The 72089-nt window shown below is 45.8% G+C and overlaps 1 protein-coding gene, 1 long non-coding RNA gene and 1 pseudogene across 9 annotated transcripts; all 3 read left to right on the plus strand.

The window, feature by feature from the left end:
- The first annotated feature begins 11357 nt into the window (after nucleotides 1-11357).
- LOC139047122 (uncharacterized) lies at nucleotides 11358-11832 on the plus strand. Its single transcript, XR_011507049.1, has 3 exons — nucleotides 11358-11502; nucleotides 11605-11685; nucleotides 11760-11832. It is a non-coding gene; the product is annotated as an uncharacterized lncRNA (long non-coding RNA).
- Nucleotides 11833-12740: 908 nt separating this feature from the next.
- LOC139047101 (uncharacterized) lies at nucleotides 12741-13356 on the plus strand (annotated as a pseudogene).
- A 12520-nt stretch (nucleotides 13357-25876) lies between these two features.
- On the plus strand, nucleotides 25877-58311 carry LOC135902231 (zinc finger protein SNAI3-like). 8 transcript variants are annotated; one of them, XM_065432198.1, is made up of 5 exons: nucleotides 25877-27776; nucleotides 42559-42668; nucleotides 43257-43350; nucleotides 56106-56254; nucleotides 57883-58311. In XM_065432198.1, exons 1-2 carry the CDS (start codon nucleotides 25944-25946, stop codon nucleotides 42583-42585), a joined length of 1860 nt encoding a protein of 619 aa, XP_065288270.1. In that variant the 5' UTR covers nucleotides 25877-25943; the 3' UTR covers nucleotides 42586-42668; nucleotides 43257-43350; nucleotides 56106-56254; nucleotides 57883-58311. The 8 variants fall into 8 exon arrangements, 6 of the variants coding, with proteins under 6 accessions (XP_065288270.1, XP_065288272.1, XP_065288269.1 ...); XM_065432200.1 differs by having other exon boundaries at nucleotides 56106-56179; XM_065432201.1 differs by lacking the exon at nucleotides 25877-27776 and adding an exon at nucleotides 35495-35982 and having other exon boundaries at nucleotides 56106-56179.
- Nucleotides 58312-72089: the final 13778 nt, after the last annotated feature.

The raw sequence follows: 72089 nt of genomic DNA on the forward strand, positions 1-72089 counted from the left end.
TTAGGCGTAATATCTCTTTCTGGGCTAAATTCTTGCTCCTTGAACTCATTCGAGATCATGAACTGTAGCACCAAAATAGTGGAACACTACCGAACAAAGGCATGTAGCGTGCACATCTCAATTCTTCTTATGCCAGTCTTCTTTTTTACACCAATAGCTGCTATGGACCAACTCCCCTGGTTCTGATGTCTACTGGTGTTGTCACTCTAATTCCCAAATTTATTGCTAGAATATTGCAGATAAAGTTCTCATTGTGATGCGTGGATTCAAACATATGATCAAAAGATTGGCAGTCCACAATTCTACATGTCAGCCACTCTGCTGAAGGTACAGTCGTGGCGAATACTGATCCTGGAGAGTGCGATCTAGCCAACAGGTGCCATGATTGGCTAACACCTGTTCAATGTCTGCGTACTGTGCATAGAGCTGGCGTCCACGCCTTCAAGTTCTTACCCATCACTTTCCTCACTTGTGAAGGCAGTCCTATGTTAATTTTTCTTCTTACATGTAATGACAGTGATTGGCTGCATCTGCTTTATTAATCTTCTACTGCTTGGCTTCTCAGATTTACTGGATGGGGCTGGTTGATGGGGCAAAGTGCAAGACCTAGCAATGGGTAGCTCAAATATAGATTTGAGAAAACCAAATTAATTCAGCAGTAAGAAGCTAAAGGGTTGTTTTTCTGGAGACCAGTGACCAAGTCTGGATGTGAAAGAGGAGGAAGAAAACTAGTCTTTCCACTTCAACACTGGGAGGCGCAACTCCCACAAATAAGTACGACTCGTACTTATTTTACTTCTTTAAAGGAGATTACTGACTTGCACCTGCAAGTGTTCACTTCAACAAACACCGAATGAAGCAAGCTTCCTGCGCATATTTCACCATCTATTGCATCACTTTCACAGTATGAGTGAAACTCCAATTTTCGTTATGCCACAACTTGCCCAATCTTGTGTTTTGCAGTAGGATGTTAGCAGTGCTATTAGGGCACTTAAATATTCGTGAATAGTAGAGAAAAAAAGTAAGAAAACAGTGCCTTTTTCTGCATCGACTATGCGTGCACCTGGTGCTCTCATGTCCATTTTTTCCCCTATCTGCTAAACCATTCTAAACAAGAAAAGCTCATACACAATTATTGTGCAGAGTCAGACAACTAAACCAGTATCCTTGGTAAGCAAGGTTTATTTATTTGGTGACATTTTCTGTGGCCCTGCTATTGGGCTTTCTTTTCATCCTTTTCAGCTGTGCAGATTCAGTAAGAAGTGACAAGACAGTTTGACAATTTTTATCATTGAAAGACTTAGCGAAACCTTTTTTGGATTGTTTTTCCTTGCTTTCAGACTCTGCACATTGCCTTTTCAGGCATGTTTTAAGTGTTTTTCTTTTTTGGAGAGGGCATGTCAACATCTTTTACACCATGTCAATTATGTGGTGCCATAGTGTGTTCTTGGATGGAGTCTTTCTCTTTCATTCAGTACAATATAATGTCGTTTTTGTGTCGTAGGCAGTTTTACATTTGAGTATGAGTGTAGCATTTTGCTAAGTTATGCCCCTGTCACCTAAGCTTGCAAGTTTGCTACCCACTGCTGTTGACATGCGACACACATGTGACTTTTGTTCAATAAAAGGAAGTCTGTCACTTATCCTGTGCACTGGTTGTCTTTTTGAATTAGAATTTGTTGCCTATATTAGTTCTTTTGTTGTATCTCAGATTAGGAATGGCTATCACAGTTGACATCATTTAACCATATTGCACACAATGTGGATGATACGTACTTGCAATATATGGCCACCATAAATAGAAGTTACTAATTCAAGAATAGTGCCTTTGCATGGTGGGGCAGCCATGAATTGTAGCTATAAGTTACCAGCACTGCAAGTAACAATGTTTGTGCAGAATATAGTTCAACTCTACTACTTTCAAACATCATTGTTTTTATCTGCATTTGCATAGCTCCAGTTCCTGTGAACAACACACATCTGGTGGAAGAGTGGCTTGCACCTGCAGTTGGGCCCAATGAATAGCCAAATTTCTGCCCGTTTTCATGTTATTAGCATATTAGTTGAGGCAGTCGTTCTTATAGTAGCCTGTTTGCCCAGTGTAGAAGCCACTGCGGGTGTCGGGACCTTGTACACATCTTCAGCTTTGCAGGGGACACAGCATCTGGCATAGTTTGTCACAGGCCATGTCTTTGGGGCAAGTTGGGTTTACTCACTTGCAAAGAGAGAACCAAGCTTGTTGGATATGAATTAAACCGCCTGTACACTCGGTGGCCTTCTTCATTTTGTGTGACATATATGGTTATAGCTACCCTTGCTTTATGCACTTCTTGTCCGGCGGCAGTCTTGCTTTTTGAAACACTCAGGATAGCTTTCAGCAAGCTGGACAGGAATAGCACTGAAAAACCAGCAGATGTTAATTGTCGCACTTGTCATGCGAAGCTTCATACAGTATGATGAGGGCGGAAATTAATGAGGGTGTTCCTCAAGGCCTTCTAGTACGTCATGAGTTTGGAGCAACGTGATGTATAGCACTTTTCTGATCGCATACTATAGGTTCAGCAGGTGTGGCCATGGTTGAAGTGCAATGCAAGGTCAAGAAAACATATCTATGAGCAGCACACTGGTAAAGGACACGCTGCGAAAACTAGTGGGAAGCCTGTTGAACATCTAATTGACCAAGTTGCTGGCTTCATCAGGCAAACTGTAATAAAGAGAAGGAAGTCATCAACACATCAGAATGTTTTTGCATATAGACACTGTGCTAAGGTTCTCAGGCACGTCTCTTGTAACACGCCAACAAATCTTGGTGCGCAGGCTATGCATGACCAACTACATATGCCATCTGTTTGGACAAAGAACTGCTCATTGTAACTGATGAAGATGAGTGGGCAAAAACAGCAGCTCCATTAATCTGGTTTTACTCGTATCAGCAGTGCTTTGTAAGTATGCATCGCCATACATACCCACTGCCTTTTTGGTTGACATCAGCAAGGCCCGGCTTGAGGCAAGAGGTAATAGACATCTTTACGAGCTAAAAATGCATGCATGCATGGAGTGTACATTGTGTCCAAAAAAGTAGGCTCTTCACAGGGGCACTGGAGAAGAAACAGATTATTGACAGTGGGCAAAGCCAAGCTTATCTGCTACTAAACACCCTACACTGTTGCCATGTGACACCTCTGAAACAATCCTTCTCAAAGAAGAAATCATCCTTGTGCATCCATAAAGAGGGCGGATAGGCAAAGCCCCTTCAGCAATGCTGCCAGCTTCAAAACTTGGCACATCCTGAATGTTTCCTTCTTAGACTTTGCCGAGTGCAAGCATTCTACTGTCCAAAAGGTGTCATTGAGAGCACTGTTGGTTTGGTGGCAATACAGTTCAGAAGCGATTGCAACAAACCTCCCTTCCGAGTTGGTCTGGAGGCTCATGGTGCTCACGAAGCGACACCATGAGACAAGCAAGGTGACCGGATGCCTCCAAGCCCTTGTTCGCTTATCACACTGTTCTGTTAGTAACAACCACCAGATCTGAAACCAACAAGCTCAAGTTCAGCACTCGTGTGGTTACTGTGGAGGATCCATAATAAAAAGCACAAAACAGAAAACTGAAGGGAAAGGATAAGGCACCATTTAACACCTAGTATTGCTGCAGCCCACCCTTTTTTATTTTGTCTGGTCATGCTACATTTTTTTCTATAGATAGGCATAAACTTATCCTGTGCACAGCTTACTGCAGAGAGCATAGGTGATGTTCCCAATCGGTGTCCGATATTTATATACACTATGTGCTGGCTCAAAGAGGCTCGAAACACTGCAATGGAAGCTTCTAGTAGAAAAGGTGCCTGGAAGAAAAAAAAGCTGTGCTGCAACCATCTTGGCAACATCTTGTCCCCTTAATAAAAATTGTGCTTTCGTACAAACTTCAGCCCTCCAGTTTAGAGTAAAGTACCAGTGCACTTACGAACAACGAATCAATTCTCAAAGAGTACGTGCAGTCCAGCCAGAAGCATAGGCATGAATCCGCATTGTGCTCCTGCATTGAAGGTGAATAAATCGTTACGAAATGGCGAATGTGCCTTAGTAAGCTTCCCCGCAATATGAATTTGTAATGTACAAAGAATTGCCAATGAAGCTTACCAAGAGCACAGATGCACTTGCAAATTATATCACAATTGAAAATAATGAGCAAACCTATGTGCCCTTTCCACTCTTAGTATGCTTTACTGCACGATGGTTATTTCCACCCCTGTATTGCGGTGTATCAAGCTACGAAAGAAACGTTGCATAATTGAGCTTTTTAAGATTACCTTTTTTGCAATACACCTATGTTCTGCGGTGAAGCATACTAAAAGTGGAAAGGGGCCACTGTCACTGGACATAAAAAGAGTTCTTTAATTATACCCTATGATTATACACTCGCGCAACCGCCGCCTCTCAGATCGCCTGAGTGGACATACTATGCTGGGTGATAGCGGCCCCCTCCCACTTTTAGTATCCTTTACCGCGTATCTAAAATGTACTGCGGCGAAGAAGCAGTACATTTGTATTGAGTGAATAAACAAATGGTTTTTACAACAGTACAGAAATAAACGCGCACCATGCATCAGTCTACCACACGGTAGAGCGTCGCAACAAAAGGTAGCTGATTCACACAGGCTGTGTAACCCACTTAACAGTCATAAAGGCTATTATGGGTAATTCAAAATTTCACACACACAGAAATATGTTTATATGTTTACGTTCGTACTCATTGCGTAATAAGACTTCCAGAACTTCCACAAGAGGAAGTAATTTACAACACACAAACGCAAACAACAGAGACATACTCGGTCGTCATGCAAATGACATATATACCACGGAAAAACGTGAACATGCTGTGTGTTAGCATCGTAAACTTCATACTAGGCAAGGAGCACACCAAAATCCCGCGACAGCCGCTAATGAGACCAAACGGGAGCACATATCTGTGAACGTGCAAATGGAGACCCTAAGCCACTCTGCTCCTCCACCACCCCCCGCTGCACGGCTGAACCACTCGTTTCAAGCACAGCACACCTAACACACATTCAGCACTGAACAGTGGGTGGTCAACGCAGTCGCATTTACATGACTTGTAGCGAGCAGCACATTCCTCGGTTTCCGTTAAGCAAAGTCGGACACGGCGACGCCACATCGCGGTTCGCAGAACTTCGCTGCCGAGGCGCTAGGCCACTTCGACATTTCAATTGTCAAGGAAGCACGGGTCACACGACGCAGGTTCTCTACTGCCAGAGCTCACCGAGGCGAAAGCCGCACTGCTGCACCACCACTACTCGCGGCTTTCCACCAAGTAACGCAGAACCTACAACCAACACACAAGCAACGCACGTACATTCACATGAGCAATGTTGAACAACGCGCGGTCCAGAGAACGATCACGCCGAGGACGAACACGCCACGGCGTCGCTCGGCACCATCATGGCCTCGGAGGCCATGGCACCATCATCGCGCCTTCTCAAAAATCCCTGAACGATGCTGTCCCTAGGCACCTAGGATAAGGTCACGTGAGGGATTTTTGTACGACAAATAGACGCACGCCCAATTCACGCCTGGCAATGCCTGGCACGCGCAGGCCTCGGTGAACCCCAACCCCCGGACCGGTCCGGGTTCTAGGTTTGGTGTCCTGGAGGTGCCGTCAATAATGCGAAATAATGACACGTTGTTACAATTAGTAAAAAAACACGATTGAATAAACATAATTATGTCCAGCCGCCAACTTGTGACGCTAAGTCCAGCACTGCACTCTTAACCCTTTCAGGCGCCACTTGCAATTATGCATAGAAAAAAATCTCTTTATATACAAACATTCTTTTTGGGACCTAAGGAACACAAAACCATCGAATTCTTGAAAGTTATCATGAAACTTTATTATTTGCAACATCGCACACAATTGTGTACACAGCGCCTCGGTGGTCACAAAATTCACTTGTGGAATGCGAGGAAGCAATTTCTTTCTTTCGTCAGGCATAGTGGCGCGGCGCATTTCATGCAGAATATCCGGGCGCCCCGTGTGCATTTCTCGAGCTTGCACCTAATTGGCACTTTCTGGTCGCGGGATTGTGGCCAATGGTCAAAGGAGTCGTAGTGCGCGTCGGTGCAAAGAAGCGATATTCTTGCTTTTTTGCCCTATCTTTGGTTGTGGTGCTTGGATCTCTGCAAGAGAAGGCCTTCCACGCTTTTTTTCGGGTAGTACCGACTTAATTATTGCTTCGGCAGCTTGCAAGCGAAAATTCATCAAATATAGGAGTTTAGCTCTGGGCAGCCTTTGATTGTCGCGGTGGTAGTCCAGCAAAAAATTGCAGGTATCCAGGTTCACAAAAGGAAAAAGCACTCTCTGTGTCCACTTCTTGAGCTTGCGTTTCCCCTGCAGCAGCATCTTCCTCTTCTGTGAGGTTGGTGAACGCAGCTGTAACGAAGGCGTCGGTCGCTTCACACGTGGCTTCTTCTTCGTCAATTTCCCGACGTCTGAAACATTTATTAGCAATGAGCTCCAAAAGCCTTTCAGCTGTCTTTTGGATTTTCTTATGCTTGTTTGCACTGTAGAAAGAAGAACGACGAATGGCCAAAAAACCTGGAAAGAAAATCAAAGCAACTCTCAGCGTTCTTCATTTCTGCAGCGACCACGGCGCTTTGTACACAATCGTGTACACATGCGCGTGCAAGCGTTAGCGTTCGGTCATCTCCTCAGAATGGATGAAATTATCACTACTCGGTACTTCACATGATGCACAAGCGCATCTATTTTTTTTCGCTTGCCACAATAAAAAAAAGCGGCTCTAAAAAAATAAGAACTTGACTCACCGCTCTTTGCTGCTGCAGCGTCCGCCATTTCTTGTTTTGATATGAACATCTTCACCGAAATGCGACAGATGGCGCCCAAAATGCACAATTGCGTCAGTTTAAAGTTTGGGAATGCGCTAAAGCCAACCTAATAGAAAATTGCGCGCCCTAAACATGAAAAAAACACCAGCAGTACAATGTACACAATTGTGTCCAAGGCGCCTTAAAGGGTTAAGCAAAATTACACGTTTTTCCCACACAACGAGAATCGTAATCTGCCTTGTCCGCATTTCCTTTCTTTAATGCGGCGAGCCCGGTACTTCCCAGTAACGAACGGCATGCACGTTATCAGCATTGTAACGAGCGTGAGTAACGACACGCACACCAAGGCGAGTGCTGAACAAAGACTGACTTTATTGCAACGCACGCCGACGGCTCGAGAACGCGCAACAGCCTCTTGGGAGCTCAGGGTTGCCGGCTGGGCAAAGCGCTCCCGCTAGGCTGGGCTACGTTACACCTCCCTCACTCCCACGTGAGGGTCCAGGTTCTTGCTTGAAGTTCTCATCGTAAGTTAGACGCACTCGCGGGTTCCTTGCCCGCGCAGGGCGGCGCATGGGAGTTGCTGCGTCGTGCAGGCCAGATGCTGGTGGACGTTCTGGGGTGCCTGCAGGGCTTGTTTCTTGGCCGCTGCCATTAGCTTTCTGAGGATGGTGGGGGCTGCCCGATGTGTCACTAGGCGAATGGAACGGCTCTGCCGTCCGCAGGATGTGCTGCCGATTTCGACGCAGTAGGCTCCCGTCTTCGGTTTCCATGAAATATGATCGTGGTGTGACCTGCCGCGTTACTTTGGCTCTGCTAGTCCAACCCTGATCTTCTAAAAGGCGGGCCGTGTCTCCTGTCCTGAGTAGCGGTAGTTCCGGCCTTTGCCGGTGCCTTTGTGTCTGCTTCTTCACCTCGGTTGCCTGAGGGGTGGAGAAGTCTGGAAGACGGCCTCGAAGTTGTCTTCCCATCAGCAGCTGCGCAGGGCTCCCTCCATCCTCTAGTGGCGATGACCTGTAGTTTAGAAGTCCAAGCCACAGAGGCTCACTAGCATGCTTTGTTTTCTTCAGGAGTATTTTGAACACTTGTACTCCTTTCTCGGCTAGCCCATTTGCCCTTGGAAACCTCGGACTCGAAACCACGTGTCGAAAGTCGCATAGCTTGGCAAACTCAAGGAACTCCCTCGAGGAGAACTGCGGTCCCCCATCCGTGCACACTTCTAAGGGTACCCCATACCTGGCAAACCACATTTCCAGTTTCTGGATAACTTGGTGGCTAGTTGTTTGAGTCAGCTGTTCTACTTCTGGGTAGTTTGAGTGAGCGTCATAGGCCACTAAGTAGTGCACTCCCGCATGCTCACACAGGTCCAACCCTATTCTTGACCACGGCGGCAAAGGGACAGGCTTCATTAGCACCGGCTCTGATGGCTGCCGATACGCGTAGCGACAGCAGGTCTCATATTTTGACGTTTTTTCCTCAATGTCCTTTTGCATAGCCGGCCAATACATTAGGGCTCTAGCTCTCGCCTTTGCCTTGTTCACCTCGAGGTGCCCCTCGTGCACGCGGTCCAGCATTTCTTTCCGTAGCTTCTTAGGTTTTATTACTTTAGCGCCTCTCATAAGGATACCATTCACAACCGACAACTCTGCTGCCACCGGCGATAACTGCCTTTGAATGGCCTCACGATTCTCGAGAGCGGTCATCACTCGCCTGAGGTCTTCATCTTCAGCCGTCGCTGCCTGCAGCCTCGAGTGTCACTGACGAGGGTTGAAAGTACGTTCACAGCTAGCATGTATGGCTACATCTTCATATTCCTTTGCCTGAGTTGAGTCTGGTGGGATCCGCAGACGCGACAGCGCATCCGTCAGTAGGAGCTGCTTTCCAGGCACGAACTGCAGGGTGAAGTCGAACTGCATCAGACGCAAAAAAAAAACGCTGAACACGAGGGGGCATTTCACTCAGTCCCATTTTTGCAATAGCTAGAAGGGGCTGATGGTCTGTTTCTATGGTGACATGAGACCCCACTATGAATTCTCTGAAGCGTTGGCAGCCGAATGTTATTCCTACTGCCTCCTTCTCAATTTGAGAATGCCGGGTTTCCGCTTGCGTTAAAACACGCGAGGCATACGCCACCGGTCTCCAACCCCCCTCATGTAGCTGGAGGAGAGCAGCACCCAAGGCAAAGTTGGACGCATCGGTTGACACTTTAGTGGGCCTCTGAGTGTCCAAAATGGCCAACAAGGGGGCAGAGGATAGCATGCCGCACAAATTTTTCCATTCCTTGTCATGCGCCTCTGTCCACTCGAATTCACTGTCCTTCCTCACGAGGGAGCGTAGCATGTGTGTTTTTTCAGACAGACAAGGCAAAAACTTTCCGAAATAGTTGACTGCGCCTAGGAGTCTTTGCACCTCCTGTTTGCACGTGGGTGAGGGCATGCTGGCTACGCATCGCACCAGATCCGGATCGGGCCGCATTCCTTCTTTAGAGAGGACATCACCTAGGAACTTGATCTTGTCAGCGGCCACTACACACTTCTCCGGGTTAAGGGTAAAGCCTGCAGTCTCAATTGCTCTGAGCGCCGCCTTCAGTCGGGCGTCGTGCTCCTCCCTGGTTGCTCCCCATACTAAGATGTCATCTATGTAGACTCGCACCCCCGAGAGGTTGTCCAGGGCATCACTCATGGCTTTCTGAAAGACCTCCGGCGCTGAACTCAGCCCAAATGGAAGCCTTAGGAACCGGTACCTGCCAAACGGCGTGCTAAACGTGCAAATGCAGGACGTATAGTCATCTAGAGGTATCTGGTAGAAGCCTCTATTAGCGTCCAGTTTGCTAAAATACCTGGCTCCGGCCAGCTCTGCCTCAATGTCCTCTCTTCGGGGCAGCTCGTAGTGCTCCCTTCGGATACCCTCATTCACACGACGCGGGTCCATGCACACTCTTAATCTCCCATTTTTCTTAGTTACGATGACAAGCGGGCTTACCCAATCAGTTGGGTCCTGCATCCGAGTTATAATGCCCTCCACCTCCATGCGGTCCAACTCCTGGCGCAGGGGCTCCTTGAGTGCGTGTGGCACCCTCCTCGATGGTAGCGCTATTCGCAACTCCAGCAATTCATGCGACACCTAGCGGCAGTAGGGAAAAACGCCATACGGAGGTCCAGTCGCCGTGTGTGCCGTAGAGGCTGCTGTCGCGGACGGAAGAATGAAGCTGCTAGCCAAGAAAAAGCGAACGGCCAAGCAGTTATGCTGTGTTCCTCGGTGCATGCCAGCGAGATGGAAGGACAGCGATATTTCCGTTCACGCATTTCCCTCCGAGTCGAAAGGCTGAAGCCGCAGAACCAGGTGGATCGCTAACATCCGCATCGGCAAGGCTGTGACGCTGACAGTGACTGTTTGCTCACGGCATTTTGCACGGGATAATTTCTCCTTACCAAGTGAGGCACTATTGTGAATTTGTGAACTCGAACCTAATGCATGACCATTGTGCGTGGCCATTATACATGTCGCTGTGTCACCTTATGTAAACACGTTTCACATTGCGAGCACTGGCGATTGGGCTATGCATTATTTGCTGCATATGTTAGCCGCAACGCGAAATTCGAGCACAGGTTCGAGACCTGTCACAGCGGTTTCTCCGAGGAACGTCTCCTCTGCAGTCGTTAACCGCATTGGCTGCAATTAGAGCTCATGTTCGACGCTTCAGAGCGGTTTCTGCGAGGAACGTCACCTCTGCGCTCGTTGGCTACACCCGGCTGTACCTCGGGAGGCTTTTGATGCCCAGCACGTCTCGCGCAACTTATACGGGCGTCGGAGATTCAAATGTTTACGAATGATGTACTAGCAAGTTCGGGAAGTGTTGAGTGTAAACGTGCCACGTATGTGGCATGCTAAAGCGGAATAAATATCATGCGTGGCGCGGATGAACTTGCAGCACAGGCGCACTGCACACGGGCACTTCCCAGCGCGACTGATTACGAATTTGCCACTTGCACTTGAGAATCTCCGACGCGCTCAAGAGTGGCCATATGACACTGTTATTTCGCACCTACGGCGAGCCTATCACGTTCATTGCAGAAGTTTGCCACTTACGCGACAGCCACATGTCAATTTTACACGCGTTTGCTAGTTGCGAGAAAAATTTACGGCGTCCCCCGTCTACTGACGTGTCGCGTATGTATGTTCAGTATTAGTAGCTAAGCTAGCTTTATCTGTGTTATTAAATCACGCCCAAGTCAGTGGCAAAACTACTCCGGTCATGTGGTGGTGTTTGCACCTGTGTACTTTGCGTTATGAGCAGCTTTCAACTACGTTTTGCAGATGCTACATTCGGTGTACAACGTTGCATAGCCTTGCACACTCAAACCGTGCTTCATTTCCTTGCAAATGCTTTTTAATAAATATTGTGGCCTTGTTTCTGAGGTAAAAAGAAAAAAATTCTGGGTGCAGCCCATAATGAGGCACAATAAAGCACAAACAATTCATTTATTTTTTCAGATGTAGCATGTCAAAGACAGCGGCTGAAAAAAATGCAATACCAACTGAAAACCTGCCAAGGACGTCATGTTATGATGAGAACAAGGATGCTCATATGAAAGAGCTTTCACTGGCAAGACTTCGCCGACGTGCGTATCGGTCAGCCAGAGTAAGTTAATTTGACTGCATGGTGCAGCACTTATATGCTTATGGTACATACACCATGTCTACAAGCATACAATAGATGTCAACACCTTTTAATACATTACAGAATGAATCAAGCAAAGAAACTGCTGCCTCCCCATTAGAAGCAAAGGTGTTGCTCCATGCACCTGTCAGCACGACCACCATGGTAAATTGGCTGCCTGCAATTGTGCACACATTGCTTCACCACTAATTCCTTGTGATTAAACTCTGACATTGCAGGACGATCTCCCATCCCCTGACAGCAACAGCATGGACCAAATAAGTGACAAAGGAAATATGGTAATTTCTTTTTGTATATGTATGTGTTGTGGTAGCTGTCTTTACCTAGACGGTGGCATGCTTTCTCGATTTACATCGTAAAAGCATTGTAGCACGTGGTGTGTGATGGGTGCGCATTAACTGCAACTTGCGCACACATTGCTCAACCACTGGTTTCTTGAACTGAACTCTATCTGACATTGCAGGACGATTTCCCATCCCCTAACAGCATTGACCAAAGCCTTGCAAACACCATAAAGGACAAGGACATAGCAAATATGGCAATTTATTTTTTCTATATATTTGTGATATGGTAAAGGACAGCTGTCTTTACCTAGCCGGCAGCATGTTTTCTGGATTAACTTCGTGAATGGATTGTGGTGTGTGATGGGTGCAAATTAACTGATGCAAAAAGCCTGGCTTTCCTACTTCCAACATTGAATTTAACACATTTACGTGCAATATTGGAATGACAAAAAGAAGCTGCATCTCGCGTCAGATATGTCAGACATTATAACTCTTGCTTTTGTTTTGTGACAGGAATGTGCTTGCCAACCTGGCCCCCGGACATTAATGGCAGAGTACTCAAGAGAAGAAAAAGACGTGGCAAATTTCCTACTAGAAATGGCTTCAGAGACAAGGCTTACAGAAAGCAAGGCTGTCCAAGTGACATCGGGTACTTTTCCACAGAAGTTTGTGAGCACGATAAATAGTAGCAACGTAAATACATTCACAGGCCTGCCATCATTCGATGTTCTGAATGCTCGTGTGACGTCCTACACAAAAACTCATTCACTTTCAGGACGGCACCAGTTATGTGCAAAAACAATTGCATTGACATTGGTGAAATTGAAGCATAATATTTCCACTGCATTCTTGAGTCACCTTTTTAACTGTTCTCTAACTACATGTAGCAACATAATTGCAGGGACTGCTCAGTTGATGTCTGAAATTTTAAAAGTAATTGTGGCTGTGCCACCAAAAGATGATGTTGAACATTTGCCTGTCTGTTTTAAACACTTCCGTAAAGTGCGTGTCATTGTAGATTGCACCGTAATTCCTATTAGCCAGCCCAACTGTTTGCGATGTGCATTACAGACCTACCCCTTCTATAAGAAAGGTTTCACGGTTAAATATATGGTGACTGTTACAACAAGTGGTCTTAGTGCCTACATAAGCTAAGGATATGGAGGCCGCACCTCAGACAAGGCCCTGTTTGAGCAAAGCTGCCTCGTCAAGCAACTAGACCCGATATCAGATGCCATAACGGCAGACTGTGGCTTCCTTATTGATGACATTTGTGCGGATAACTTAATTGAGTTAATCAGGCCTCCATTCAGAAAACAAAAGCAGATGTCAAAGGGTGATTCACTTAGGACACAAAAGATAGCATCAGCAAGAGCTTATGTAGAGCGTGCTATACAGCGAATGAAAACATTCCGTGTTGTCAACAAGAATCCCATGGAGCATGGTGGGATTACTTGACGACATTGTCATAATAGCTGCAGGCATCACAAACCTTTCATCACCGATTTTAGCAACACATCGATTTTTGTGAGTCCTGGATCAATACATTTCCCAAACGTATTATGTGCACCGTAAAAGTGGTTCGTGCTTTCCATGCAAGGAATGTTTAAAAACTTTACAGGAGTGGAAGCGCCATGTTCCTTGCCAGCAGAGGTGAAGCCAGAGCTTGCCCTTATTTTACATTTGAAATAGACCTTCGTTGGGTTGTCCTCTTACAGATCAAGTGGTTTGGCTCTGGTAATGTAATTGCGTGGCTAATTAGAAAATAAAAGCATGTTGTTCGTGTCAGAAGTATTATCTTCCTCTGAGTTATTGATTACGTTATTTCTGAAACAATTTACCAAGAATTTCAGGCTTCATCTTAAAACCAGTAACACTAAGATACACGTCAGCCAGTCTCTGTATGGCAACATAAATCGCGTTAATGGGGTTGAGACATCAAATTTTTGGCTTGCGCGTTCTTTGCTTCAAACGTTTCTTATTGCTCCAGGAAGCATGGTGCACACTCGAATATTCTTATATTCTCTGCAAATAAGTTAATATTGCATCATTTATGTGAACAATTTTCAGTTTCGGTTTGTGGGCGCAGAGTTGGACAGTGATGTCAATGTCTAGAAAGCTTGGTCACGTGGGCCCACCAAGCTGTGACGCGCACACTGCTGCATCATCTGGTCTCGCACACACATTCTGTACCAGTGCAGGCAAACAAAACCACGCCGACAGTTGTCTGGGCTAGCTGCAGCAGCTCCAATTATGACTCTACGACTGACGCGGCTCATTGCCCTCTAGACTCAAGCCTCTCTAGGCTTTCCCGGTGCTGTGGGTCACCACTCATTGCACGTCACTCTGATGTGGTATGTCGTCACTAAAATTTTCGTTGTGCTTCCAACACAGTGACATCGGTGCCAATCGCGGTAGCGATGGGTTTCGATCACGAGAACGAGCATTTAGGCACTCTTTGGAAGAGAATGAAAACATACTTTAAACTTTTCTGTGTCTAGCACTTCGTGTTGAATGTCTTTGCATACAGAGGAAGCCTAAAGTAGGCTTCTTATAGCCTCAAAATTTGGTGTCTCATCCCCTTTAAACTAGTGGGAAGTGTGAGGAAAGCACTTCTTTTCCTTCATTGAAAAATAATCTTTTATAGTGCCCCTCCTAAAACGGTGTTGTTGGTTCACTTTTGGCCCATAAATTCCCCTCCAACAATTTTTTTTTATTCCTTGTTTCCATTGTATACTTCCTTACTATAGCCTGTTCTAATGTTTTGTTTGCATTTTTTTACATCTCCACAATCTTGTGTATTGTTGCAGCCCATTTGAACTTAACATGTGTTGCTACGTTACCAGAGTTTATTTTTCTTTGTTAGGAAAACTTAATTGTGCATGGCCTCGTAAGGGCCCCTCACCAGGCCCTATTGCAAATTTTGGTTATACACTGGTATATGTAAGGTGTCGTCTAGAAGGCCTTTTTTTTTCGAAGATTTTCAAATTAATTCAGCCGATGTCTCTTGGACAACCTTGGTTTCTGTAAGCCAAGTACCTGAAGCCATTTCTAACAGGAAATTTGCCACATCTTGGGAAATGGAAGAGCCTGTCCTGTTACCATGCTGCCAGAAGGCAAGCGTTACTACCAGCAGACATTTTGTCTCTGCCTCGACTAGGGTGCGCAAGTGTGCTTTCCCTGCCTTCTCCAATACCAAAGCGAAAAGACCATGTCATATGAATGTGTCGTACCCAGCATTTAAAAAAAAATTCTTCACAATTTCAGTGGCATGTTTGCATATTCGGCATTAGGTGATTCACCTGAAGTCAAGTGCCATGGCTGGCGATATTGCAAGTAGCCTGTATTGCATAGAGGCATTTGTGCATGTGACCTTGGCTCCATCAAAGCGTGGCGGCCTTGAGAGTAAGTGCGGTCTTCTGTTTGGAAATCCAGCATTTTTTATGCTACTCAGCCATTTCATACTTTTCAGACACGGTCGTTGCCATGTGATCTACATGCTGCACTTGCTTGCATTGGCCAAACCTGCAGACTTCAACTTCAACACACTTTTTGCAAATTAGCAATGCACATTCTTTTGCAACTTGTATTCTTCATTGAAGTGCTGATTTACGCTACGCATTCTGATGCAAGTTTTCATCTTGTGGTATTCCGAGATATTTGCAGTTAACTTATGATCTGTGTGCAGAGTTGTGGTTATTCTTCAATGGCTGTTTGTTGTCCCTTGCTTTACTTCTATTTCTTCACAAAATAAACCACATGCACTCAATATTTTGTTCACTGTACTCAGTGTCAAGGTGTTTGCCTCATACGTTTTACTCAAGCCCATTTTCGTTGCAATTTTAGCATATGAGGGTATATCTTGCCAAACAGAACATGAGAAGTAACATGGAACAGTGTCAAACCCGCATACGATGGGTATTTAAAACGTTTGGCCACTAGAGTTGAGTACCCTGAAAGAATGGTTTGATTCAAATGACCCCAGCTGGTATATGTACCATAATTTATGCTTCTTCCCAATTTGTTGAATACAGTGCAAATGGCTGTCCTGGGAAGCATAACTAAACCACTGGTAATACAACATGGGGAGACACTTGTGCAGACTTAACATCAGTGAATGATAATTATTGACCTCCAGAGAGCATATAGAGCTGTCCTTACTATCAACATATCAATAAATGGAAAGTAAGTGACATAAAAGTTTAACATGCACTTAAAGCACTTAACAAACACTTAAAGGGAAGCTGAAGCGGTTTTCAATTTCCATGAATTGCTGGGATTGGGAAGAACAGACCTAATAATTTACGGTTCCGAAATTTTTTTCTTCGTTTTGTTAATATAAGGGGCGGAAATCGCTTTCTAAATCACCCCCGCGGACACGCCCCCATCGCTTCCCGGAGCGCCGGGTGAGGAGGTTACCAGAGGAGAGAACCGGCGAGAGTGACGTCACTGGCGGGGACCGAGCTGCCGGACCGGCGTGCTGGCATGCGCTGGCATGCCTCTTTCCGTCCTGCGCTTTACTGAACGACGCTACGAGAGATTTGCCGCCGCCGCCGCTCACGTTTGTTTTGCGATTTTCGTAAACTGTTCTTTCCTTCTGTGCTGCGTGAGTGCCTACAGCCAAGGGCGCCCAACATGCCCTCGTTCTGTGCAACATTCGGCTGCGCGAACACACGCGGGCGAGACGATGTGGTGTTTCACAGGTTCCCGAAGCACAAGAAGCTTGCAGCGCAGTGCGGTGAGGAGAGATAAGTTCGTGCCGACGAAATCAACTGTGCTGTGCTTGGACCATTTCCGCGATAGCCGGATAGCCTTACGACAAATGCGGAAACGCATTGTTGCTAGCGTTGCTATACTCCGTTTCATACATCAGGTGCAACGCTGTGGAGGCTTGAGATACTTCTTGCAGTGGCTGCGTTCGCACTTAGAAAAAGTTCGGTGTTTCTTGACCCGATTTTTGAGAAAACTTTTCATATATAAGCTCAGTTCTGAATGAAAAAAAAAGAATTTACCCATAGAAACAATCCGTGTACTTATACGGCTGCTAACACGTTCTTTTAAATCAATTTTCTTTTCGGCATTCTTTAATTGCAGCCCGTCGCGGCAGCTTCACGTGCATGCTCGCGCGAGCAAATGCCGCTGGCACGCTGCGAACCATAGACGGAAACGCGCGCAGTAATAAATTTTGGTAACCGGACTTCGTGCGTAGCTTCCACAACGTTGCACCTGAGGTAAAAATTGGAGTATAGGCTTGCCTAGTGACATTCGACGTACGGTTGCAGTTATCATGTTTACCACACGGCGGTGCTAAAACTGCCTAATATCTTTATGTCAACACTAGCATGGAGCGCGCATACCGATTCTTGATCGAGCCACAATCGCAAAGTCGTCGAACCATATTCTGAATATTGCACATATAATCCCCCTGACCATCTCGATCTGGATGTGTATGATAAGCAACTTCCATGACTGTACCTCGCAGCACTGCATGTGCGCGCTTTGAAACGCGGCACTTATGTTCGCGATCGTGTATCAACGCTCAGAAAACCACGGGACTTCAGACAAGCAGCGGCAAGGTGCTTGACATCGCGGAATTGTACCCGTGTTTACAATCTAATGAGAAGTTAGTGCTTCGGTATTCTTCCAGCAGCAAGTTCCCAGTGACACTTTAGCGCATTTTTTCTCCCGTCATTGGAACGTGCAGCTACATGAAAAAAAAAGCATACGTAACAGCTAAGATTTCCAGCGCGCGAGAAGGTGTACACATCGCTCTAGCTTTTGGCACACTCAACATCGTCGTTGCCGCCATCGTTTTCCGTATCGGCTGTCGGTTCGAACATGTACGGCGAAAATACAAGCTGTCCGAGACAGCGAGAACGTTCCATAATGCTTACAACTCAGCTATGCAGCCAGAACAGAACAGCGTGCTACGCTCTCAAACGGCGGCGCCGACCGGCGACTGCCGCCACTGACGTCACCGCGGCTCCGACCAATCACGGGCAACAGCGGCGTTCGCGCGATACCCTGAGGCGCTGGTGCGCGTTTTCATGAAAAAACAGCCGCTTGCGCTTGTTTCCGCCCTTTTTGAACGAGATATTCGTGTTCAGGGGACTCAAAACTGTAGAATGCCGCAGAGAACTCATTTTTTTCGAAAAGTGTTTCAGCTTCCCTTTAAAGGGGCACTGAAACACTTCCTACTGATCATAGTTACCTCACCACAAAAGGACATCGCCTGCTGCAAAAAATTTTCGAATCATTGAACTGTAAGTAGAATTAGTAGTTATTGCACTGATGCATTGCTTTCTCCTATCGCCTCAGCTAGTGTGCTGGAAGCTACACGGTGCATGGCAAGGTCCAAGTCAAGTTTTTTTTTTTGTGGTTCAGGCATGTGTGGCACTCTCTAAACGCGAGATGGACGCCTGGAGCTACATCACTTACAGAGACCAATAAATACACACGGCTGTCTGATCGTCCTGCGAACAGAGCTTGTGGTGGTCGTGGTATCTATATTATGCAGCATGCCAGTTTCAGGGCCCCTTTAAGAAGGGCACAAACAAAGACCACAAAAGTTGGTTTCATGAGTTCTGCCCGAGTCGCCACTGATATCACGCAGTTTCTCGTGCACAAATTGTGAAACAATAACGTATGAGCCATAGGAAACGAACAGTCATGTCGGCAAAAAAAAAAAGCAGGATATGTATTGTGATAGGTAACCTCAAGCGCCGCAGCACAAGGTGAAGCTCAGTTGCAGTTTGGCACATAATAGGATCTCTTCTGCTTACAACGGTGCACGCACATGAACATTTCACTTTATACGATCTTTGCAATATGAACAGCATTGAAACGCAATGTAGAGATGAAACATTAAAGGGACTGACAACTACACCAAATGTTCCAGGATAAGGTGCCAGGAGAAACAGCCGAGATATGCTTGCACTTTTGCGACAATCCAGCAGTGCACGAGCACTTTGCCTCCACGATCGATGGGTCCCGGAATGCGTCGGCGATTCTCACCACAATCTCGTGCGGGTCCGCTGTCACGCCGGAGGTTTGCACACACGCGCGACCACTTCTACTTAATTACTCACTATACCACTGGTACCGACTAAAATGAGGTGCTCGGCGTTCACTACCCGTTCTCCCCCCACAAAACAGCGCGAATTAACATCGCAGTGCAACAAACTTAATATTTTCACCAAGGACAACGTACGCGGGGACCTCCGTAAAGCCGCCATACTGCACAGTGTAGCCAGACCCGGCCAGGCTTAGCGGCGCCCCCTAATGTTTATTTGAGTTGCGAATAGGTTGCGCATCGTCTTTCAGGCTGATCCTGTATTTCCGCCTCGTACATCCTAGGCCACGGAATAGAGCGGGAAACTCTTCAATAATCCGCTGCTTGTCCATTTCTTCCTCTTGTGACACTGACCGGACTCCTGCTATAAAGCCGAATTTCTCACATGCCTCAAGGCCGAGTAATGCCTGTTTGCCCTTCTTCACCACATAGAAAACCAGCTGTTCGCATTTATCGCCCACTTGAAGAGGCAGCACCGTTGTACCAACATGCTGTATAGCATTGCCTCCATAGCCTGAAAGAACAGTCTGGCTGAGGCGCAACGGTGGCTTTCGCTTGAGTCTCCGGTATAAAGATAACGGCAACAAATTCGCCTGGGCTCCCGTGTCGACCTTCATGTGCACTGTATCTGTGTCAACTTTAACCGGGACGTTCCAATCGTTCGAGCTGGCGACGCCGGCTATATGCACGTCTAATATTTCAAAACCATCTTCCGACTTTTCTTCAGGGCACTCAACTTCTTGAACGCTTCTCTTCGCTCTGCAGCACGCCGCGAAGTGGTTCAGTTTTCGACACACCACGCACTTCTTTCCCCATGCCGGACATTTTCGCGGCGGGTGACAGCTGCCGCAGAAGTTGCACCGCCGCAAAGTCTTGCTCCGAGCCGGCCCGTCTAACTTTCCTTCCACTGCGCCGATCACCTGTGCCGTCTCTGCCTGCTCCCATACTCGCGCCTGGCTCGTGGTAGCCTCCGCCGCTTTGCAGAAATCAATGGCCTTCTCGAGTGTCAAGTCCTTCTCGCGCAGCAGCCTGTTGCGCAACTTTTTGTCCCGAGTTCCACAGACTAACTGGTCACGCACCATGGAGTTTTTGAGATCGCCAAAGTTGCACGACTGCGCCTTGAGCTGCACGTCCCGCAAGAACTGTTCAAATGGCTCACTTTCAATCTGGAGTCGCATGCGGAAGACGTATCGCTCAAATGTTTCATTCCGTTGTGGTGCGCAGTACTCTTCGAACTTGCGCACCAGCACATCGTAGTCCTCCGCTTGGGCAGACGTAAGTCGAAAAGTGTTGAAGACATCAATGGCCTCCTAGCCGGCCACATGTAAAAAAATGGCAGCCTTCTCCGCGCTGGTACGTTCCAATCCCGTGGCTACGAAATATATCTCGATGCGTTGCCTGAACTTCTTCCAATTGGCTGCCGCGTTCTCAGCGAGCACCAGCGGAGCAGGAGGCGGCAGGGCTTCCATGCGCAGGCTTGAAATTCGAGCTCGCTAAGCAACGGTTGCTTGCGCGGGAACGGCTATCCCACTTCTGACACCATGTAACGAGCGTGAGTAACGACACGCACACCAAGGCGAGTGCTGAACAAAGACTGACTTTATTGCAACGCACGTCGACGACTCGAGAACGCGCAACAGCTTCTTGGGAGCTCAGGGTTGCCGGCTGGGCAATGCGCTCCCGCTAGGCTGGGCTACGTTACAAGCATGACATACCATTCCCGACAGGAAAGTAGCGGACGCGCCGTTTTCCAGAAAGGAAACGCAAGCAAGGCCAATGATTATTGTTGTGTGGCAGAGATAAGAGTGTACCGCACCCCGCGACTTCTGCAACGCAGTCAGAACTTAATTTTGCGTCTGATGGTACGTTGGACAGTCTTTCTCGCGTCTGCGGCGCTGTTGCTGGGTCAGTCATCGTCACCGGCGGCCTTTCAGCCACTTGCGTTCAACCGCGATTGCTAAGGCACTCTGCCTTCCAGATATGCGGTCCAGGCTCTACTACGGTCGCTACTGCTCCCACAGAAGCATCTGTGATGTTTACAAGGTACATCGCCTAAAGGTGCGAGAAAGCTGTGATCCGCTACGACTGACTTAGAACGAGCGCCGCAAGTGCGAGACAGGTGTCTGTCACAGCGGTCGCCAAATCGGGAGTCAGTGCTCGCTGCTTCACCGGCAGCCAGCGTCCAAGCGTAAACAAACTCGACTTCACTCCGCAAACGCGGCACGCCTAAGGACAAACGCCTCGCCGTAGTGCCTAGGTAGAGTCATATCATGCAACGCCTCGCGGCGAGGACATAGAGTTACTATACTGACTCTAGAGGACAAGCTACCCATAGGGCCCATGCATTAAAATCGGGAACCGCAAGAGCGCCGCCATGTTGCTACGCGCCGAGATTGCCAGCTCCTGAGACGCTTGCTAGACTTGGTGACAGTAGTCAGTTTTAATCCGGCAACAGTAGCAGCGTAGCAGCATGGCGTCTCGCTTGTGGTGTTGTGATGTGTGCGTGCAGCCGTGTGTTTGGGCTTTATAAGTCGGTTCTTTATTCTATGTTGCGGGATGGTGTGTGTGTGGTCCATGTTGGCCCCACAGCTGGCAGTTATGCAACCGAGGGATGATCCTGTTCAAGTTTCCGGCGGTATGCGGTTTTCAGCGGTCACGCCTGTTGCAGGAGTGTCACTCGACCACGTTACGAGCTCGAAGCTGTGGTCAGATTCCTCGTTGGCGTTCCGTAATTCTCTTCGCACGGGCGCGGTATGTTGCAAAAGCCGCTTTCGCGATCTATCGTCGTGACGATAGATCGGGTTTTTTATTATTATAAGTAATGATCCAGCTGTAGGGCACATGTAACCGACAAACGGAAGTCTCAGGAGAGCACCTGAGATGATAGTAGAGCAGGCGGCGCAGGAACTCCAGGGCACCCGAAGGACAGTGGGGGGATCAAAGCTCGAAGCAGAACGGTACGTAGGTTGGGGCCGCCGAGGCAGGTGTGTGCCAGGGACTGTTCGCACGGACAGCTCCCCTGGCACGCGCAGCCGTGCCTCGCAAGGTCGTAAAGGCACCTGCGCCCATGATCTTTCTTTTGCCTCGACGCAGTGAGCCAATTAACGAGAATAATGTGGAGGGCATCCGGTGCAGTCGCGAATGCATCATGACAAATGTAGCTCGCGTCGCCTGGCGACTGTAGTAATATCAGAGTTGGTTGTATGAACTTTATGCATAATACGCTTTGTTACGGTACCTTAACGGAATGGGTCTAGAGGACGGTGTTGGTACAGTTTTTCGTACCGCCCTAATCCTATACCCCCACTACGAACACACACATACCCCTTTTTTTATGTATACATACAATTCCTTGCCATGACGGATCATAGCCTCCTTTATTTTTGAAAAATAGAGGAGGCTATGGACCGATTGACCAGTTCAAGTTGTCAGCTTGTCAGTAACTGTCGTAGGAATCACTGTAATAAACACAATTCCACGATCTTGTATCATGTCATGTATTCCAGGAGTTTATGCCCCCAGATTTTCTCTCTTGCGCCCACTTTTACTCGCGCCTGCGCACAAATAGCAGGCGATCCCTCAAATAAACGTCTGGTGATTACGTGCATGGCTACGTGCATAGAGTTTCTCACTACATTACCTAGAGGGAAATCTGGCGCTGCTGCGCTGTGGTATGCATGGTGGATTCATGCATATTGTGGATTCGGATTGGCATCGTTCTCGTAGAGACAGGACACCTTGAAGACGCGCTTGGCAAGTACCGCTCCGTCTGTCATATATGATGCATTTTCTACAAGAACAGCACATAAAAGGCTGTTTTAGCTTTATTATTACGCGAAAACATGTTTTGTTTAACTATGAGAACTTGTTATTGTGTGTACGACTACATGTTACGTAAAATGTATCAGCGGGCCGCTAAAGTTGGAGGACAGACGACAAGGTTTGCGCTCGCTCTGAAACAGTTTGTCGTCTGTTCTTGCTTTTCTTCGCTTGGTCATACATCGTGGGTGAGTAAAGATGTAATATGCATGAGTGGAAACATTTTATGAACATTTTACTTTGAGAACGCGTTATTTGCGTAGCCATATCCACGTTTTAGACGAAGCCTCTTACAACACCAGCCAACACGAGCCTCGCAGACACATATACTAGGCACTATACACATACCGTCATTCCCACGACGGCACGGTGCCCCCTTAAGAAACTCCCATACACGGTGGCGCCATTACCCTCTAGGTGTTATTTTTTTTTATTTGGGGTTTTACGTGCCAAAACCACTTTCTGATTATGAGGCACGCCGTAGTGGAGGACTCCGGAAATTTTGACCACCTGGGGTTCTTTAACGTGCACCTAGATCTAAGCACACGGGTGTTTTCGCATTTCGCCCCCATCGAAATGCGGCCGCCGTGGCCGGGATTCGATCCCGCGACCTCGTGCTCAGCAGCCCAACACCATAGCCACTGAGCAACCACGGCGGGTGCAGGTGTTATTAGCGGCGAGAATTAGGAGTGGCGCCCTCTTGCGAGTGACATCACGGCCAGGACGCCGCTCGCTCCGGCTCGCTCGGCTGCCGCGCGCGCTCGTTCCCTTCGTGTATGCTTGGGGTATGGGTGGCTCGAGCCGTACGTATTAACCACAGTTTCTTCTTCAAAAGCGTGTGAGTTGAGAAACTTTGCGGCTTGGATATCGCAAGCTAAGTAGCGTTAAAGGGGTCTACTATGTTTTGCAATGCATATATGCGCCGTGTCTATCGGTAAATTTTGACTAAAAAAAGAATATCTGCAAACTCAACGCGCGAAGTTGTGTATGATGCTTCGCTAAACACTTAACATGCCTTTAGTATTTAGCTATGAGAAGCATTGCATTTTACGTGGAAGAAAAATTTGGTAATTGGCGTCAACATGTTATCCGATGTTAGAAAGACACTGCCCAGCGAAGCTGTCATCATGATTCCTATTACTCTGTGTTGTTCTATTCAAATATGGCCATTCATTAATGCGTAAAAAAATAGTTAGGCGCGCATTTCTTATGAAAAAGTTTGCTGCTACTTTCATCCCCCTCTGAAACAGGCCTCCAAAAAACGAATTGCTCATGGCTGCTAACACGACGGCACGTCATGTAGAGTATTTACATAGTTAATTCACAAACACCACAGTAGCAATCACCTGAGAGAAAAGTTTCGTTGTTAAGATCGAGAGTCAATCAATTGAAAGTGATGAAATGTTTCATAGTGGCCCTCAGTACCCTTTATCGACAATATGGCACACCCCTGGTCACGTAACGGTAGCAATCGACTGTCCGTATGGCGAGGCACGCTATGTTCGCGAAACCCATCAGTTCACTACAACTTCGAATTAAAACCATAAAGCATTTTTTTACAGCGCCAACTGGAATGGCTAAAGTACTCTCGAGCTACTACACCGCACCTTAGATTGCCTACAAAAGGAAAATTCAAGCACCTTCTGTCTCACCATGTCTCGATGCAGCGTTATTTAGTTATACAAACGGATAACTATTCGCTTCGTCGGTACATAAAAGAGAACCTTGCAGGCTAAATTAAGTTTGCTCCAATCCAATCGCAAACATTCATAAAGAAAGCACCACAAGCCTTGCATATAATTTCAATTGATTTCTGACCCTCAACCGGGGGAATTTCGATATCTTCAACATGTCCCATACTACTAGTCATTGACGCTTCGACTTCTTTCTGGCTGTAGCTATGCGGTCCAGCAGGCATACTTCACTAAAAAAATTGGGCCGAGCAGCCTGTGTCAGTTCGCCAAACAGATTCGTCATGTATATTCCTCAAGCAACAAGCACCAGTAAATTTCTCAAGCGAGTTTGATTTGACTTGATTTATTAATTTCCATTTACACACACACACATGTACAGAGGAGTGGTAAATGGAGGTGGATGAGGGAAAAAAGCCGCAAAGACGCGGCTTGAGGTAACCTCACCCCCTTAGGTACAATATGGCTGCATGGAGTAACACATCAAGCGCCATATAAATTACATTTATATAGTGGCCATAAAACATTGCAGTTATACAATATATGAAAGGACAGTGAAATATTTCCACAATAACAATGCAAAACACCCTGCGGCATTGAAATAAATAGTGGGCATGGCAGCAGCCTCAGCGGCAACATGCTAAGGAATCCCTTCTGTTTCGTACTGCAGGTTGTGGCAGTTCTGCTGCAAACCGAGCCATCATCATGCGGTTGTTCTCCTGCTGCACCACGCAGCAATGAAATCCTGGGGGCGTATCCCATGTCATCGACACGTGCCGGTGACATTTGCCTCGTGGAAGATTCATCGCCGCCAACTATCATCACTGCATCTATGCGAACTGCGTCTACGTCGTACCACATGACCCGCTTCCCCGCTATAAAAGGCCAGACCACACCGAGCTTCACCAGTGGGCATGGCAGCAGCCTCAGCGGCAACATGCTAAGGAATCCCTTCTGTTTCGTACTGCAGGTTGTGGCAGTTCTGCTGCAAACCGAACCATCATCATGCGGTTGTTCTCCTGCTGCACCACGCAGCAATGAAATCCTGGGGGCGTATCCCATGTCATCGACACGTGCCGGTGACATTTGCCTCGGGGAAGACTCATCGCCGCCAACTATCATCACTGCATCTATGCGAACTGCGTCTACGTCGTACCACATGACCCGCTTCCCCGCTATAAAAGGCCAGACCACACCGAGCTTCACCAGTGGGCATGGCAGCAGCCTCAGCGGCAACATGCTAAGGAATCCCTTCTGTTTCGTACTGCAGGTTGTGGCAGTTCTGCTGCAAACCGAGCCATCATCATGCGGTTGTTCTCCTGCTGCACCACGCAGCAATGAAATCCTGGGGGCGTATCCCATGTCATCGACACGTGCCGGTGGCATTTGCCTCGGGGAAGATTCATCGCCGCCAACTATCATCACTGCATCTATGCGAACTGCGTCTACGTCGTACCTAAGACCCGCTTCCCCGCTATAAAAGGCCAGACCACACCGAGCTTCACCAGTGGGCATGGCAGCAGCCTCAGCGGCAACATGCTAAGGAATCCCTTCTGTTTCGTACTGCAGGTTGTGGCAGTTCTGCTGCAAACCGAGCCATCATCATGCGGTTGTTCTCCTGCTGCACCACGCAGCAATGAAATCCTGGGGGCGTATCCCATGTCATCGACACGTGCCGGTGACATTTGCCTCGTGGAAGATTCATCGCCGCCAACTATCATCACTGCATCTATGCGAACTGCGTCTACGTCGTACCACATGACCCGCTTCCCCGCTATAAAAGGCCAGACCACACCGACCTTCACCAGTGGGCATGGCAGCAGCCTCAGCGGCAACATGCTAAGGAATCCCTTCTGTTTCGTACTGCAGGTTGTGGCAGTTCTGCTGCAAACCGAGCCATCATCATGCGGTTGTTCTCCTGCTGCACCACGCAGCAATGAAATCCTGGGGGCGTATCCCATGTCATCGACACGTGCCGGTGACATTTGCCTCGTGGAAGATTCATCGCCGCCAACTATCATCACTGCATCTATGCGAACTGCGTCTACGTCGTACCACATGACCCGCTTCCCCGCTATAAAAGGCCAGACCACACCGACCTTCACCAGTGGGCATGGCAGCAGCCTCAGTGGCAACATGCTAAGGAATCCCTTCTGTTTCGTACTGCAGGTTGTGGCAGTTCTGCTGCAAACCGAGCCATCATCATGCGGTTGTTCTCCTGCTGCACCACGCAGCAATGAAATCCTGGGGGCGTATCCCATGTCATCGACACGTGCCGGTGACATTTGCCTCGTGGAAGATTCATCGCCGCCAACTATCATCACTGCATCTATGCGAACTGCGTCTACGTCGTACCACATGACCCGCTTCCCCGCTATAAAAGGCCAGACCACACCGACCTTCACCAGTGGGCATGGCAGCAGCCTCAGCGGCAACATGCTAAGGAATCCCTTCTGTTTCGTACTGCAGGTTGTGGCAGTTCTGCTGCAAACCGAGCCATCATCATGCGGTTGTTCTCCTGCTGCACCACGCAGCAATGAAATCCTGGGGGCGTATCCCATGTCATCGACACGTGCCGGTGACATTTGCCTCGTGGAAGATTCATCGCCGCCAACTATCATCACTGCATCTATGCGAACTGCGTCTACGTCGTACCACATGACCCGCTTCCCCGCTATAAAAGGCCAGACCACACCGAGCTTCACCAGTGGGCATGGCAGCAGCCTCAGCGGCAACATGCTAAGGAATCCCTTCTGTTTCGTACTGCAGGTTGTGGCAGTTCTGCTGCAAACCGAGCCATCATCATGCGGTTGTTCTCCTGCTGCACCACGCAGCAATGAAATCCTGGGGGCGTATCCCATGTCATCGACACGTGCCGGTGACATTTGCCTCGTGGAAGATTCATCGCCGCCAACTATCATCACTGCATCTATGCGAACTGCGTCTACGTCGTACCACATGACCCGCTTCCCCGCTATAAAAGGCCAGACCACACCGACCTTCACCAGTGGGCATGGCAGCAGCCTCAGCGGCAACATGCTAAGGAATCCCTTCTGTTTCGTACTGCAGGTTGTGGCAGTTCTGCTGCAAACCGAGCCATCATCATGCGGTTGTTCTCCTGCTGCACCACGCAGCAATGAAATCCTGGGGGCGTATCCCATGTCATCGACACGTGCCGGTGACATTTGCCTCGTGGAAGATTCATCGCCGCCAACTATCATCACTGCATCTATGCGAACTGCGTCTACGTCGTACCACATGACCCGCTTCCCCGCTATAAAAGGCCAGACCACACCGAGCTTCACCAGTGGGCATGGCAGCAGCCTCAGCGGCAACATGCTAAGGAATCCCTTCTGTTTCGTACTGCAGGTTGTGGCAGTTCTGCTGCAAACCGAGCCATCATCATGCGGTTGTTCTCCTGCTGCACCACGCAGCAATGAAATCCTGGGGGCGTATCCCATGTCATCGACACGTGCCGGTGACATTTGCCTCGTGGAAGATTCATCGCCGCCAACTATCATCACTGCATCTATGCGAACTGCGTCTACGTCGTACCACATGACCCGCTTCCCCGCTATAAAAGGCCAGACCACACCGAGCTTCACCAGTGGGCGTGGCAGCAGCCTCGGCGGCAACATGCTAAGGAATCCCTTCTGTTTCGTACTGCAGATTAGTCAGTACTTACCTACTAAATGCTATCGAAGCGATGATCGCTTCTTAGTGCTGCTGCCCTGCCCACTATCTTTTTTTAAATGTTCTCAATTATGTCTTTTCTATGCCAAGTGACTTGCTGGTATGTGGCGATATAGAAGCAAATCCGGGTCCTACAGAAAAAGAAATGCTTTCCCAATTGCTGATCGGCCAGGGATAGTTGACCACATTTTTGGAAGCCTTGCAGAGTTCTCAAAACGATATTGAGAAGAACATTTCAGCACTGACCAAACGCATAGAAGGTTTCGAAAAACAGCTGGCCGGTTTGAACGCACTGAACAAACGTGTCAAAACAATGGAGGACACTGTTACGAAGGTTGATAAACAGCTATCTGCTCTCATTTTTAAAGTCGACGACTTAGAAAATAGGAGTCGCAGAAACAATTTAGTTATATACGGGCTACCTGACGATGACGAAGAGATGACTTAACGACTACTTTACCTCAGTTTTCTCCATCACTAATGGCACTCCCATTGAACCAATACCACCACTCCCAGTAAAATTAATGTCAGACATCAAGATCAACCCTGATGGCATATGTAGCCTCATTAATTCACTCAAACTAACCACCTCAGCCGGGTGTGATGGAATCAACGCCAAAATACTAGTTAACACCAGTAACATTTCTAGCCAGGTACTACATCTAATATTTACACAATCCTTAAAGACTGAAAGCTTGCCCGACGACTGGAAGAAAGCCCATGTCGTACCAATTTTCAAGAGTGGCGACCGCTCGCGTGCTATAAATTATCGCCCAATTTCTCTGACCAGCATTCCTTCTAAACTTCTAGAACATATAATCTCATCCAGCCTAATGTCTCACCTGGAATCTATTAACTTCTTTTACCCTCACCAGCACGGCTTCAGAAAACTATTTTCATGCGAGACCCAACTCGCCGAGTTCACCCATGACATTCTACATTTCATGGATCTTCATTTGCAGATTGATGCCATTTTCTTGGATTTTTCAAAAGCATTCGACCGCGTTTCCCACAATCACCTACTTCAAAAACTCGCATCTATCGGAATCTCAAATAGCTTGCTTACCTGGCTTGAACACTTTTTAAAAGGGCGCACACAGTTTACCTCTGCAAATAACCATAATTCATCCCTTAGCAGCGTAACATCGGGTGTGCCACAGGGTGCTGGTTTATCGCCTCTACTATTCCTCATCTACATCAATGACTTACCTGCTAACGTTAAGAATAAATTGCGTCTTTTCGCGGATGACTGTGTCCTATATTCCCCAATCAAAAGCTCGAATGAAATTGCCGCACTACAACAGGATCTCGATTCTATCGCGGTATGGTGCGAGAAATGGTACATGCCACTTAACCTTACTAAATGCAAAGCTCTGTCATTCACCCGCAACCACAGCTTAACCAGTCACACCTACACAATAAATTCAGCTCCTATCAATCATGCCCCGTCTTACAAATATCTCGGCGTTCACATGACATCGACACTATCATGGGCAACTCATATTGACATCATCTGTTCTAATGCTTCACGCACCCTTGGATATTTAAAGCGCAACCTGAAAGCCGCATCACCAGAAATAAAAAAGCTAGCATATCTAACATTCGTACGTCCTCAGTTAGAATATGCGTCATCTATCTGGCACCCTTCCCAATCATATCTAACCTATGACATAGAAGCAATACAAAATCGCGCTACTCGGTTTATAACTTCCAATTACTCTCGTGATACCAGCATAACCGCACTAAAACGTACACTTAAACTACCATCACTTGCTTCTCGCCGGATCATCTCTCGTCTCTGCTTGCTTCACACCTTTTATTACCATCCACACTCCAGGCATTCCCTGTTAAATCCACCCTTACGTACATCCTCTCGCTTAAGCCACAGTCGTCCCATAGCAAACATTAATAACCGATCGTCTGCCATGAACACTTCATTCTTTCCCGACGCTATAACCCATTGGAACCATCTCCCAGAAGATATCGTGTCATGTACTGACCGTAAAACGTTCCGCGAAATGTTAAATAACCACATTGCTTAATTACTGATCCCACCGACCCTTACTCTAACACGATGTTCCTTTCTTTTTCACAATTGTTCCAGGCTTGTATTTGTTTATTGTTGTTTCCTTACTGTTCTGTACATTTCTTCTAACATTGTTACAAGGATTAAAGCCCTCCCTTATGTAATGCCTCCGGGCCTTTAAGGTGAAAATAAATGAAATGAAATGAAATGAAATGAAATGACAGCAGCTGGGCTTGAAAGTAAGGTAGTGACTGAGGTCTTTCAGGACAAACTAGGATTAACTGTCTCTGGAATTGAGAGGTGTCATAGAATTGGTCGCAAATTTAAAGATAAGCAACGCCCCGTAATACTCAAATTTTTGGACTACCGAGAAAAGGCGTCAGCATTGAAATCCGCGTACAAACTAAAGGGTACCGAAATATCAATCTCTGAAGACTTTTCCATCAGAACGCGAGAAATACAAAAGCACCTGTGGAAGAGTGCCGCGCAAGAAAAGGCTAATGGAGCCAAGGTGAAACTAATGCACAATAAATTGTCCGTTGACAATGTAATGTACGGCTGGGATGAAGTTAAAGGTGCCCGTTATAAGCTGAGTAATAAAAATAACTGACAGCACAAGCCCATTCCTAAATCACTGAAAATACTAAATGTAAATTGTAGAAGCTTATTAAACAAAATCAGTGATTTGGAAGGAATTTTACTTTGCGAAGATCCTGACATCGTGGTCTTAACCGAGACATGGTTAAATAATACCATTTACGATAGTGAATTTGTGCCGGCTTCCTACAGTGTACTTCAGAAAGACCGTGGTGGTAAAGGTGGAGGAGTTGCCATACTCTTTAAAGAATATTTAAATATATTGAGCATGCCTGAAGTGCCTAATATTGAATGCATTTTCTGTATGGCATACCATAACAATGTCCGGTATATTGTGGGAGCACTGTATAGGCCGCCTGGATCGCCTGTCTTGGTCTTGGATAACCTTAAAGATTATATGACAACCTTTATTAAGCTAAATGATCGCATTATTTTAACAGGCGACTTCAATTTGCCGGATATTGACTGGTCAACATTCGCACTCAAAACACATAATGACGAATCAAGTGAGACAATGCTTGATCTAGCTTTATCGTTTGACTTGACGCAAACTGTAGAGCACCCCACCCGAATACAAGGGAATTCAAAATCTATTTTAGACATCTTCTTTGTTTCTGGAACAATCCTCGATACAACTAAGTGTGTAGTGATGCCTGGTATCTCCGATCACCAGGCTGTTCTCCTAACCCTTTACGGCATGACTCTTGATAAAGTTTGCCCTAAGATGCATTTTAGAAACTTCTCCCGTGCTGACGATGTTTCCATTATTGATGTTCTTTCCTTTAATTTTGATGCATTTTGTAATAACACTGTAAGTGTTCAAGACCTCTGGGACCAGTTCAAGGCCATGGTTATGAATGTATTGAATGTCACGTGCCAGTTATTGTTAAAAAGAAAACAAAAAACCCATGGATTTCTCGGGCGACACTGCAGCTAAAAAGAAAACTGAAACGCATGAAACAGAAAAGAAAAAAAACATTTTATCTCGGCGATTGGAACAAAATATAGCTTCCCTTAGTTCTCAGCTCAAAAAGCAAACGGCCATTGACAAACAGCATTACTTCGAAAAATCTTTGCCCAAATTTATATCAGAGTCTCCTGAGAAATTCTGGCGTTCGGTTTCCCCAACCTCAAAGACCCATGATCAGTTTGAAATCCAAGGTGTTCTGGTCAGTGATGCACACGAACTATCTAATGCCTTCAATGAACATTTTAAATCCGTATTTACTAACGACAATAACATCTTTCCAAAATTTGAAGCCTCCCTACCACCTTCGGAGGATCTTGTCATTAGTGAGCATGGTATCTTAAGTATGCTGCTTAACCTTGAGGTAAAGAAATCACCTGGACCTGACAATATACCTAATGCCTTTTTGAAAAGATATGCACAATGGACATCTAAATATTTGTTTGTTTTATTTACAAGGTCCTTGTGTGAAAGTCAAATCCCAAGAGACTGGGGGACTGCCAGAGTGAAACCGCTTCACAAAAGTGGAGACAAGCAATTGATCAAGAACTACCGCCCAATTTCGCTAACATCGACTGCTTGTAAACTACTTGAACACATAATTCACAATCACATATCAAACTTCCTCGAAGCTAACAATTTCTTTACTAAATATCAGCATGGATTCAGGAGGGGATACTCAACTTGTACACAGCTAGTAGAAACTATACATGATTTTTCCTCTTCAATTAACAATGGAACACAGATTGACGCCGTATTTATGGATTTCTCGAAAGCTTTTGACAGGGTCACTCACGAAAAGTTAATTTATAAGTTAGACACAATACTTCATAACAAACAATTAGTAAAGTGGATTTCAGCCTACCTTTTAAACAGGGAACAATTCGTTGTTTTTAACTATAATTGTTCTGACAAACTTGCAGTTCACTCTGGCGTCCCTCAGGGCTCTGTTCTTGGGCCTCTATTGTTTTTGATATATATTAATGATATTGTGTCTAACATTCCTGTGAAAATTAGGCTTTACGCTGATGATTGTGTCATTTATACAGAAGTGAGAAGTGTCTCAGACCAAATACTACTAAATGGCGCGTTGCAAAAAGTTTCTGCATGGTGTGAATCATGGCAAATGTCCATTAATTTTGGAAAAACTGTATTGATGAGGATTACTCACAAAAAGAATGCCTTACCGTTTGATTACAGTATTAATGATGTGACACTTGCAGAAGTAACAGAATACAAATATCTAGGGCTATGGGTCACTAACAATCTCAGCTGGAACAAACATATTGATTTCATAACGTGTAACGCTTTTCGTAAATTGGTTTTCTTAAGACGGGCATTGCGGTTATCCACTCCATCTGTCCGCCTACTTGCTTACAGATGTATTGTCTTGCCTACCTTAGATTATGCTGCTATCATTTGGGACCCATTCACTAAGACTAACATAAACAAAGTAGAGAGGGTTCAAAGGAGGGCTGCTCGGTACATATATAATAATTACCGACGTACATCAATAACACATCTTTTAATCAAAGCTGGTCTGCCGACAATGAATGAGCGATATCGTTCTGCAAGGCTTAAATTCATGTACCAATTAATTAAAGGACACTACAGAACCGAACTCACCCATTTAGTTCATTTTTCGTCTGGGTATGCGACCCGACAACGACATCAACTAACTTTAACTCCTTTTCGCATCCGTAATAACTGTTTTAAATACTCATTTCTTCCACGAACTATTACCGGTTGCAATAACCTCACTAACAATGAAGTGTTGCAACCGTCACTGACATTATTCGCCCAACATATTGCCTAGTCTGTGTTACTGCATTTCATCACTTTACTGTTCTATTGTGTATTTTCTTTGTTACTGTTTGATATCTTGTTGAAATGTATTCATGATGCTGCCTGCAGAGCTTCAACCTGCACCCTTATTTCCCTTATTTCTTTTGTTTATATTTTGCCATTTTTGTGAAAGTGCTTAATTCTTTTTCCCACCCTGCTATAATCCCGATACCGGGATTGCAGTGTCAATAAATAAATAAAAATAAATAAATAAATGATATACACTTGGTAACATAGACAAAAAAAGAGGAACATAACATACATTATTAATCATTAACAAACGCGCTCTAAAGAGGTGAGTTGAACGTGTAGCACGGAAAACGGAAAATATATTGGTACATTCCTATTTGTACTCTGTAAACAGCTGTAAGCCTTCATTAACTTCACTTCAAATTTCCGCCGCTTAAAAAAAAAATAAACACGTGAAGAACCGCCTAATGTTGACAAGCAGTTAAAGAAGCAAGTGAGGCGTGTAGAATCTAAGCTCCAGTATTAGTTAAGTCCCCGTGCTACTGCCGAGCGTTTCTGTGAGGAAATGCAAAAATTCGATATTATACCATGAACTACTCGTCGTGAGCAAACCTGTTTTAGCGGAATAAAATCAACGTCACTGCTGTAGAAGTCATATATAGCCAGCTTTGCGACATACTTGTTGCACCGCGGCAGGTATGGTATCATAACTGGATTCCTCTAGGCTATGCTTTTGCGATTGTCTATCTGCGTATGAAAAACCCGCAATGGGCTGGTCTGTAGCGTTGCCTTCGAGAGCTGCATTGTTGTCTAAGAAATTAGCTCTTTGAATAAATGTTCGCAAATGAAGACGTCGTAAAGATATATTTGGGACGACCACCAAAAGTATACAAGCAGAGAGAACGAGGGCGAACAAACGAAAACACCGCAGAAAGCGCCCGGACAACGCCCGAACTGTAGCAGACGACAGGCGCGTGAGCGCGAGACGTTCATTTGAGGGATCGTCTGCCGTTTGTGCGCAAGCGCGAGTAAGAGCGGGCGCAAGAGAAAATCTGGGGGCTTTTGCTCCTGGAATATGTGCCTCTGCGTAGGCCATGGACAAGGCAATACTATAGCAATACGGAGGTTTTCTTAGCGCGTGTTCTATGCGTTTGTCCCCTAGACATGCCGGTCGAGTTTGTTTGCGCTCCGCCGCTGACTGCCCGCGCGGTGAGGTCTGCACTTTCTGCACTAGTTCAGTGGGTGCAGCACTCTAGCACTCGATTTGCCAGTGCAGCTAGCGCCATCTGCACTTCGGCACTAGACTCTCCGCAAGTTCTTTTCTCGTGCACGTAGTGCAAGGCTTTTGATAGCAGACGACACATGTGGCTCCGTGGCCGTGCGGGTACAGTGTACTAGAACATCTAGTACACTGTAGTGCGGGTGTTGATAGACGTCATCGACGGCGCCTGCTTAACGCAGCACGGACGCCAGTTTTCTTCAGGATGTGTACGCAGCATCTTTTTAAGGGCGCTTTCCGGGTTCAACTGCTGCTAAGTGCACTGAAGACCGGGATTTTCCCTCAGGTCACAGTCGTTCGTATTAATTTTCACGAGCTTACCGCTACCTCGACGTTACGTATACGCGAAACCACATCGGTCAGTCGTTTGAAACGTGCCATATATAATTCAGAAAGGTGTGGAAACCACGCTTGGTCATGCTTTCTGAATCATGACACACCAACAAAAGAAAAGCCACAGCCGCCCAGTCGCAGCAGACGAAGGCTGTGCGTTTCTGCACTTTTGTCCTCGATTTGACCGTTGCACCGAAAACGCTAGTGTCACGCTGCACACACACTTCAAGAACTGGCGCTGCACTGGCACGACACTTTTCTGAACTAGTGCAAAAGGTGCAGCACGGACGCCCATTACCTCACCGCGCGGTGAGGTAAGTCGCGGCTCACTTTTTTCGTTGCGACGATAGATGGAATTTTTACAAGCACTGTTTCAGAAGGGCACATGTAACCGGCAAAGGGAGGCCCTAGGAGCGCACCTGAGGTTGTACTAAAGCAGGCGGCGCAGGATCTCCAGGGCACCCAAGGGTTAGCGGTGGTATCAAGGGTGGAAGCCCGTAGGTTGGGGCCGCGGAGGCCGAAGCGTGTGCGGTTGCGGACGGTTCAAATGGCGCGCCAACGTATGTGGCGCCCCCAGCAAAAGCTCCAAGCATGGTTCCAAGAGCGCTGCTCTGTGACAGCACCGGTCGCTTCATTGATTCGAAGTAGAAGAAAGCATCGTAACCTCGGCTATTAAGAACCTCTATGGCATGTCAGCCTAGTTCGGCGTTGTGAAACTATGGATTTGGCTGCGGTTTTATAGTTGTCGAAACCAACTGTGTATTTTGTGCTCGTTTGTGCTTTTCCCAGCGACGTTGGTGTTGGCTGTGGTGCCATGCAAATAGACGTGAGGTGGATGTGTTCAAGAAATGTGTGGCAGTGCGTGGTAAGTTGCAGGTCTGACACGCGTGTTATGTCCCCCTCAAGTCTTTGCGGCTGTGCAAATCGGAATACATCCACGTGGGCTGTCGTTTGCAGCGCAGGCTCGTCAACATTTGCAACGTCTTTAATTAAGCTCCTTTGTTATGAGCCAGCGCATAGGCGCCGACTGCAGGGGGGCTCTGGGGCCCGAGCCCCCTCCGTGGTGTTCCGGAGGGGGCGGTGGAGCCCCCCACGCACGCACCTAAAATGTCATTGCCAGAGTTCTCAGAGGTTCCTTGTGACTTGCCTCGACCTTTTTCACTTAAAATCTTATTGTGGCCAATAGCTTACTGCATCATTGTTGACGCGGGCGTGCGCTTCTTTTAATTTACACTTTCGCTTTATTTCTGCAAATCCTGACAATATGAGGATAAGCGCATTACAAGCACTAGCGGCGGCTGTCTCATCCGTATTTTCTCGCTTCGACATTGTTTTAAATTCCCAGTGTAAACACCTTGCACATACACAATAAATTTAAATATACACAAAGGGCAAATTTTATCATATTTTTGAAAGAGAAGGAGGTGGCTCGATTCAAGATTATTTCTAAAGGTATGGATAGCCTATGCCTAGAGAATGAATAGTTGCTGTATGTTCACTTCACTTCAAATTGCTTTGCATGCTTTTTTGGCCCTGAAAAACACCTGTAGACTTAAAGTGACCCCTTTGGTGGAGTCTCTTACCAACAGCATGTAAAATGCACATGAATAATATGTGTCTAAGATTGCTTCTTTCCAGTAAGCAATGGGAACGACTCGAAAAAAAAAAAAAAAGCTCTTCTAGTAATTTACTGTAGACAGATCGACATTTGGGCAAGTTGGGACTGGTTGAACATCTTGTAGGGGCAGCGCAATAGGACGAAGACAGAAGGCAGGAACACACAGGACAGCGCTGAACCTGCAACACGAGCACATGGCTATGGGTTGTAGTACATAAGTTTGTGTATGCCTTCGAATAAAGTTAGATGCGAGTTCATCGCTGTCCTGGGTGTTCCTGCCTTCTGTCTTCGTCTTATTGGGCTGCCCCTTCAAGATGTTTAATAATTTACATTTATTAGGGATGGAAACATTGTCAATTGCACGCAGAGGTCATAAATACATACAGGGTATCCGAAATAGCTATCACGCACCCAGATAAAAAAAAAAAATTACATTAGTCGAAGAAAGCCTAGTGCATATTGTTTATGGTACAGTGGAGTAGCTGCCAGTATTATTATCATTACTCAGATTTAATTAGGTAATTGTAATTAATTGTCTAACTCGAGACATACTATCTTAATTATCAAAGTGTCAATGGGCATTTGTAGGCACAGCCAAGGGACATCTAATTGTGATATTTTCAGCGATGTACTAATTGTATACAAATTTTTTCTGACTGATAAATAAATCTCACGAAATATGAAAAATACCACGCGACTGGCTCCCACCCGCATCATAAAGCAGCGCCCTCAAATAGGCTCCCTCCGAGTTAGCCAGAACGAAATAAAGGAAATAAAAAAAAAGATCGGGATCGAGCTAGTTTCTTATCTACTGTGCCCTGGGAGAAGCAACATGTCGCGTCTGGTGTTAGTCGGAAACAAGCTCTGATAGCTGTTGTCTTAGTGTAGATAAAGCGCACGAATGTATTTTTTTTTCCCACAAAAACAAATTGACGTTGGTGCAAGTGTTTAAAGGTATGTTTTGTTTTGTCCCAGTCGCCATGTCTTTCTCAAGTGAGCAGAAGCAAAACATGATCCTTGCCAGGGGATGGCAAATGGCAACAAGAGGAAGGTTGCAAATATATATCAGTCATTGAAGTGTGGCGGTAGACCAAACGCATCGACTATCATCAAGAATGATGAAAACCTGAGACAAACCGGCAGCATCCATAAACAGCGGCGGAGGACTCCATTTTTGAGTCCAGCCTAGGCACAAATGTTCTAGCATTTACGGGCTCAAATCCTTGTGCTAAGGTGCAAGACTCGGGTATCAATGGTCACTCAGGTATTAATTTCAAAGTCATAAGTTTGGAGGATTCTAAATGACTCGAGCTTTTCACCCGTACCACATTAGCCTCACAAAAGCCGATGAGTTACCGGACTTTTTGAGCAATATCAGGGGCACAGGTGAAGCCAGTTTTTGCAGAAATGGCCAGGTAAATTGCATATGCACACTATTGTAGTGACTTCAATCGACGCTGGGTAAAGTGCACTTGGCACCAGTACCAGTGGTCATTCAATGTGTGGTTGGGGGTTTACGCCGTTGCTATAACTGGTCCCATTTTCGATCACACACTGACTGGACAGCGTTACATGGACGAAATCCTTGAATGAGTGATGGACGAGTTTCTCAGCGAAGTCCCGCTGTCATGTCTTCCACTTCTGTGGCATCAGCAAGATGGGCCAACAGCACACAGCAGCAGCCGAGCACGAAACTGGCTGAATCCGACTTTTCATGCGGAATAGGTTTAAAGGCACAAGCCTGTAAATTGGCTGGCTAGGTCACCTGACCTCTCTTCACTCGATTTATTTCTTTGGAATTATGTGAAAGATTGCGTTTACACGATTGAGACTGACGTCAGATGTGCTCAATACAAGGACAAGGGATGTCTGTCATATAATTCGACTGTCGGTCATCAAGGAAGCCAGAGAAAATGTGATAAAGCGGATTTAGTAGTGTGTAGCTGCAGAAGGAGACCTATTCCAACAAGTCCTGTAGGTAGCAGATGGTGTTCAACGGCGCTTACGAATTTATAGATAATAAGGACACACTAAAATCTCATGGTTTTAAATGCGTAAGCATTTCTATCCTTACCCAATGGAAAAATTGTCTCTCTCCGTCCAGCAAGACGATCGCTTTTCAGCATAGCACCCGCAGCAGCGAGCAAATTCACCTGCTTGCTGCCGCTCGCTTCAACTCCAACGAAGCTGTGCATTCTCGGAGGTCTCAGCACATGCCGCACTCTGGCGCTTTCGCAGATCTCTTTCAAGATACAGGCTGTGTCGCCGCGCCAGACGTAACCGCCACTGGAGCACAGTTGATCATGGTTCATAATGGTTCAGTGTACCTAATAAACGTTGCATATATTTCCTTCATTTGCTACATCTCCCAGGTCATTTCCTCCCACGTTCACATCCTCTGCGGCCAATCTATAACACGAGTGAACATTGCTTCTACTTGTCTCTTCTACGTCGTCTCATGCAGGTCTCGCTTAACAGTTTGGTGTTGCAACCGCACTTCTCCATTTCACGGTTCTTTTGTGGCTGTTCTCACAATTATACGAAATCGACCAGCATGCTACCATGAAATACCACGTCAGTTCTATGAAATGCTTACCCATCTTTCGGATAACTCCTAGGGAATATTCTGCATGGGCATCTTTTTTTTGTGCAGACGTTCCGATTGCCAATTCGGCTCATTTAGAAGTGGTACATTTCTTTCTTGAATGCATCTTGAATGCATCTTTAATGCACATGAGTCCCTTCCTGGTCTGTTTATTTCACTCTTTTTTTTTAGGCAAAGAAGTTGCTTTCAATAAGCTTATTTGAGGGTGCTGCTTTATGATGTGGGTGGGAGCACTGTCACAAGATATTTCTCATTTTTCATGTGGGTTCTTTAGCAGTCGGAAAAAAATTGTGCACAATTAGTACGTCCCTGAGAACCAGTTAGGTCTATCATTTGGGAGTGCCTACAAATGCCTCACTGACATTTTGATAAGTATGATAGTACTTCTCGAGTTAGATAATTAATTATAGCTAGCTAATTAAATTGCAGTAACCAATAAATTACTGGCGGCTACACCACTGTACTGGAAACAATACGCATAGGTTTTGCTCAGGTAACGCAATTGCTCTTTTTTTTTTTAAAGGACATTAAAGGCAAATAAGATGTGAACGGTTTAAATACCATTCCAGAAACCTCGCAACACTTGTTTCAGGCAAAGAAAGGACTTAAAGGGTCCGAATACCTTTTTGAAATAGAAATCACCCGCCACCCAACCGGGGGAGTGGCGACGTTCCATGCGCCATCTCCGCCCTTTGCTGCCATTGGCGAGTAAAACGGTGCCCGGCAGACAGCGGCACCGAGCCAAGAGAGAGTGGTGGATTCGCCGCTGCAGCTGCTTTTTGGTCAAGTGGCGTAGACCGTTCGGGCATCCCATGGCATAATATGGAAGTTGAATTCTCTCCTACTTGCAATTTGTGCGAGTTTCGCGAGCCAGCAAAACCAGCGCTGCACTACACGATCAGGAAAGTACTGAAACGCAAACCGTAGGCGGCACCGAGTCAAGCAAAACTGAAACATTTCGACTGCCCGCGTCATTGTCAAGGGTAATTTCAATTAGTTCTTTTTTCTAAAAATGAAGTAGAACTGGATAAGTAGCATTTTATTTTGTCTTCTAATACAATACGGTGATGCTTTTTGCAGCAAGTGGTTGAGTACTAGTGACAGAATTTAACTGAGGAGTGCTTTCGTCATCTGGCAAGTGCTTGAATGTCCCAGAGAAGTCTCTAATCATGTCCTGAATTTACCTGTCCTGAATCGTGTCCTGAAGTTTCTCGATTACTAAGGCCCTGTTCGCGATATTATTGACGCCTTAGAGATTCCCAAGCTCTAATCTATCACTTTAGCTTGACCTAATATTTGCCTTTAGTGTCCGTTTAAAGTCTTGGTGCATGATAGTTGGGACACCCTGTATAATTAATTCAGTAACTGAAATGAGGTCAAGTCGGATTCACTCGAAATCAGAATCAGCAGCAGTCATGCGCAGCAGCGCTTATGCTTGGACCCACAGAAAAAAAAGGAGAGAGAGAGGCATGCTACAGCTTCTCCGAAAGGGTGAAGCATAAAACAATTTCAAACGAAGATTACACCACCGGGAGACGCCAGATTCTTGTTGGTGCGAGAGGACTCGGTCTGTGAAATTGAACTGCCTCCTACTATGAGGCCTTGTAAGTATTCGTATACAGCTGTGACTTCAGTGAACAATTCTTCGAGGTCACACGAAGTTTCTTCAAGTGCAACTGTTAATAAAGGTTATATATATATATGGGGTTCGTAAAGCTGGTCTGGCCCCAGCTCCCCCCTGGAAAAATTTAACTTTTCCGCCTATAGGCCAGCGCCAAGCGCCTCGTGAAAACCAGCTGTACTTGGCAAACCCTTGCGGCCCTCTCTTTGGCACTGTGCATCGGCGATACCGACCATCTTGCTTGTGAGACAAAAATTGGGTTTTTCATTGGGCAGGCTAAAGAGGAAGCTTCAACTTAAGGGCTTCATTCCTATATGGGAATGAAGAAATCTTTTTTTGCAGTAACCGCTGCTGCGATATTTATGACGTTTGTTGCATTTAAGAGAAGTTCACTTCTAGCAACTGTAGAGGCTTTCGAATTATGCCATGCACTTTTAAAAAGATTCTTGAAAATTGCAAAATTAAAGAAGTAAAAAACTCGAGTATCAAATTTACAGCTCTGTAACTGTATATATATATATATATATATATATATATATATATATATATATATATATATATATATATATATATATATATATATATATATGTGTGTGTGTGTGTGTGTATATATATGTTATATATATATATGTGTGTGCGTATATATATATATATATATATATATATATATATATATATATATATATATGTATATTTATATATATATGTATATAGAAATACATCAACATCAACCTCACAACTCGAGTATCAAATTTACAGCTCTGTAACTGAATATATATGTATATATATATATATATTCAGTTACAGAGCTGTAAATTTGATACTCAAGTTTTTTTACTTCTTTAATTTTGCAATTTTCAAGAATCTTTTTAAAAGTGCATGGCATAATTCGAAAGCCTCTACAGTTGCTACAGTACTAGAAGTACTTCGTGCTAGATGTACTACCACGAAGTAACTTTAAAGAATATTTTACGAAACTAATTTAGCGATTCTCATTGGTGTCCCTTTAAGTTGTGCACATGTTTGTATCAAGCAAACTGGTCAGTGCTTAACGATTGAGCAAGAAATAGCGATGCCCGCATATAATATAGCAGCCACATGGCTGAACACGGAGATGTACCCATGCGCACCTGTGTTTACTGAGACAATGTTTTCGACCAAAGAAAGAAAAATAATTGGAAATGTTTTTTAAAAAAAGAAAGCAGCGAATGAGTGTTAGCTGTTTGTTGATGGCATACTTAATTCAAGAGTGCAAACACAGCACAAAAGGAAAGGAGTTGGACACAGGACAATGCCCTCTGCTGCTGTAGTCCTTTCGAGATGGTTGCAACTTATTTGTATACATAGGCATCTGCTTAAATTTTGCAGAGCGTTGTGTGCTTAATGCTCAAAGTTTATAAAACAGCTGACTGTTGTAAGCAAATGCTAATTGGAAGTTAAACGTAAGGTCAGCATCTGTCCTGTCATCTTTCTTCCTTGTTGTCTTTTGCACTGCTAGAATGCTGCCAACATGTGGCACCTTTGCACATCATTAGAAAACGCTGACTTAACAGTTGTGGTCTTTGACGAGTAATCACTATTCAAAATATTTTTCCAGCAACGGTTGTGGAGCCTCACTGCCTGAGTCGTGCACCACCTGTTTTCTCCAAAGTCCTGGATGCCTGTTGATCACATGAAACAGTTTGCTTATTTTCTTCATTATGCACAGTGAGCATGCGTTCAGGAAGCGTTGCGTGATCACTTGGTGTTCACAGTGTTAGGTCAAGAATGCAGTGACAGGCGTCAGTGAATTTGATTCCCCCTTTTCGACTTGCTTTTCGTGCTGCCACCTTTGCCTTGCACACACTGTCATGTCATGAACTCTGGCCTAAACTGAAGGGGTAGTGTTTGTAAGATGCATGAAGTACACCTGTGTATGAAACGATAAGTTGAATTAAAACAGTGTTCCATTTTCAGACATTCCGAGTGAAACTGTGCATGCATTTATACTGGGAAGCTATCTTGACTCCACACATGCTGTGCTGTGATGGCAGCACATTTGTCGTGGCTGAACCCTAGTAGGCCTCCTCTCTGTGCCTCTTATGGCCTGCAAGAGAAATTATTTTCTGGGAAGTGTGTGGGGAAAGACTTCTGCATTGTTGTCACTGGACATAAAATATTTTGGAAAAACCAGATTTTGCACCAACTGAATCTGGCTACTGCGAGATAACTAGATGCAAATGGCCAAATACATTCTAACCTTGTAATAACCGACCATATTTTGTTGCTTGTCCATTGTGCTGCCTGCTTCATTAGAAGAAGAGGAGGTACTTGGCCTAAAGTGGCACTGGAAGACAGAAGAAAAGAGCATTTCCATGAGCATGGGAAGTCAAGGGGCAACAAAAAAGGTGTAAGGATGAGCATTGTTGACGTGACCTTGTGGCATTGGGGCTGAAGACTTGAACAAAGATTTTCAGCATCAACAAGATCACAGAACCAGTGCTGACTTGCAATTGATCCACTCCTAAATAAAAGTTTCTAATTACATACATCCTATTGGACACTTATGTCCGTCCAGTCAGGCATTGCAGAAGTGCTCTTTGCAGCACTTAGCATGTGTACCCTCTTAACTCTAGCCCTTTTTTGCAATTTTCCAGCATACTTTATTGGAATTAAGTGAGGATCATGTCAAGCAAACACATGTCAGCATCTCATCAAAAAAACAGGGATTTTCCAGCAAGGCTGAACACCCAGCGACATACTGTCAACTCTGCAGCAAACCTGTTTGACAGCACAGCTTGTCCAGAGCTCGCCCAGCTGGCCCACAAGCCTTGCAAGTCAAAAAGGCATTTGTTTGTGCAAGCTACACTTTGTGTTCTTGTAACAAAGCCACAAATTTTATCCAGCTGTAAATGTGGAGTCTGTATAGCCTAGGGTGAACAATTTGCGGGATCAAATCCCTGCCTCGGTGGCCACATTTCGATAGGGGCAAAGTGCGAGAACACCGATGTACTTAGATTTAGGTGCATTAAAGAACCCCAGGTGGTCCAAATTATTCTGGAGTCCCTTACTATGGCGTGCCTCATAAACAGATTGTGGCTTTGGCATTTAAAACCCCATAATATTTTAGAGTTAACAGTTGCCAGGTGCAGCAAGTGGTACAAAATTAATTTTGGGTCCTGCAACCTCACATGACGAACTTTTAAAGGAAATTACAATATTTTTTTCCAGGCAAGTGGTTGGTGCATTCAAGCAAATGAATCACTACAAGCTAAGCAGTGGCTGTATGATGAATGTGTGTGGCAAAGTTTGGCCCTGCATTTTGATGGCTTCTTTACAAGGTCGTTTTGTTCACAAATATTGCGGGAAGAATAAGAAATGGCACTTCATTCTGCAATTGTGCTATTGGCCATTGGTTCTCGCCCTGCTCTTTGCTTGTGTGATGGCTTCCGTGCCTCACAAAGTTTATTTTCTGTTGCTGCCGGCACTCTGCTTCTATTCACTGAAGGAAGCCTTATTGTCATTTTGTGCTCCTTCATTTCTGGTAACTTTCAGGACAGTGCCGAGACTGTTGCATGGCTCTGTATCGCCATAGTGTGCCTGCTCCCTTTGAGAAATAAGGATGGAAATTTTCTGTGCTAGATGTTTGCAGTGTTACCTTTCAGTGCAAGGATTATTCTCCGACCTTTTCCCGGTCAGTTGTGGTTCTGATATCTGTTCAAGGTCTGGCCCAAAAGTTTGTGCAGAGTCGGCAAGAAATGGGAGAAGTTGTAGCCATGCCCCCTTTCACTCTCTCCACTCGAAAGGACCAAGTTGATATGAGCCAGACTGCTTGTGATAGCAGAATTTATTGCGTGCACTTTTTTTACAACTCATTTTTAATCAAAATTAACATAGACAAACAGACACAACGAAGGATCAGTATCAAATTGTGCAGAAATTCATCAAATGTTGTAGAAGGCATATGGAAAGGATGCCTTAAAGGAAAGAAATATGTTCAAGTGGGTCCAGCACTTTTGGGAAAGCCATGAAAACTCCAAGTATATTGTGAGATCAGGATGCCTCTCTACCTTATGCAAAGATTGTGTGCATTCTCTTGTACTCAGTGACCACCAGACTATTAGAATAATAGCACAAGCACTTGATTGGGTAAGGGCATCCATTCACTGGATTTTGACTGAAAATGGGTATAGCTTGTGCCAAGGTGATGCCAAAATTGTAGACTCCTGAGCAATAGTAGCTGCAGAAAAAATTCATCTTCAAATTCCATAAGTACAAGGCAAGACAACACACGGACGCTTTCTATGTTGTTTTTGTTTTTCCTTGGACTAAAAAAGTTATTTGAAGATGAATCAAGGCCAACTAGCCCGACCTTCAGTTCTATTACAAAAAGAATGTTGCATTGATTAGAAAATTCAGGCAGTAATGAATTCTTGCAATGGGTTGTCACTGGCAAGAAACTTAGATTTATGACTATAACATCATATTGAAGTAGAGCAAGGAGAAGAAAAAGAATGATGAGCCACAGCCAAAAAACGTCGAGGAAGAAGAAAGCAAAAATCAGTCATGTTGATCGTGTTTCTTGACTGCCATGGGGTTGTGCACCATGAATGTGTACCTGAAGGTCAAGCTATCAATGCAGCTTTCTACGTGAAGGTCCCGAAGTGTCTGAAAGATTGCGTGCGTCACATGTGACAAAGAGTTCTGCGGGAACTCGCAAGGAGGAGAGAAGTAATGAATGAAGGGAAAATGAGACATCCACCCTTTTCCTTCATTCATTACTTCTCTCCTCCTTGCGAGTTTCTACAGAACTACTACGTCAAACTACCCGCCGTGGTTGCTCAGTGGCTATGGTGTTGGGCTGCTGAGCACTAGGTCGCAGGATCGAATCCCGGCCACGGCGGCCGCATTTCGATGGGGGCGAAATGCGAAAACACCCGTGTGCTTAGATTTAGGTGCACGTTAAAGAACCCCAGGTGGTCAAAATTTCCGGAGTCCTCCACTACGGCGTGCCTCATAATCAGAAAGTGGTTTTGGCACGTAAAACCCCAAATATTATTATTATTACTACGTCAAACACTTGCCTTTGCTTCATGTTGTCGACAAATTCGACTTCGCCCTGCATCTGCTAGCCGCCTGGTTAGCTCAGATGGTAGAGCGGCTGCCCCTTAAAGGCGGTGGTCCCGGGTTCGAGTCCCGGACCACGACGAATTTTTCTTCAACCATGAGGCTTTTTTTTTTGCAATTGCTACGAAAGGGTGGATGTCTCATTTTCCCTTCATGCTTATGTTGTAGTGCCGCCACCCCTTTTTTTTTTATTGCAATAAAGGCTTGCCCTTAGGGCATAATTCTTGGAGCGTATATGTGTATTATATGTGTGCTGTGAGGCCTGTGTTGTGTATGAATTGAAGCAGTGTTTTGTGGAATCTGCTGTCATGTATCCAGCGGTCATAGCTGGTTGTCACACTGTAGCGGAGGCCGGCTTGCAGTAGGAGACGCGAGCGTTCAGATTGTAAACCCGTACATGTCCATATTAGGTGGTATGCATCTGATTCCGCCACAGGCATGGAGCAGTATGGACACGTAGCACCCAGTGGTAAATGCGACCAGTTCCACCTTGAGACAACAGCCTGTGTAAGGGCCACCCCGGCCCGAAGCCTCCTAAGCACAACTTCCTCCGCCCTAGTAAGGTGAAGGGGGAGGGAGCAGACATACGGTGGAATAAGAGCGCGTGTGTCGTGCCAGAGAAAATTTTTACGCGCTCGGGGCGAGTTAAGGAGTTGAGGTGGGAGGGGAATAGGCGGAAGATCCGGCTTAGTAGAGCAGTGTGCCTGCTGTCAGCAGCAATGTTGTGAGGGTTCACTGAATGGCCTTGAATCCAGTGTACCTTGACGCAAGTAGCTGTCCTACTATTCATAGTGTGTATTCTCTCGCAGATTTCCATTGCCTTATCAACCTTCTTGAGTTCCTGAATAGCCGCTAAAGAATCAGTGAAGATATCTAGTTGCTTGATGGTAGGCAGCTTAAATGTCGCATCTTGCACAGCGTCGTGGATGGCACAGCGTCGTGGATGGTAGATAAATAGCGCTGGTGGCCGCTGATGAAATTATGCGTAGTACTCAGGAATGATGTCCTTCCGCCGTCTGGGAGAACGGCAGCATCCGTATGGACTTTGCAGGTGTTAACGCATGATGCATCGACGATGTTGTGTTCGTCAATAATACCTGTTGTATCGCTGCGTCGTAACTTAGTTGGCTTATTAGTTGTGATGCTGGTGAATTCCCAGGGAGGCATTGGATAGGGCTGATTGTCAATCCGAGAGCCGCGGTGAAAATGAGCATGCAACGCAGCGACAGGCAGAATAAGTTGCTTTTTTATTGCACGTGCTTTTTCACGTTGCAAAATTAGCTCTGCAATTGTGTTGAGCTGGGCATGTTCCTGTAAGGTTGGTATCGGAGTGATGCGGGGCAGTGCTGTGATTGTGCGCATAGCATCGCGTATGATCGTCTCTAACTGTGCCAGCTGTGCCAAAGTCAGCCGTTGAAATTGTGCCTGATATAAAATTCGTGGCTGCAAGACTGCATGCACCAACCGTCGAGCTACGTCAGTACGAGCTCCAACTGCTTTTGCTGGAGACGAATAAGGTGAAGTGTTTTTGCTGAACTCAGGTTTTCCGGAGCCAGTGTGCACCACTGCCGGAGTGGTGAATATCAAGACCCAGTATGCGGACCTCAGAAGCCACAGGGATTGTCACTGCGCCGAGTCTAAATGTAAAGGGGTGCTGCGTGATTCTTGTGCGTCCTTTCTTGTTGGCCACCACAACATAGCTTGATTTTTGGGCGGAAAGGTCTAATCCTGCTTTCCGAGCGTAGTTGTTCAGCACATCAAGGGCTTCTTGAAGCTGTTGAGTTTGTCTAGATATATCTTTATGCACGGACCACAAAGTGACGTTATCCGCATAGATTAAGAACCTCGCATCTGTAATCCGACGTAGTTGCCAGGCTAGAGGTATTAGAGAAGCCAGAACCGAACCTTGTGGGACTCCTCTGTTCGATGTAAAGTATCCTTCTTGCCTTCCATCTACTCTAATCGCAAATGTGCGATTCTGAAGGAATGAGTAGATGAATCTTATCACCTGCAGTGGAAGTCCCAGGTCGATGGGGTTGGATATAATGATTTCATGGTCTATATTGTCATAAGCTTTCGTTATGTCTGTTGCTACTACCGTGCGCACAGCGTGACTGTGTGGAGAAGCCTGTAAAACATCGTCTGATAAGATAAAGAGTCTTCAGTTCCCAAGTAAGAACGGAATCCAATTTGAGCAGGATGATATTTATCGTGGCGTTCAAGCCACCAGGAAACTCATGTGGCCAGCATCTTTTCAGCGAGTTTGCAGACAGTTGAGGTTAGCGAAATTGGGCGTAAAGACTGCAGGCTATTTGGAGACTTTGCTGGTTTCGGAATCGCGACAACAATTGAATGCTTCCAATCAGGTGGAACGTTTCCAGTCTCCCATACTTTATTAATAGCCTGAAGAGGTGCGTCGAGAGCTGCTCCTTCCATGTTCTTGAAAGCCTCATTGGGAATACCATCGGGACCAGGTGTTGTTCGTTGCTTCGAAGCTTCAATCGCCGCTATTAGTTCGGCCATGCTGAAAGGGCTGGATATTTCGGATTTGGAGGTTGTGTCAGACTCATCAATTTTGGGGCAGTTTATAGGTGACGCTTGATCATATTTCGGGAAAAACACTCTAGCAGCGTGTTCTGCAAATTGATGTGGCGAACTCTGCATCGCCAACCTAACGCTCGCTGCAGGGTCAGGTTGCTTATGACCGCGTTCCATTGACCGGAACGTACGCCAAAGTGCTCTGTTTCCAATGCACCACTCGCACCACTCGTACCATCGTCATCGAGAAAGTTGCTTTTCTTGCTGACGCGCCTTCGTCGCTATATGGTTAGCATGTGCACGGCTACCTGGTGCATCGGGATTTCTCGACGTATACAATTCTGCCTGACGTCGCTTTGCCCAAAGTTGCAAAAGGGTGAGGTCCGGTTGAGGTTGTTCCTCGTCAACTGTGGTTACAGTGGTGTTCCTCCGTAGCAGTTCTTGCAAAGCGGGAAGAATTTCTGAGGGCTCTGAGGGTACTTTATCAATCGATGATTCCCGAAACTTATCCCAATGCGTGACTGTTACTCGTCGTCGAATTTTCTTTATGCACATTCTGTGCAAACCAATCATTATTGGCATATGATCACTGCCCCATGTATCCGGTTCCACCCGCCACTGCGGCATTCCAGGACCCAATCACCACGTGAGGTCTGGAGCGTTTGTTCTAGATACTGCGGGTACAGCACAGGTAGCCACAGCGTGATGGTTCAGCAGTGTAAAAGTGGCATCGCTCATGATGTTTTTAACTTGGTATCCTCTTCAGGAGTTGTACTTGTACCCCAATTCTGTATGTGGGGCATTGAAGTCTCCACCCACGAGAATAGGGATTCCCGGGTAGTAGACCGGAGATGGGCTATCCACCCCAAGTTCAAACGTGTGCACTGCGGTCTGGCGTAGAATGACAGGAGTCTTCACTGGTCGTGTCAGGACCCCGACAACTTCTTGATTACCACTACACCATGGCTCCAGGTCAATCACTGTGTGAGCAATATGCGATGATATATAAACTGCAGCTTTTCCCGGAGCTGAAGTTATTGTACGAGGGCCGTTTTTTTTTTTTTCAACCTCTGATAGGCTATAAATAAAAGACAAGTTCATCTAAAACAATAAATTTATTACCAAAAGATTAGTACAGTTACGGTTACTTTTCGACATAATCACCGAAAAGATTGAGGCATTTGTCATATCTGTGGACAAGCTTTGCAATACCCTCATCAAAAAAAGTTGCCGCCAATGAATTCAAGTAGTCCTTGACGTTGGTTTGAAGGTCGCCATTGGTTTGAAAGCGCTTCCCACCAAGCCATGTCTTCAGTCCAGGAAAAAGATGAAAGTCACAGGGTGCTAAGTCTGGGCTGTATGGTGGATGATCGAAAATGCCCCATCCAAATTGTTCGAGAAGCCGTTGAGTTGCTCCAGCAGTGTGTAAACGGGCATTGTCATGGATCAGAACAACTCCAGCGGTCAGCTTTCCTCTTCGTTTGTTCTGAATGGCTCTACGCAAACGTCGTAAAGTTTCACAATAAACAGCTGCAGTGATTGTGGTTCCGGGCTCCATAAACTCCACAAGCAACACACCTTGTTGATCCCAAAACACAGTAGCCATGGTCTTTCTGTTGTTGAAGGTTTTTTTGAATTTCTTTGGTTTGTTTGGTGAATTTGAATGCATCCATTGTTGTGATTGTTGTTTTGTTTCCGGTGTGTCGTATTGAATCCAGGTTTCATCCCCAGTCACGATTGATTTCAAAAGGTTGTCTCCTTCATCCTGATAACGCTCAAGGAACTCCAAAGCTGATGCCATTCGTCGAGTTTTGTGGCTGTCCGTCCACATTTTTGGGAGCCAACGTGCACAAAGTTTTTTGTAGCGTAACTGTTCAGTAACAATAGAGTACAAAACAGACCTTGAAACTTCTGGAAATTCCGTAGATAAAGCAGTAATGGTGAATCTGCAGTTTTCTTTAACCATTCTGTCAACTCGTTGAACCAGGTCATCTGAAACGACAGATTTCCGTCCTTGGCCCCCTTCATCATGCACATCATTACGTCCATCTTTAAAATTTCGACACCATTCACCCACAACACCATCACTCATGAAGTTTTTCCCATACACTCGACTCATTCTCCGATGGATTTCTGCAGCACCATGGCCTTCAGCTTGTAGAAAACGAATAACACTTCGCAATTCACACTTGGCGGGAGCAACAATAATGACAGCCATGTTTACGTGGCTGTAGCACAATGCCGACTGACGCCTGAATGTCAACAATGGCGGAGTGTGTAGTGCGAGAGCTGCGCAGTTGCCTACAGCGCATGTCCGCTTTCTGCTGCCCGCGTAGCGCCTGCACGGAGCGATCGGAGGTTGAAAAAAAGACGGCCCTCGTAGTAGCACGTCTATCTCTAATAGATGGGTTATGATACCCATTAAAATTGGATAGGGAGCATAGCTTATTATGCTCTTGAATAAGCAGTGCCCATACATGTAGCTTATTGTATTGAAGCTTGGTTTTAATTTCTCCTAACTTGGAGTTTAGGCTCCGACAATTCCACTGTAGAATTCCATCCTGTGACAGCTGCTGCAGAGAATTAGCCATGATGCAGGCAATTCTGAATGAGCAACGTTAGTTAAGCAAGTTGATCTAAAACTGCTGTCCAAACAGCTTGGTTGACCTGTGGTGCCGGACGGGATCCAGGCGTAACGGTGGCATTCACAGTGGTTGATGCGTCACGTGTCGGTCCTATTTTCTGACGATGCAGAATTACCAATTTTTTATGTTTGCGTAGTCGCTCAATCTTTCTGGCCAGTGCGTCTATCCGAGCGTCAATGTCATCATGGTCATCATCTGACTGATGCAGAGGTTCCGGTAATTTCTGTTTCTTTGTCTGCAATTGCTTACCACATTTAGGAACAGAAGAATACAGTTGTGTTTCTGGGGCTTTTTCTTCTTCTGACAAGAGCATCTCTGGCTCTTCTGCAAGAACCTCATAACGATTGTGTGTTGTTACTATAGTCGTTTTTGGTATAGCCTTTCGTATTCGTATTGTGGCCTTCTGCTTAGTCGGACAATTTGTGCTTGTCATATTGTGCTAATCAGATTTACATAAGCCCCATCGATATCGTGGTTGGCCTTCTGGTGTGAGCTTTTCTGGATCAATAGCACGCTGTGGGCAAAATGCCTGCATGTGTCCACGTTGAAAGCAGCAGTAGCAGAATATTGCTTGAGGGAGGTAGGGTTTAGGTCGCAATATGCAACCATAGTAATAACACCGTTCTGGGATACATTGAGGGCGCTGTACCGTCACTAAGCATGTATGGCTTTTGCCCATGAATGTAGCTGCGAGCACCCTGTGTGTCGTGGAGGTCAATTCACGACATATTATCTCAGGGGTGTCTTCTGGGTCGATGCCATAGACAACACACCTTTGTATATTGGGGCCCGATGCAAAGTAGCACTGCACAGGCAGGTGTTGATCTTCTGACAGCGGGATAGATGTTAAAATGCACATTTTCTGCACATCACTGAGAGATGCCAAGTGCACAGTGATCGAGTTGGTAGATTTATATGCTGCGAACCCTTTGTATCCGGTTGTTTCAAGAGATTGGTCGATGACCCTTTGGGCATATTTTGTGGCTACTGAAGTTATGTCGTAGCATGAAAGGGGCTGTATATGAACTCGATATGATTGAGAAAGGGTAGAAATCAGACTGAGAGGGAGCGAGCATAGGGGAGGCCGTGGAGGAATTGTCTGGGGTGGCCCTTACCTTTTTTGCCGGTTGCTCCGATGCGATGCCGTCTTGTTAAAGCACGTTGATAGAGGGACCTCGCTTGGCTGCATTGTGAACCGCCAGACGGCTGCTTGTCCATAGGGTCACCAGTGTCCGTCGGCACGACTGCGGATAGGTTCACATCACGAAGAGGACTGTTCTTCGGTGTTGCATCTTGGGTATTCGAGCTATCAGTTGCACACTTCGGCTGCATAGTTGGCATGGATGTTGTCACACGCAGCAGTCCAGTGGAAGGTACAGATTAGGAGCTCGCATCTGGCACAAACACTTCTTCTTCGTTGGGCGAGCGCGGCGGCTCGGCCGCACTAAGCCTAAGCACTAGCCGTGCTTGTTTTGAGTCTATCAGACGAGCAGGATCAGTAGGACAAGGCAAAGAAGAGTCCTCACCAGAGTCCACAGGTCCCCATGGGCTTCCGATGAGCTTTGTATCCGGATAAGGGCGAGATTTTCTTTGCTGTCGAGCAATTTCCAAGGAACACAAGGAAACCACGTCTGCGTGGAAACGTCTTCCCCCGACCCGACACCCATTTACGGCACCACTGGTTAATGTATCTCACAAGGAGACCACACAACCTATTTGCAAACAACAGCCTGTGCGCGCATTGTGGTTCATGTGTGCCCCTTGTTAGTGTGGACTTTCTTTACTCCAAAATACTCATAGAATAGATCACAAGCATCCAATAATGTACAAGCAGCAATTTTAAGCAATAAATATATTACACTTAATAAAAGCCAATTTACATAAAGTAATCTTCTATGCTACATCCAGAGTACCAAGATTTCACCGCCAGCGTTGAAAGTTATGTGTATAGCACAACAAAACAAGGAAGCAAGAAGAAACGAAGGCATTCAGTTCATCTTTACTGATAGTAAGACCTGCTGGGCTTATAGCCCACAAGCTAAGAAAGCTTTTCTTCAATTTCATTCCGTCCATTTGAAGTTGTTGAAGAGGGGCATAACTAACATGTGTTTCGAAAACGCTCTTAGAAAATTATGCCCACTCCTAATGAAAGCCAGTCTCCAGCAGCAGTCCTTAAGGAGGCTGGTTATCCTAACCATGTGTTGGTGTCGGTGGCGGAGAGGTTGCTGAAACAGTAATGTTCGAGAAATTGCCTCCGTGAGAATGCCAGAGCTAGCAGCCATGATTAGGTGAAAACTGCTGTGATTCCGTACCAGGTATCACATAGCCTAGAAAAAAAAAAAAGAAAGGAAGCCGCACTAATGTAGGGGTTGTTTTTTTAGCTCCTAATAAGCTAAGTACCTTGTGCAAAACCAGTAACCCAATGAGGATGAAAAGGCTAGTGCGTGATAAGAATCACAAGGATCCGTTCATAGGATGCGCGGTAGGGGTGATCTATCGCATTCCGCTGTCATGTTGTAAATGCTACATAAGCCAAACCGGAAGATGCATCAATGAGCACTTAAGAGAGCACAGGAATGAGTGTCACGGTGTATCAGGCAACGGTTTTCTTGCTTTCCAGTGCAAAACATGTCCATGTTGGCCATGTCGCCCACTCCTAGAAGATTCCACTATTATAGGTAGGAATAAGCGCGAATGTGTAAGACTAATAGAAACGGAGCAGATCTTCTCGCCCGCTGACCAATGCATCAGCAAACTGTCACTGTCATTGTCCACGAGAGAGTTCGGTTATTTGCGCATAACATTAAAGTCTGACCTGCATTTACAATATGTCATTTAGATTTTCTTGTGTTTTCCTGATGTACCGGTTTTAGATTGTTTTCATATCATTATGTACGTAATTGTATGTTCATGGTTGATATCATCGCTGTGCACATGGTTGTTTAGGGGTATAAGTATGACCGATCCCAGAAGTAAATTTTCCTTGTTTTGTTGTGCTATGCAGATAACTTTCAATGATGACTGACCAACAAACCCATAATGCCACCCTCGTCGATTTGACTGCCGGGACACACCACTTACTGATTTTTGAGACTTTCTAATTGAAACTATAAGTCCTACCTAAATAGTGAACAGCGTGCTAGATTCTATCACTATAATTCCCGGTCATTTCATTTCTATCAACGTCTCGCAACGGATTCTGGTCAGTTGCCCAGTTTTCAGTCCCTTTATCAGAAGTAAACTTCCAAAGGTGCTTGCAGCAATGGAAGAAGGGGTGGAACCAGTAATTGTGTTTATTGGAGAGTATCTTGTAGGGAAACGCATTGTTGTATCTGATAGATTGTCAAATGATTATTTTAAAAAAACATATTGCACAAACTTTTAGGATTAATCCCGCATGTGTAACCCACCTGGAAGAAGCATTTGAGATAAGGAGCGAAAAACACGTGCTCACAAAATCAGTTTCTGTGCCCTGAAAATGTTATAAATTATCAGATATATTTAGAGTTCTAAGTTAGTTGGGGCTTCACTGTTGAGTGGCTGTCATTGTTGTCACTTCCCATGTGAAGGTGGAACAAGTACAGTTATGCTTGTGCACAGTGATCATGGAGTGAAACATGACAGGGAGCATTTAGTAGAACCCTGCATATATGCAAGGTACTTGAGAGTACCATGTCATTTCACTAGGAACGTGGTCACCACAGATGATGTGGACTCTGATCTAAGTGTACGTGCTAAAATTATGTCCAAGTCACACAAACTGTAGCTGATGGAAGCGAAAGTATCCACATTAGTTAGCCCTAAATGGGCGTGTTTCACTTCATGAGCACTGTACATTGTCATGTGTTGTTCTTTCCATGACATGCCTCCGGGAAAGAGAGCGTGTGATGTGCCTGAGTAACATTCATAATTTTTAAGTTCATTTTTGTTCATAGAAGTATTGGCCATGTGTCATTTCAAGAGTCATCAGCTTATCTTATGTCAACTATAGGATGAAGGCAGTTGCCCGGTGGCCCTTCTTAAAACTAAAAGCAGGTTTCTACCTTCCGAGCTTTTTGCATTGCCTCTGGAAGCCTACCCAAATCATGCCTTTTTAAGCTTCAGAACACTGCGGTTCAGCATTGGAGGAGCAAGGCTACCATAGATTTTACTGTACTACACTGAAGGAAGGTCTCATTATTTAGCGTATCTGTGCAACATTTTTTTAAACAGTGCTGTCAAATCATGTGAATGCTGCAATATAGGTGGCTAAGCTTCTCTTGAACAAGCCTTGGCCTAAACCACAGTCATGACTGTGCAAATAGATATTTTCATAAAAAGTCCATCTTCGCAATCTTCAAATCTTTATAAAGAGTGTCCTGGTCCTCCCATAAAACATCTTGCATTAATGTTTAGTACTCAATCTAAAAATCAGAGACAGAAACATACGGTCAAGACTGGTGCACATGGTTGAAACTGTAGCAGAATGACTTGTGGAACCAAATTGCACTGCTTAAGTGCTTCAATGATAACCCATTTTGTGATATCAGTAAATTCAATTCATTCATTTAGTTCTTTGGGCAGTGTCTAAGAGGTTGAAAAGATCAACTTTTCTTACGAACTCACCCTCTTGCTATCTACAGTTTTATTTAGTTACAGACCAGTGTTCACACCTATTTAGCAGACCGCTTGTAAATATAGTTTGTATGTGTTAAGGGTTTCTTTTTTTTGTATTCTTAAAATATTTTTTCAGGAAAACCAGATAAGCAGTGATGCCATATATGTGTTGACTGATGCAGACTAAAGCAATATCTCTTTGTGTAATTTGAGCACAACCAAAATAGTGTGTTAAGCAAAATGTTTTCTTTTTTTCCAGTTACACATCACCAACCGTGGTACTCCGGACAAGACAGAGAGGCCCACTGGCATCAAACGAGGGGTTTCAACAAGGCAACTTGTCTTCATCCCTGGCGATGACAGTTCCTTTTTCGACCAGTCCTTTGTTCTACCACTGTAGATTACAAAGTCAATTATCTATTTCTGGCATTTGACTGACCCAAAGACACTTCTGAAGTGCATTCGAACACAAGCACTGATAATTTAATTATGCTTTAGTAAAATTTTGTGTGCTCATCAGGTTGTGCAGTGAATAGGTTAATTAAATATGCAAACTTTCGATGCTGCTTCATTTGAAATGCAACCATCCAAAATTGGAGATGACTTTGGGTTTTTAGTTTTTTGCTTATAACACATAGCCCAAAAATGATATGACACACTTTTTAGTTAATTGCACTGTTTGCTTATTTTACATCAGTATTTAACTGCATACAGCCAGGCTAGTTGGTGTTGGTTCACTATGAGTACAGTAGTGCAAGACAAGCAAGAGAACAGGACAGAGGCTAACTTACAACTGTACATTCAACATAGCGGTAGGAACATTACTGTGCACAAAGGATGGGACTAACAGCCACCCAAGGCTTGCTCTACCTGTCGTGTGTCATCCTGTGAAAGCAAGTTGCATGTCTGCCCTAATCAGCTCTCCGTATCTGATTTATGCATTTGCAGAGGGCAGATTAGGGTCAGCACATAATCTTCTCTTACAGGACGACGTGCGATGTGTAGAAGTCTTAGGTGGCTATCGATCATATCTTTCATTTATCTATTGTCTTTTAGCTCTTCATATGTGCATGCGCATTACAATGTTACAGTTGTGGTGGTGCAGCTCGGTACAGCTGTTAACACCAGTCCTGTCACTTCCCTATTCTCGTCTCATTTCGCACTGTCATTCTCATGATAGTGCCAGACAGTTTCCTATTTTTGCACTCCACCAGAAAATCCTTGACTTGGTGTAGCAGGCATATCTTGGTCATCTCTTACAAATAAAAAAAAATTTTCGCTTTGTGTAACACAGTTAAAGGGCCTTTAAACTGCGGTTTATGAAACAATATAGTTATGTGAGCAAAATTAGAAAAAAATTTCAAAAAGTGTTTATGTAGCTGAAAGTTGCTGCAATAGAAATTCAAGTTGCTGGACGTATAGGATTGCTTCTCATGTGGTATGTCTTTCCTTGAGCACAGAGTGAACACTGCTGTTTTGTAACATTTAGCACCCTGCACGCTAGGGAAGCTGGCAGAGCAATTGGACCAGCGCAGAGCACACGTGCGTATTGTGGGCAGATATCCTGTGTGCGAAATGAAGAAAGCTTGCATTGTCATTTCACTGGACTTGGGCTTGTTTGTGTCTTTGATAACGAAAATGGGGCAAAGATCGTACCACTGTACTGATTTACAAAACCTATATTGTAAAATTGGGTGCCATATGTACACATGTTTAGGACAAATATGCATTGCACATGTCAACAACCTAACAATCCGCTATCAGCGCCTGAGGCTTGACCTAAGAAACCTTTGTTCTTAGTTGGATAATAGAAAAGATGTTGAGACTGCGCACCTATAGTTTGTGAATCATTTTGGCTTCAACCAATTCCAGGAGTTGCTTGGATTTATTTTTGCTGCTGCCATCTGTGGCTCTTCTCTACTGTTGTGTCTGTGCCTGTTTTCGTGCATGCTTTTTTTCGTTCGTAATGCGTAGTTACATTGGCACTTTTCTCTGCATCCGTGAAGTTGGATTGGGCCCCCTTTTCTATGGTGCAGCCAGCAGGCGTGCCCCCGTGATGGCCAGTGGTGTGCGCCAGCTGCCCTGCCCGTATTGCCCGATGCGGTTCAAGCGCCGGTGGAACCTCAACATGCACGTGCACACACACACAGGCGAGCGGCCTTACCAGTGCTGCTACTGCTTCCGGGCCTTTGCTGACCGGTCCAACATGCGCAAGCACATACTCATCCACACGTGCAAGCAACCCATGGCTTGACATTGCCCGTGCAGCTTGGGCTTTGCTGGCGCACTTGCTGTTGTGTCACGCGACCCCGTAGAGTGGCAACGTTGGAATGCAAGGGCAGTGCTGTGTCAGCAACGCACAGACATTTTGTTTTTGTAAAACGCTTTCCAACTTTGCTACATGCCGTCAAATTGTTTGTGAAGGCATTTGCATTGTTTTTTCTAATAAAAAAGTAAAATACTGACCACAAGGCTTTTTACAGAAGCCTTGTTCAAAATAAAGTCACTGAAGTATGAAGTACAACATTACTAGGATACGCAACACACACTGTGGGAAAGTTAAGAGTGTCCACATAGTTTGGTCGAAAAGTGACTTCAGGGTGATTCCAAGAAAGATTAAACATACATGTTGGCTTGATATTTTTATTTCATCTGCTTTTTCATATGTTATGTAGGATCCAGTAATGGAGCAACTGCACGAAACCGGAAATTTCATTCCCAAAATGCATTCCCAGCTCATTGAAAGAAATATTTGGCAGTGGGCGTGGGCATCCTGCTACTGCTTCGTGCAATAGTACTTGCAGACTTCACGGCCAAATTAATGCAAACTAACAAAGTTAAAACCCCTTCTGTTCATTTTAGTACGCTTAAATGCATATAACTTCCATGTGTTTTTATATTGTCCACAAAAGGAAAGAAATATTTATAAATCCCGCACACGGCCGAAATAAGTTTTTGTAATTTTGATGTGCCTTAAGGGTGCGAATCGCACCCTTTCTACAACAAAAACTCGTTAATTCGAAGTAGCCGCCGTGGTCTGTCCGACAATGTGTTGGAAGCAATATGTAACACCTCCCGCCAATTCACACTGAAATCTGCACCGCCACCGATAATTCGAACTCCGCGCCATCGTGGATGGGCCGGCACGCTTCGGCCTCAGTGGCCCCAATCCATGGGCCGCGCTTCCAGCTTTGATCCCCCCCGCCACCACTTGGATTCCCCGGAGATCCTGCACCGCCTGCTTTATTTTAACCTCAGGTGCTCTCCTGAGGCCTTCGTTTGCCGATTTCATGTGCCTTCCTGGAGCAGTGCTTGTAAAGAATCCAATTTGTTATCGCGAAGAAAAAAGCGACCCTCGACCTAGACAGCACCAGTCGGAACCATTAGCAAACGCATTCAACACGCGCCAAGAACCTCCTCCGTAGTGCCTAGGCAGAGTCGTATATTCACGGAGCAAAAACCCCTAGATTTTCTCTCGCACCCGCTCACACTCGCGCCTGCGCAGAAATGTCAAGGCAGAGATGAGTATGGCCAATGCCTCCTTTAAGGGCCGATTTACGCTCAAACCGCCCATGGGGCGCTGCGAAAAAGGTGCTAAAAAGCGCCCTCTGTCCTAAAATGGGTCGTACCAAGCTCGGTCGTCTGCTTCGCTAAGCACGTTTACAATATGGACCCGCCACTTTCGGTTGTGTTGTATCACGGTCTGCAGCGAATGTCCGGTGCCGAAGATTTTTTGAGGGGTGGCACGCTGCGTAAAGGCAAGAAATTATGCAGTGCCGAATACCTGTATGCCGTTCAAGAATTAAGCGGCGAAGTTTTAGCGCGGTGTCAATCGCAAATGAAGCGAGTCGCGTACGAAGTGGAACTTCAGGTTAGGTTTGCACGCTGCTAGATTCAGGCGCACAAACGCGAGGAAATGCTTGCTCTAAATGAATCCACAGCAGCGATGGGCGTCTTGCGCTGGAGTTTGAGGTATAGTAGCGGCGCCTGGTGGCGGCGCGGGAAACGACATCTGGGTCATACCAGCTTGGGTCGTATTGAGCCCTGGCTGTGGCGAAGCACGTTTCTAGGCCGAGTTTTGCGTCGATTCGCACTTTTTTCTGCCCTGTTGAGAGTGCGAAAAGGCTCGTCACTTCTCGCAGACCATGCCGACCACGCTGCGAGCTCGCCGCAGCCTGTAGTTTAACGAAAACGGGCTCTCCGTGTGCCGTAGGACGTAATGCTGGGAGCAGACGGAATCGGTGACGCCGATCCGGAGAGATCTAGCCAAGCCTCGAGAAGGCGTCACCGTCATTACTTCTGCGTCGTGGGCTGCCATGAACAAGAAGGCCTGAATCCCAACATCAGATTCTACCGTTTTCCTTCAAGGCCTCACGAAGTGGAGTGTCGGGTTAGCTGCATAGCTGCAGTTCGTCGCGCTGAGTAAGCAACTTCGCGCCATGCTGACTGCTTCGCCTGTCTTGAAGCTTGCTTGATTATCTGCGTTCTAAATTACGGTCTTTTGCACCTACAGTCCCGACAGCACACCGACATAGCAGCAGGCATGGCTGGTAATTCACGATTCGAGACCCGGCCACAGCGACAATTAACAATTCGACCGATGCGAAGTGGCTAAGTGACCAGGTGTGTGCAAATGACCACAAATGGCCGGGCTGATTCGGTGACAATTCACTACCTCACTACGAGCAGCACAGGTTAGAGAGTTAAATGTGCTCATACTTGACCTCAAGTCAGCATGTTGAGGCAGCGCAGCAAGGTAATATTGATTACAGCAGATCGATGTACGAGCGCTGTCATTAAAAGCTACGTCAAGCGAGCAGCGCACGAGCTCGCGCTGCAGCGCGATTCGCACGTACGTGCGAGCTCATATGCATTGCATCAGTTATTAGCAGTTACTAAAAGGGACAGATGGCCGCTACGACAACGCAGGCATAACTACTTGTTTAGCGGAATTCATGTCAACAAAGATTGCAGGAGGCCCGCCGTTTCGCGGCATGTCGAAAGACCGCTGCCTTCGCGGCGCGTACGATCGTGTGCTCGAGCAGTTCCGTACACATGATGTCTGCTTATCGCTGCTGTGGATTCATTTATATCAAGCATTTCCTCGCGTTTGTGCGCCTGAATCTAGCAGCGTGCAAACCTAACCTGAAGTTCCACTTCGTACGCGACTCGCTTCACTTGCGATTGACACCGCGCTAAAACTTCGCCGCTTAATTCTTGAACGGCATACAGCGTGCCACCCCTGAAAAAATCTTCGGCACCGGATATGCGCTGCAGGCCGTGATACAACACAACCGAAAGTGGTGGGTCCATAGTGTAAACGTGCTTTCCGAAGCAGACGACCGAGCTTGGTACGACCCATTTTAGGACAGAGGGCGCTTTTTAGCACCTTTTTCGCAGCGCCCCCTGGGCAATGCAAGAGCCCCATACAGGCTAGCAATGCAGGCAATCAAATTAAAGCTTCAAGCATGGGCAGAGAATAATGGCATTTTGGGAGAGCTTCAGAATGGCTTTAGAATAGGTAGGCGTTTGGATGATAACCAATTGTTTGTTCTTACTCAGTGTATCGAAATATCAAAAGCAGAAAGCAGACCGTTGTATGTGGCCTTTTTGGACATTACAGGAGCATACGACAACGTAGACCGCAACATTTTGTGGGATATTCTGGAAGGGGAAGGCTTGGGTAACGATTGTCTACAGCTTTTGAGAGAGATTTACTTAGAAAATACCGTTTGCGTTGAATGGGAAGGGATGAGAAGCGCGGAGAAAGTTCAAATCAACAAGGGACTGAGGCAGGGGTGCCCTTTATCCCCGCTGCTGTTCATGATGTACATGGTGAGGATGGAGAGGGAGCTAGAAGGAAGTAATATCGGGTTTAATCTCTCATACAAACAGGCAGGTACAGTAATATATAGAGCAGCAACTCCCAGGTTTATCTTATGCGGACGTACGACATTGTGTTGCTCGCTAACAAGCAAAGTGATTTGCAACGTTTGGCTAATATCTGTGGACAGGAAGGCAACAATTTAGGTTTGAAATTTAGTGTTAGAAAATCAGGTGTTATGGTATTCAATGAAAACAGTGAACAGACAGTGGAGATACAGGGCCAAGAAATACCTCGGGTAACAGAATATAAATACCTTGCATGGTATATGGATAAACGAAGGCAATGGATATATGGAAGCACAGGAAAAAATCATAACAGTCAAGGGGAAGAGAAATGCAGCCATAATGAAGCACAGAGCGCTATGGGGATACAATAGGTACGAGGTCATACGAGGTATGTGGAAAGGGGTAATGGTTCCAGGACTTACTTTTGGAAATGCGGTTGTTTGCTTTAAATCAGGGGTACAATCAGGGCTCGACGGGAACCAAAGGTCAGTGGGTCGCCTCGCATTGGGCGCCCACGGGAAGACTACAAATGAAGCTGTGCAGGGGGATATGGACTAGTTTTGAAGTGAGGGAAGCTCGAAGTGAAATTGAGTATGAAGAACGGCTGAGGAATATGGACGAAAGTAAATGGGCTGGGAGAGTGTTCAGGTATCTGTACAGGCCAAACATTGATTCACAGTGGAGGAAAAGAACTAGGAAGCTTACCAGCAAGTATGCGGCCTGTGGGGTGGGCAACACAGCAACAAAGAAGGTCAAGCGGAAAGTTAGAGAGGCTGAAATAATCTCATGGGTGGCGGCAATGGAAAAGAAGCCTGCCATGAGTAACTACTTAAGAGGAAAAAACGAAATCAGGAAAACCATTTACGATAACTCAAAGGGAAGCTCATTACTTTTCGAAACGAGATATCGGGATGCCTTAGAACACGCACCTATAAAGCGAGATATAAGAAGGAAGAAGAAGCATGTGCTTGCTGCGGTAAAGCTAGGGAAACGACGGAGCATATTTTATTAGAATGTGAAGACGTCTACCCAGCGGTCGATTTAGGCACCACTGGCCTCCTTGAATCCCTTGGGTTCAGCAGGAGCAGTGGTAAAGCAAACAGGTCGCGATTGGAGGATTGGTGGAAGAAAAGTAGGGAAACGACAAAAGACGGAGGCGTGCAAAAACACAGTTCGCAATAGGGGATCAGAAAATTTGGACGTGTTATTTCATAGTGTTTTTTTTCTTTTCTTTTTTCATTGGTTAACCTAGGTAGGATATCAGGCAGCATAGTAGCAAGGGCTTGGTGGCGCAACCCACCGCCCCGTTCCAAAGGGGACGCTCATAACATCCATCCATCCATCCGACTCCGTAAGTTCTCGCCCCACGCTAGACATCATGTGTACGGAACTGCTCGAGCACACGATCGTACGCGCCGCGAAGGCAGCGGTCTTTCGACATACCGCGAAACGGCGGGCCTCCTGCAATCTTTGTTGACTGCATGCCGCTAAACAAGTCGTTATGCCTGCGTTGTCGTAGCGGCCATCTGTCCCTTTTAGTAACTGGTAATAACTGATGCAATGCATATGAGCTCGCACGTACGTGCGAATCGCGCTGCAGCGCGAGCTCGTGCGCTGCTCGCTTGATGTAGCTTTTAATGACAGCGCTCGAACATCGATCTGCTGTAATCAATACTACCTTGCTGCGCTGCCTCAACATGCTGACTTGAGGTCAAGTATGAGCACATTTAACTCTCTAACCTGTGCTGCTCGTAGTGGGGTAGTGAATTGTCACCGAATCAGCCCGGCCATTTGTGGTCATTTGCACACACCTGCATGGCCACTTAACCACTTCGCATCCGTCGAATTGTTCATTGTCGCTGTGGCCAGGTCTCGAATCGTGAATTACCAGCCATGCCTGGTGCTATGTCGGGACTGTAGGTGCAAAAGACCGAAATTTAGAACGCAGATAATCAAGCAAGCTTCAAGACAGGCGAAGCAGCATATGGCGAGATGTTTCGCTTACTCAGCGCGACGAACTGCAGCTATGCAGCGCGCCCGACGCTCCACTTCGTGAGGCCTTGAAGGAAAACGGTAGAATCTGATGTTGGGATTCAGGCCTTCTTGTTCATGGCAGCCCACGACGCAGAAGTAATGACGGTGACGCCTTCTCGAGGCTGGGCTAGGTCTCTCCGGATCGGCGTCACCGATTCCGTCTGCTCCCAGCATTACGTCCCACGGCACACGGAGAGCCCGTTTTCGTTAAACTATAGCTACGGCGAGCTCGCAGCGTGGTCGGCATGGTCTGTGAGAAGTGACGAGCCTTTTCGCACTCGCAACAGGGCAGAAAAAAGTGCGAATCGACGCAAAACTCTGCCTAGAAACGTGCTTCACCACAGCCAGGGCTCAATACGACCCAAGCTGGTACGACCCAGATGTCGTTTCCCGCGCCGCCACCAGGCGCCGCTACTATACCTCAAACTCCAGCGCAAGACGCCCATTGGCCTCGAGCTCCACCACTGGAAACGCTGGCGCTACCGTCGGCGTGACGTGCTAGGAGAGATCACGTGGACCTAGCGGCTGCGTCGGCTGCTTCGGGCGCGCCGAAGCGACCTGAAAACGAGTTTAAATTCCCTCGTACGCCGCGGTCCTCATTTAGTGGCGAAATTTTCCCGCTTCGAGTGTCTCCTTTACAACGCTTGAAAGCACTACAATAGGTAGTGGCTGCCTTTGAAGGCGCGCAACATGGTAGGCTACTGCTCGGTGCCGCAGGGCCGGACGCACGTAACGGAGGCCGGTGTCAGCCTTATTCACACGTAGCCGCAGGACAAGAAGCTGCGTGAAGCTTGGCTCGCGAAACATAAAACCGGCAAACAGTCATCGGCTACAACTTGGGTACGCTGCAAGCACAGATGCGAGGAAGATTTCTGCTACGGCGCCCGGTCTGCGATGTTCTGAAAACGCGCACTGAGACGCTCGCCCGAGTCTGCTGTCCGACTAATGTCATGACGGTTTGGTCTATGAACTTGTCGATGCTATAGATACTGGCAAGTTTAGTGGAGTGGAAAGGCAGTGGTAAGAAGCACATTTAAAAAAAGCATGGCATATGCATGTTTGTGTTATGAATTAATTCACTGGATTACAAAAAAAGGAGCAGAGGGAAATTTCACGCTGAGAGCACCGATAAACATGCAGTGCGACGCAACTCGAGAAATAGCATTGAAAGATCAAATAAATTATAAGAAAAAAAATATTGAGTCGTCACGACGGCACATCACCGTCCCCGTAGGCGTCGAAGTCTCTACAATGAAATTATTTTTGAACAGCTCTGATAGCGCCCACGCAACAATGGTTGCTTGTATACTGTCAAATGCTCATATTCTGCGGCCTAAAGCTCATGGCACGGTGCGAAAACGCGCGCGCGGAGAAAGCGAAACAGTGCGCGGAAAAGCATGCAGACGCGCAGTCGGTCGCTGCGAATCTGCGCGATCGCTGCATTGAGGCTTCGTTCTATTACACTCCATTTAGTTATACAAACACTATAAGAACATATTTCACATAGTTTGCTCTCAGCGTTTACCTACCTTTCACGCAAGAAGCCGGTTCGGAAGACTCCATCGCGGCGACCGCGCGCAGTGGCGTTCACTGTACGTATTCGGTAAAGAGATAGCGTCTGTAAACGATTGTGCGCTTTCAGTTTGCCCAACATTATTATTTAGACAGTAAGAAACTTCTCTCGTTTCGAAAGTACTTACAGAAATGTCCGGGAGAGCTCGCGCGTGGTGTTTTTTCAGTGAGCGCTGACAGCAAAACCTATGAGGAGCGCGCCACGCGATTCCTCATACTACGCCAGCGAGGCGCTTCCGATAGATGGCGACTCCGTAACTCCTCGCCGCCAATATTACCGATGTAATGGTCAACGGTCCATACGAGTGAATTCTTTCTCCCCCTTACCTTTATAAATTAAATTCATTCTACTTTCTCGCCAACTGTCTGGTATTCGTCTATCTCTTAAAATTTTTTCCACTGCTTTCACCAGAGCGTCCTTACTTTTTGGTCCCAGTTCATTTATCAGCCTAACGGGAACCTCGTCTAGCCCTGTGGCTGTGCGCTTAGGAATTTTCTCTTCCGCTTTCTTCCAGTTTAAATTTGTCAGCACCAGCTCGTTTTCCACTTGGGTCTCTTTCATGGTATTTTTTTCAAGTACAACCTCGTCATTGCCTTGGAAGGATTCGGCTGTTGCGTTTCGGATGCAATTTATTGCCGCTTCTCCTTCCAGTCTGTTTTCATCTTCGTCTAGGATATGTTGTTGTATTGTTGCTGACTTCCTGCCTAATAATTTTATGCGATTCCAAAATATTCTAGGTGCGGCCTTCTTTTTCTCACGTATTTCTGACAACTAACGTTCACTTTCACCTTTTAATTTTGCTTGCACCAGTATTTGAACCATAGACTTTTTCTCCCGGTATATTTCCCATTTACTGGTTACTTCATCCTGTGGCAGCTGCGCCTTCTTTGCCTGCCTGTGCTCTCGAGATGCTTTCTGTTGCTTGGCGATCGCTTCTCGTATCTCCTTGTTCCACCAGCTTTTCGGTTTCTTTTTTTCTTTCCAATGAACATGTTGTTTCTCTTTACGTATTTCTGTCGTTATTACACTTAGAAGCTCACCATATTCTCGCTCCTTAGTTGGCCACTTGCCAAGTTCTTCTTCAACTCCAGTGACTATATTTGCTATTTGTTCAGCGTTCAAATTTGGACTGGCCATTGTGGTTTCCTCGCTCTCTTTCCCAACTACATATCCCATTTTCAAAATGATGCGTTTATGGTCACTCCCTATGCTGCTAAACCCTTCCTCATCGATGACCATTTCTCTCAACTTATCACGAATTCCTTTTGTCATCAGACAGTAATCAATGGTCGATTGCCGGTTTCCCACTTCCCACGTGATCTGTCCTTCACACTTAGGCCCTGTATTCACGATCACGAGGTTATGCGGCTCGCAAAGGCCTAGCATCGACTTCCCGTTATTGTCGGTACAGCCATCTAAATCCTGTATGTGGGCATTCCTGTCACCTAATAGGAGAATCTCAGCACCATTCCCGAAACCCTTAATATCAGCGCTTATGCATTCCACTAACTCTTTATTCTTCTCTGTGCAATTTTTTCCGGTCCACAAATACGTAACTCCCAGCCAAGTTTCTTTCCCACTCATTGTACCTGATAACCAAAGATGCTCTTGACATTGTGAATTTACTCTTTTCCATTTGGCTCCCTGATGGATGAGCATTCCGACTCCCCCTCCCTTTCTTTCCGACTTAGTTCTGTTGCACCCTTCCCATACATAATTCTCAATAACTGGCGGCTCTTCTGAGTCTCTAAGGTGCGTTCCTGTATCCGACAGAAACCGCGCTTCCGACAGTCGCCATCTGTCGGAAGCGCCGCCCTTGCGTAGTATGAGGTATTTTGAAAAGAATTTACTGTACTTGCACGGGCCACGCATGACATAATTATTGATATTGACTCTTTACAGGAGTGTGGAGCAACATTAGACTGCAGGGGTGGTGAAATTTCACTCAGCAGCGATGTCAGACCACCAACGCTCCAGGATGTTCCATCCGACTGTCAAGAAGTATTTTCTGTGTCCACTGATGTACGTGTGCCTGTGCAGGCAGCAATGTTCATCCCAGTGACCTCGTCGCACGCCCGTGTTGGTTTTTGCTGTGAATTGAATCCGAATACGTCAACACTCTAAAGAAGATACTTGTCCCTCATTCACTTATTGAAGTTGTAGAAGGTTGTGCTCACGTGTGGATGGTAAATGTGTCCTCTGAGTCAGTTATTTTGCCTGCAGGACCGAAAGTAGCATGCTTTGAGGAAGATGGTGTTGTGAGCATTCGTGCAGTTGCTACTTCCACGGACACAAGCTCGTCGCTCAGCGACCACTCTTCGAAATTTAGGAGCATGATTGATAAATCGCTTCCCTCTTGCCACCAAAAAGCGCTCCAAGAGCTCCTTGCCTGCTATGCTTCAGTGTTCGACTTTGCACAAGAGCGTCTACATTCACTGCCGCACTTCCGCGTACACCACCGCGTCAATACTGGAACAGTGTCGCCAATATGACAGAAGCCGTGCTGCGTTTCCTCAGCTGAGTGCAAAGTGATCGCCAAATAAGTTACAGACATGCTAGAGAAAGGCGCCAGCCAGGTGTCCAATAGTCCGTGGGCAGCTCCAGTTATATTGGTCAAGAAGAAAGACTCATGGCAATTCTGCATTGACTACAGGCGCCTAAACGCAGTGACAAAGTAGGATGTGCATCCTCTCCCATGTATAGATGATGTCATGGGCTGTTTACGTTCTGCCTCATACTTCTCCTCTGCCGATCTGCACTCAGACTACTGGCAGATACCTATGCACCCCCCAAACAAGAAGACTGCCTTCGTGACACTGGATGGACTCTTCGAGTTTAACGTAATGCCCTTTGGTTTTTGCAATGCTCCGGCGACATTCAAATGATTTATGTACACGGTTCTGCGCGGACTTCAATGGGAAATATGCATGTGTTACCTGGAAGACGTAATTTACGGCAAGACATTTCACAAACACAACCAATGACTGGAAGTAGTCCTTGACTGCATACGGCAAGCTGGACTGATATTAAGCTCCAAAAAGTGAGATTTTGGCGAGCGTAAAACACTTGTTTTGGGTTTCCTTGTCCACAAGGAAAGCATCCGCCCAGATCCCCAGAAGCTTGCAGCCGTTTGCGACTTCCACCAGCCGAAGACGGCGAAAGACCTCTGCAGTTTTCTAAGATTATGTTTGTACTTTCGCTGTTTTATTAAGCACCTTGCACGCCTAGTTCAGCCCCTCAAAACACTCCTTCAAAAGGACACACCGTTTACATGGACTATCGAGTGTGAGTCTGCATTCCAAACATTTGTGTGCCTCACAACTATTGGTAAATAAAATAAGAAGGCAGTTCTATTATGACGGCTGCATTGGTACCAGAACCTTTGGGCCAGTAGATACATTGGAGAGTTGCTCATGGCAATACGAGCATAATCAGCAGCTTGTCAAGATGTCTGCACAGTGCTGCTGCTGTGTTGATATCATGAGCAGCAAGTGCAGGCCAGCTAGTGCGCATGCTAGTGTGCAGAAAATGCACACATTTCAATCTGACCACTTGCTGCACACAACTAACATGCCCAGGAGAGGCCATGGCACAAGTTTCACGAAAATCCTGCACACAACAAAGTGGCCAATTTTTGTTGTTCTCAGTGTAGACACCAATCGCATATCCCAATCACACACCCAGATGACGTCCAGAGGTCTGTGCTTGCCTTATCCGGTCAACAGAAAATTTCTGTGCCAGTTTTTCAGACCTGAATTGCCTCCTTATTGACCAGGCTTCTCATAGAACAAGAAGACTCAGGGACACCAAGATCGGGTGCAAAAAATAAATCGGCACTCATGCATAATGGTGTGGAAATATAATTCTGAGCAGGAATCAAACAGCCACTGCTATTCCTTTTGTATTTGCTTTGAAATTTTACCATTTGACATTGTTGAATGTTCATTTTAGTTCAGATAACACTTGCAATAGAGTCTCAAGGGAATGAGACCGATATATTTGAGGACTGTTTTGGATGATTCTACTGCAGGAGAAGCATCAGCTCCTGAAAGACATACTTGCCAGAAGTAGGACACACGCACAAGGCACATAGGTAAGAAACTCGGGCGAAACCTCCAACTGCTTTATCCACGGCTCTCAAGTGGATCTGTTGGAAGTGCTGTTTGTGTCACTGTTATTCGCGGCAAATAGGTCTTTCAGCCAATACCAACTAAGCCAAGAAGCACTTCTCTTGAATCAGCTCCTGAGCCAGCACACAACTTGTGTTCAATAAGCTTTAGCCATGAATAAAGATGTCTTGCTTTTAGGAAGCCTGTATACAAATTTGTTATATCCATTTAGACTAGGCAATCTATTTGGGCAGTATCATCACGTTTGCATCCCTAACAATCCGCAGTGCTGCGGTGTCACACTTGAACGAACATGAATCTACCTGGTAATGTGATGTTTCCATTATTGTCATTGTTGTGGTACATTAAGTGAAAGCAGTTGTTTTTCATTTACAAGCTCCTCATTCAAACTGACGTTCTGAGGAAGAATGTGATAATACGTCAGCTGAAGAGAAACAACAGCGAAAACCTTCCGATGCACAACAGCACACAGGGAGTGCAGCGCACAGCATGGAGCGACGACGACTGAAGCTTTATTGGAAACAATACGTGGCATACATACTGTGAACAACAGTGAATAAAGCAAAAGGAAATCAAGAAAGCAACAAACGACAGTGGCACACATTGGGGCAATGTACTATGTTGAGAGTGATCAAGGAATGCAAGCTCCTCCTTTTTCAGAGTGATATAGGTGACTGTCTAACCCACATGCCCTTTTGTTTTAAGAATCCAGAGAGCTTCAATAACTTCCGATGATGCCTCATGATTATGGTGGTACTACAGAACACTGGCACATACGCAATGATGACAATGACTGGAGCTGTTTTTCATGTCCATATAAATAAATGCCAGCACAAGGTGCCATCAGCCCGCCTGACTCTGCCACACGCACTGTGGTTTGCGTACACATTACAATTAACTAGGAACCCTTCACTGCAGTGCCCCTCATAGCTCGCTGTGTAGTTATGTCCTCTTAATACACTTCAAGTTTTGGCATATGCACCAGTACTGTGAAACCCTTGCCAGAAAAATCTAATGGAGCAAATCGAATCTGTAAATAAAACAAGGCTGCACACTGACTTTTCAGGCTCTTACCTTTTCAAGGTGTCAGCACTCGAAAGCATTTTCTTAGTCTTGTAGATCTAAGTACTGCATTGAAAAGCTTTCTTGCTTGTAATTTTTCCACACTCTCTATCATAGTCGATCATCTTTTGCGGTATTGCAAATTGTTCCAGCACAGATTACTTTTTCCTGCATTAATCATCTACATAAAAAAGCACCTCCACTAGACCAAACTGCAAAAATTTTGAAATTCCCTCTTTGTGTTAGCAACAAAACATTTAAATGCATTATCCAGGGATATTTTCACAATATGAGATTTCAAAGGGAACTTGAACTCTTAGTTTAGACAAGGCATCGTAATTTCACTTTAATACCTTAACTCTATCATTACTGCTAGAAATGTGGCCATTTTCAGTGCTTTTACATTTTATTTCAAGACATAGTAGTCACAATGTACACTGTGATACATAAAATTATAGCATGATTGCTGGTGTTTTGAATGGATGTATAGCAGCAATAATTGCCCCGACAAGTTTTGAGAATTCTTGCGTGATACTGCAAAGAAGCACCTCAAGGAACAAAATGAAAGTAATAATGCAATATTTTTAGTATATAAGTACTCGGAGTAAAAAAAAACAATGCAGAAAAGTAGTAGCCTTGCAAATGTGAAAATGGGCAAGTTCCTATTGAGCAGGGAGCATTAGTTTTTACTCATTTGTTTTTGTTTGCACCTGGTTTGTTTTTTATGACATTCCTTAGGCTCACAAGGTAATGGTGATGGAGCGTGCAGAAGCCTCCTCATACTTGATTGTTGTCTTTGATCAGCCTTGCTGTGCAAGCAAGGCGGCCTAGCATGTGCATTCAACTGTTGCCTCCACATGCTTTGTTCAGTTCCTGTGCAGTGTGCTGCGGAGTGTTGCCCATTATTGCACAGCACTTGCACAGGCGGTGTTCGAAATTGAAATGCAAGTGCTTAGGCAGCTAGTCAAGCTTCAGTCGAAGGTCGGTGTTAAATCAACTGCTTGCTCTTGTGCGAGTGAAAAGCTCACACGACGGATGTGCTGTCGAATAAAAGCAAACCACGCTGGAGAATATAACGTTGTGCTTGATATTAGTTGAACACAATGATCAAAATAACATGCACTCATGAGCATCTACCGTTGTTTGAGAAATCATTGGAACAGCGTATACATAGGATTGGAACCTGAGAGAAGCTTCTGTGTCTTTACTGCTGTTGTCACTAAAAGATTGTTGCCAAGTCAATGAAAGAGCAAATTTTGTGTCTTCTTACAGAAGTGCTTGGAGCATTGGAGCCTAGTTTCGACAATACGTCCTCTCAAAGTTTTATTTTTTGAGCGAGCCAGAAATTGTCAAATTTTGCAAATAGTTAAATCCTAATTTCAGATGGTTGTTAGTAGAACAACACCAGCCGTAACAAAAGTGTAAAAGATGGTATTACATATAGAGTAGGGTTGCAGGGTCTGTCTTTGACAATTTCACATGCCTCCTGCTGTCCCCCCGAATGGGCAAGTGGCACAAAAGATATGGAAGGCTGAAACCTGCTGTGGTGCAT

The sequence above is a fragment of the Dermacentor albipictus genome, chromosome 6 (assembly GCF_038994185.2).
Source record: "Dermacentor albipictus isolate Rhodes 1998 colony chromosome 6, USDA_Dalb.pri_finalv2, whole genome shotgun sequence".
NCBI classification, from domain to species: Eukaryota; Metazoa; Arthropoda; class Arachnida; order Ixodida; family Ixodidae; genus Dermacentor; species Dermacentor albipictus.

Excerpts from the sequence above, each read along its gene's own strand:
- LOC135902231 (XM_065432198.1), top strand. The coding sequence starts at position 25,944 with ATGCTAAGGAATCCCTTCTGTTTCGTACTGCAGGTTGTGGCAGTTCTG. Across the intron at positions 27,777-42,558 it reads CCTTCTGTTTCGTACTGCAG|CAACGGTTGTGGAGCCTCAC; the intron begins GTTGTGGCAGTT and ends ATATTTTTCCAG.